This window comes from Triticum aestivum, chromosome 2A (assembly GCF_018294505.1).
Source record: "Triticum aestivum cultivar Chinese Spring chromosome 2A, IWGSC CS RefSeq v2.1, whole genome shotgun sequence".
NCBI classification, from domain to species: Eukaryota; Viridiplantae; Streptophyta; class Magnoliopsida; order Poales; family Poaceae; genus Triticum; species Triticum aestivum.
Window position 1 is genome coordinate 315,398,122 of NC_057797.1, and position 72,089 is coordinate 315,470,210.

At 45.1% G+C, this 72,089-nt stretch overlaps 1 protein-coding gene across 2 annotated transcripts; it reads left to right on the plus strand.

Annotated features, from left to right (window-relative positions):
- The first annotated feature begins 20,868 nt into the window (after positions 1–20,868).
- LOC123188598 (glycine-rich RNA-binding protein RZ1C) lies at positions 20,869–24,382 on the plus strand. 2 transcript variants are annotated; one of them, XM_044600761.1, is made up of 3 exons: positions 20,869–21,135; positions 21,268–21,412; positions 23,306–24,382. In XM_044600761.1, the coding sequence occupies exons 2-3, from the start codon at positions 21,302–21,304 to the stop codon at positions 24,074–24,076; spliced, it is 882 nt and encodes a 293-aa protein (XP_044456696.1). In that variant the 5' UTR covers positions 20,869–21,135; positions 21,268–21,301; the 3' UTR covers positions 24,077–24,382. The 2 variants fall into 2 exon arrangements, with proteins under 2 accessions (XP_044456696.1, XP_044456697.1); XM_044600762.1 differs by lacking the exon at positions 20,869–21,135 and having other exon boundaries at positions 21,265–21,412.
- Positions 24,383–72,089: the final 47,707 nt, after the last annotated feature.

A 72,089-nucleotide genomic window follows, 5' to 3' on the forward strand; every position in this document is an offset into this window, starting at 1 on the left:
ACACTTCCACCATGTGGAAGCGCGAACGGGGGGTGTGCCACCAAAGCACGCCTTCCCTCGTCAACTGGATTGCCATGGCTGGGACGACCCCCTCCGCGTGCCTTGGCGCCGCTCCGATGGTGGGCCGCGACAAGGGACGCGACGTGCTTGCGTGGAAGGCCATGTTCGTGCTTGGGCGCCGACGAGCTGGGTCCCTCGCGAGGGGCCTTTCCCTTCTCGGCGGCGGAGAACTTCCTTCGTGGCACCATTGGTGGCACAGCGAGCAATGGAGCGAGGAAGAAGAAGCAAGCAAGCAAGGAAGAGATGGGCAATAGGGGCTCCGCCCCCCGCCCCGTTTATAGCAAGAGAAGGCCAACCGGCACCCCCCATGATCGCAGGTAATGATGGTTTCCCTTGCATGTCGCAGGGACTCGTCAAGTCGTGCAGTCGCCGAGGCAGCGTGGGGAAGCGGAGACGCCCGCGTCCAACCCACCGCCATGCGTCAACCGAGGCCGCAGGATTTTGGAGCCCGCGGTGCTCCGAGCTTGACCCTTGGCTTCGCCGCAAAGCCAAGCCCAAGCACACCTTGGGCCCGAGGTCTACTGTCGGCGTTTTGGGAATGGGGGTCCCCAGACTTGCCAACCTGCGGCCCGCGGCGTGGCTAAGCCAGCAGGTTGTACGACCCATCTTCATCAACGAGGCATCCAATACCCTCGCGAGGGGCCAAGCCTCGCGAGGCGGATGACGCAAGACCTCCTCTAGAGTGGCCTAGTCAGTCGGGCTCACGAGGAGCGGAGATATCAAGGCGAGGCAACCTCATGATACGTCTCCAACGTATCTATAATTTTTGATTGCTCCATGCTATATAATCTACTATTTTAGACTATATTGGGCTTTATTTTCCACTTTTATATTATTTTTGGGACTAACCTATTAACCGGAGGCCCAGCCCAGAATTGTTGTTTTTTGCCTATCTCAGTGTTCCAGAGAAACAGAATATCAAACGGAGTCCAAACGGAATGAAACCTTCAGAAACGCGATTTTCTCATCAGATAAGATCCAGGAGACTTGGACCCTCCGTCAAGAAAGCCACGAGGCGGCCACGAGGGTGGAGGGCGCCCCCCTAGGGCGCGCCCCCTGCCTCATGGGCCCCTCGAAGCTCGACCGACGTACTTCTTCCTCCTATATATACCTACATACCCCAAATGATTGGGGACGGAGCCAAAAACCTAATTCCACCGCCGCAACTTTCTGTATCCACGAGATCCCATCTTGGGGCCTGTTCCGAAGCTCCGCTGGAGGGGGCATCAATCACGGAGGGCTTCTACATCATCATCCAAGCCCCTCCGATGAAGTGTGAGTAGTTTACTTCAGACCTACGGGTCCATAGTTAGTAGCTAGATGGCTTCTTCTCTCTTTTTGGATCTCAATACAATGTTCTCCCCCTCTCTTGTGGAGATCTATTCGATGTAATCTTCTTTTTGCGGTGTGTTTGTTGAGACCGATGAATTGTGGGTTTATGATCAAGTCTATCTATGAATATTATTTGAATCTTCTCTGAATTCTTTTATGTATGATTGGTTATCTTTGCAAGTCTCTTCGAATTATCTGTTTGGTTTGGCCTACTAGATTGGTTTTTATTGCCATGGGAGACGTGCTTAGCTTTGGGTTCGATCTTGTGGTGTCCTTTCCCAGTGACAGAAGGGGAAGCAAGGCACGTATTGTATCGTAGCCATCGAGGATAACAAGATGGGGTTTTTATCATATTGCATGAAACTATCCCTCTACATCATGTCATCTTGATTAAGGTGTTACTCTGTTTTTAACTTAATACTCTAGATGCATGTTGGATAGCGGTCGATGAGTGGAGTAATAGTAGTAGATGCAGGCAGGAGTCGGTCTACTTGTCTCGGACGTGATGCCTATATACATGATCATACCTAGATATTCTCATAACTATGCTCAATTCTGTCAATTGCTCAACAGTAACTTGTTCACCCACTGTAGAATACTTATGCTCTTGAGAGAAGCCACTAGTGAAACCTATGGCCCCCGGGTCTCTTTCTCATCATATCAATCTCCATCACTTTATTATTGCTTTGCTTTTACTTTGCTTTTACTTTTTACTTTGCATCTCTATACCAAAAATAGTATTTATCATCTCTATCAGATCTCACTTTCGTAAGTGACCGTGAAGGGATTGACAACCCCTAAGCGTGTTGGTTGCATTGAGCATGTGTAGGTACAAGGGACTCGCGCGTAGCCTCCTACTGGATTGATACCTTGGTTCTCAAAAACTGAGGGAAATACTTATGCTACTTTGCTGCACCATCCTCTCCTCTTCGGGGAAATCCAACGCAGTGCTCAAGAGGTAGCAAGAAGAATTTCTGGCGCCGTTGCCGGGGAGTCTGCGCAAAAGTCAACATACCAAGTACCCATCACAATCCCTGTCTCCCGCATTACATTATTTGCCACTTGCCTCTCGTTTTCCTCTCCCCCACTGCACCCTTGCCGTTTTATTCGCCCCTCTCTCTATCCTCCCTCTCTATTTGCCTCTTTTTGCCCGTTTGCTTTTTGTTTGCTCGTGTGTTGGATTGCTTGTTTGTCGCGATGGCTCAAGATAATACTAAATTATGTGACTTCACCAATACCAACAATAATGATTTCCTTAGCACTCCAATTTCTCCTCTTACCAATGCTGAATCTTGTGAAATTAATACTGCTTTGTTGGATCTTGTCATGAAAGATCCATTCTCCGGCCTTCCTAGTGAAGATGCCGCTTCCCATCTTAATAGCTTCATTGATTTGTGTGACATGCAAAAGAAGAAAGATGTCGATAATGATATTGTTAAATTGAAGCTATTTCCTTTTTCGCTTAGAGATCGTGCTAAAGCTTGGTTTTCATCTTTGCCTAAAAATAGTATTGAATCATGGAACAAGTGCAAAGATGTTTTTATCTCTAAGTATTTTCCTCCCGCTAAGATCATCTCTCTTAGAAATGATATTATGAATTTTAAGCAACTTGATCATGAACACATTGCACAAGCTTGGGAGAGAATGAAATTAATGATACGTAATTGCCCTACTCATGGTTTGAATTTGTGGATGATTATACAAATTTTTTATGCCGGATTGAATTTTGCTTCTAGAAATCTTTTAGATTCGGCCGCGGGAGGCACTTTTATGGAAATCACTTTAGGAGATGCTACTAAACTCCTAGATAATATTATGGTTAATTATTCTCAATGGCATACTGAAAGATCTACTAATAAAAAGGTGCATGCGATAGATGAAATTAATATTTTGAGTGGAAAGATGGATGAACTTATGAAATTATTTGCTAATAAGAGTGTTTCTTCTGATCCTAATGATATGCCCTTGTCTACTTTGATTGAGAATAATAATGAATCTATGGATGTGAATTTTGTTGATAGGAATAATTTTGGTAACAATGCGTATAGAGGAAATTTCAATCATAGGCCTTATCCTAGTAATCCCTCTAATCATTATGGTAATTCCTACAACAATTCTTATGGAAATTATAATAAGATGCCCTCTGATTTTGAATCTAATATTAAAGAATTTATTTCTTCGCAAAAGAATTTTAATGCTATGATTGAAGAAAAATTGCTTAAGATTGATGATTTGGCTAGGAACGTTGATAGAATTTCTCTTGATGTTGATTCTTTAAATCTTAGATCTATTCCTCCTAAGCATGATATCAATGAGTCTCTCAAAGCCATGAGAATTTCCATTGATGAGTGCAAGGAAAGAACCGCTAGGATGCGTGCTATGAAAGATGCCTTTATTAAAGCGTGTTCTTCTAGTTCCTATGAAAATAATGATGAAGATCTAAAAGTTATTGATGTGTCCCCTATTAAATCTTTGTTTTGCAATATTAATCTTCATAATTATGGGACTGAATATGATCCACATTTACCTAGAAGGTGTTCTAAAAATTCGGAGTATTTGATCTTGATGATGAAATTGGTAAAAGTGGGATTAAAAGAAATAAAACCCCAGATGATGCTAAACCCACTATATTGGATTTCAAGAAATTTAATTATGAAAATTGCTCTTTGATTGATTGTATTTCCTTGTTGCAATCCATGCTAAAATCTCCTCATGCTTATAGTCAAAATAAAGCCTTTACCGAACATATCGTTGATGCCTTGATGCAATCTTATGAAGAAACACTTGAGTTGAAAGTTTCTATCCCTAGAAAACTTTATGATGAGTGGTAACCTACTATTAAAATTAAAATTAAAGATTATGAGTTTTATGCTTTGTGTGATTTGGGTGCTAGTGTCTCTACTATTCCCAAAACTTTGTGTGATTTGCTCAATTTCCGTGATTTTGATGATTGCTATCTAAACTTGCATCTGTCGGAAATATGCCCTAGAGGCAATAATAAATTGGTTATTGTTATATTTCCTTGTTCATGATAATAGTTTATTATCCATGCTAGAATTGTATTGATAGGAAACTCAGATACATGTGTGGATACATAGACAACACCATGTCCCTAGTAAGCCTCTAGTTGACTAGCTCGTTTATCAATAGATGGTTACGGTTTCCTAACCATGGACATTGGATGTCGTTGATAACGGGATCACATCATTAGGAGAATGATGTGATGGACAAGACCCAATCCTAAGCCTAGCACAAGATCGTGTAGTTCGTTTGCTAAAGCTATTCTAATGTCAAGTATCATTTCCTTAGACCATGAGATTGTGCAACTCCCGGATACCGTAGGAGTGCTTTGGGTGTGCCAAACATCACAACGTAACTGGGTGGATATAAAGGTACACTACAGGTATCTCCGAAAGTGTCTGTTGGGTTGTCACTCCGTGTAAACGGAGAGGTATCTCTGGGCCCACTCGGTAGGACATAATCATAATGTGCACAAGTGACCAAGGAGTTGATCACGGGATGATGTGATACGGAACGAGTAAAGAGACTTGCCGGTAACGAGATTGAACAAGGTATCGGGATACCGACGATCGAATCTCGGGCAAGTATCATACCGATGGACAAAGGGAATTGAATACGGGATTGATTGAATCCTCGACATCGTGGTTCATCCGATGAGATCATCGTGGAACATGTGGGAGCCAACATGGGTATCCAGATCCTGCTGTTGGTTATTGACCGGAGAGTCATCTCGGTCATGTCTGCATGTCTCCCGAACCCGTAGGGTCTACACACTTAAGGTTCGATGACGCTAGGGTTATAGGGAAAGTATGTACGCGGTTACCGAATGTTGTTCGGAGTCCCGGATGAGATCCCGGACGTCACGAGGAGTTCCGGAATGGTCCGGAGGTAAAGATTGATATACAGGAAGTATGGTTTTGGCCACCAGAAGTGTTCCGGGCATCACCGGTAGTGTACCGGGACCACCGGAGGGGTCCGGGGGTCCACTAGGTGGGGCCACCAGCCCCGGAGGCATACATGGGCCAATAGTGGGAAGGGACCAGCCCCTAGGTGGGCTGGGGCGCCTCCCACCAAGGCCCAAGGCATCCTTAAGAGGAGAGGGGGCAAACCCTAGGCGCAGATGGGCCCTAAGGCCCACCCTAGGTGCGCCCCCCTCTCTCTCCCCTTGGCCGCCTCCCAGATGGGATCTGGGGGCTGCCGCCACCCCTAGGGAGGGAACCCTAGGTGGGGGCGCAGCCCCTCCCCTCCCCCTATATATACTTGAGGTATGGGGCTGCCCAACACATGTGATTTGCTCTCCCTGTTGGTGCAGCCCTACCCCTCTCCCTCCTCATCTCTCGTAGTGCTTGGCGATGCCCTGCTGGAGTCCCGCGCTCCTCCACCACCACCACGCCGTCGTGCTACTGCTGGATGAAGTCTTCCCCAACCTCTCCTTCTCCCCTTGCTGGATCAAAGCGTAGGAGACGTCATCGGGTTGTACGTGTGTTGAACATGGAGGTGCCGTCCGTTCGGCACTAGGATCATCGGTGATTTGGATCACGGCGAGTACGACTCCATCAACCTCATTCACTTGATCTCGTTGCTAAATTACAAGGGTATGTAGATGCACTCTCCTTCCCCTCGTTGCTAAATTACTCCATAGATTGATCTTGGTGATGCGTAGAAAATTTTGAATTTCTGCTACATTCCCCTACAGTGGCATCATGAGCTAGGTCTATGCGTAGTTTCTATGCACGAGTAGAACACAAAGTAGTTGTGGGCGTCGATTTTGTCAATTTACTTGCCGTTACTAGTCTTATCTTGATTCGGCGGCATCATGGGATGAAGCGGCCCGGACCAACCTTACACATACTCTTACGTGAGACTGGTTCCACCGACTGACATGCACTAGTTGCATAAGGTGGCTAGCGGGTGTCTGTCTCTCCCACTTTAGTCGGATCGGATTCGATGAAAAGGGTCCTTATGAAGGGTAAATGGAAATTGGCATATCACGTTGTGGTTTTCGCGTAGGTAAGAAACGTTCTTGCTAGAAACCTATAGCAGCCACGTAAAAACTTGCAACAACAATTAGAGGACGTCTAACTTGTTTTTGCAGCATATGCCTTGTGATGTGATATGGCCAAAGGATGTGATGAATGATATATGTGATGTATGAGATGATCATGTTCTTGTAATAGGAATCACGACTTGCATGTCGACGAGTATGACAACCGGCAGGAGCCATAGGAGTTGTCTTTATTTATTTATGACCTGCGTGTCAACATAAACATCATGTAATTACTTTACTTTATTGCTAAAGCGTTAGCCATAGTAGTAGAAGTAATAGATGACGAGACAACTTCAAGAAGACACGATGATGGAGATCATGATGATGGAGATCATGGTGTCATGCCGGTGACAACGATGATCATGGAGCCCCAAAGATGGAGATCAAAAGGAGCAAAATGATATTGGCCATATCATGTCACTATTTGATTGCATGTGATGTTTATCATGTTTTACATCTTATTTGCTTAGAACGACGGTAGCTTAAATAAGATGATCCCTCATAATAATTTCAAGAAAGTGTTCCCCCTAACTGTGCACCGTTGCGAAGGTTCGTTGTTTCGAAGCACCACGTGATGATCGGGTGTGATAGATTCTAACGTTCGAATACAACGGGTGTTGACGAGCCTAGCATGTACAGACATGGCCTCGGGACACATGCGAAACACTTAGGTTGACTTGACGAGCCTAGCATGTACAGACATAGCCTCGGAACACGGAAGACCGAAAGGTCGAGCATGAGTCGTATAAAAGATACGATCAACATGAAGATGTTCACCGATGTTGACTAGTCCGTCTCACGTGATGATCGGACACGGCCTAGTTGACTCAGGTCATGTTTCACTTAGATGACTAGAGGGATGTCTATCTGAGTGGGAGTTCATTAAATAATTTGATTAGATGAACTCAATTATCATGAACATAGTATAAATTGTCTTTGCAAATATCTTGTAGATAAATAGCTCACGTTGTAGCTCCCTGTTTCAATACGTTCCTAGAGAAAGATTAAGTTGAAAGATATTGTAAGCAATGATGCGGACTAGGTCCGTAGTCCGAGGAGTGTCCTCACTGCTACACATAAGGCTTACGTCTTTGATGCACCGCTCGATATGCAAACCCCTACAACGTCGTCTGTGGATGTTGTGAACACCTGACAGACACGTCCTGATGACTACTTGATAGTTTAGTGCACCACACTTTACGGCTTAGAATCGGGATTCCAATGACATTTTGACACCATAGAACATATGAGATGTTCCAAGAGATGAAATTGGGATTTCAGGCTCATGCCCGTGTTGAGAGGTATGAGACCTCTGACAAGTTCTTTTACCAACAAGATGGAGGAGAATGGCTCAGCTAGTGAGCATGTGCTCAGAATGTCTGGGTGCTACAATCACTTAAATCAAGTGGGAGTTAAACTTCCAGATAAGATAGTGATTGATAGAGTTCTCTAGCCACTATCACTAAGCTACTAGATCTTCGTGATGAACTATGACATGCAAGGGATGGAGTTGATCCCGGAGTTGTTCGCGGTTCTTAAGACCACAAAAGGTAGAAATCAAGAAGGAGCATCAAGTGTTGATGGTTTAACCAGACCACTGGTTTCAAGAAGGGCAATGGCTAGAAGGGAAAATTCATGGATGGCAAACCAGTTGCCGCTCCAGTGAAGGAACCCAAGGTTGAACCCAAACCCGAGACTAAGTGCTTCTATTGTAAGGGGAACAGTCACTGGTAGCGGAATTACCCCAAATACATGGTAGATAAGAAGGCCGACAACTTCAACAGAGTGTATATGTGTTATTAATGTGTACCTCACTAGTACTCCTGGTAGCACCTAGGTATTGGATACCGGTTCAGTTGCTATTATTGGTCACTTGAAGCAAAAGCTACGGAATAAACGGAGATTGGCTGAGGGCGAGGTGACGATGTGTGTTGGAAGTGTTTCCAAAGTTGATGAGATCACCATCGCACGCTCCATCTACCTTCGGGATTAGTATTGAACCTAGATAAATGTTATCAAGTGTCTACGTTGAGCATGAATATGATTAGATCATGTTCAGTGCAGTACGGTCATTCATTTAAGTTAGAGAATAATGGTTATTCTGTTTACATGAATGATACCTTTCATGGTCATGCACCCTATGTGAATAGGTTCATTGAATCTCGGTCGTGGTAATACACATGTTCACGCCAAAAGATGTAGAGTTAATAATGATAGTACCACTTTCTTGTGGCACTGCCGCTTAGGTCATATTGGCGTAAGATGCATGAAGAAACTCCATATCGATGGATGTTTTGAGTCACTTGATTTTGAATCGCTTGACACATGCGAGCCATGCCTCATGGGCAGGATGACTAAGACCCCGTTTTCAGGTACAATGTAACAGGCAAGTGACTTGTTGGAAATCATGCATGCTGATGCGTGTGATCCAATGAGAATTGAAGCGTGTGGTGGATATCGCTATTTTCTCATCTTCACTGACGATTTGGGTAGATATAGGTATATCTACTTAATGAAGCACAAGTCTAAAACGTTTGAAAATTTCAAGCGATTTCAGAGTGAAGTTAAGAATCATCATAACAATAAGATCATGTTCCTACGATCTGATCAAAAGGGGATTTTCCGAGTTATGAGTTTGGCAATCACTTAAGACATTGTGGAATTGTTTCACAGTTGAAGCCACCTGGAACACCACAAGGTAATGGTGTGTCCGGATATCGTAATCGAACCCTATGAGATATGGTGCGATCTATGATGTCTCTTACCAATCTACCGTTTTCATTTTGAGGTTATGCGTTAGAGACTGCTGCATTCACTTTAGATAGGACACCATCTAAGTCCGTTGAGACAACGTCATATGAACATTGGTTTGGCAAGAAACCAAAGTTGTCGTTTCTTAATGTTTGGGGCTGCAATGCTTAAGGCTTCAGTCGGAGAAGCTCAAACAAAAAACCGGACAAACACATCTTCATAGAGTACCCAAAGGTGACAGTTTGGTATACCTTCTATCTCAGATCCGAGGGCAAATTGTTTGTCGCTAAGAACGGGTCCTTTCTCGAGAAGGAGTTTCTCTCGAAAGAATTGAGTGGGAGGAAGATAGAACTTGATGAGGTTGTCGAACCTTTATTTCAACAGAAAGTGATGCAACACAAAAAGATGTTTTTTCTGTGGCGCCCACATCTGTTGAATAGGAAGTTAATGATAGTGATCATGAAGCTTCAGATCAAGTTGCTATCGAACCTCGTAGGTCGACAAGGATATGTACTACTCGTGAGTGGTACGGTAATCCTGTCTTAGATATCATGTTGTTAAACAACAATGAACCTACGAACTATGGAGAAGCGATGGTGAGCCCGTGTTCCGACAAATGGTTAGAAGCCATGAAATCCGAGATAGGATCCATATATCAGAACAAAGTATGGACTTTGGTGGAATTGCCCGATGATCGGCAAGCCATTGAGATAAATGGATTTTAAGAAGAAGACGGACGTGGGCGGTAATGTTACCGTCTATGAAGCTTGACTTGTGGCAAAGAGTTTTTCACAAGTTCAAGGAGTTGACTACGATGAGAATTTCTCACCCGTAGCGATGCTTAAGTCTGTCGGAATCATGTTAGCATTAGCTGCATTTTTTCGATTATGAAATCTTACAGATGGATGTCAAAACAAGTTTTCTTACCAGTTTTCGTAAGAAAATTTGTATGTGATACAATCAAAGTTTTGTCGATCCTAAGGATGCTAAAAGGTATGCTGGCTCCAGCAATCCTTCTATGGACTAGAGCAAGCATCTCGGAGTCGGAATATATGCTTTGATGGAGTGATCAAAGCTTTTAGGTTTATACAATGTTTGCTAGAAACTTGTATTTACAAGAAAGTGAGTGGGAGCACTACAACATTTCTGATAAGTATATGTGGATGACATATTGTTGATCCGAAATAATGTAGAATTTCTGGAAAGCATAAACGGTTGTTTGAAGAGTGTTTTTCAAAGGAAGACCTGGATAAATCTGCTTACATATTGGGCATCAAGATCTATAGAATAGATCAAAGACGCCTGATGATACTTTCAAAAGAACACACACCTTGACATGTTTTTGAAGGAGTTCAAAATAGATCAGTCAAAGAAGGGGTTCTTACCTGAATTGTAAAGTGTGAAGTTGAGTAAGACTCGAAGATTGACCACAGCAGAAGAAAGAGGAAGTACCGCACCAGATGTGTGCCTTGCCATATGTCTGGCAAGAGGGTACAAAGGTGATCTAGGAGTAGATCACCAGATAGCGGTCAAAATTATCCTTAGAGGAATAAGGAAATGTTTCTCGGTCATGGAGGTGATAAAGAGTTCGACATAAAGAGTTACGTCGATGCAAGCTTAACACCTATCCGGATAGCTCTGAGTAGAGATACCAGATACGTATAATGGAGCAATAATTTGGAATAGCTCCAAGTGGAACGTGGTAGCAGAATAAACGATATAAAGTTTTGCGAAATACATAGGGATCTGAATATGGCAAGACCCGTTGACTACAACCTTTCTCACAAGCATAACATGATCAAACCCAGAACTCTTTGAGTGTTAATCACATGGCGATGTGAACTAGATTATTGACTCTAGTGCAAGTGGGAGACTGTTGGAAATATGCCCTAGAGGCAATAATATATTGGTTATTTTATATTTCCTTGTTCATGATAATAGTTTATTATCCATGCTAGAATTGTATTGATAGGAAACTCGGATACATGTGTGGATACATAGACAACACCATGTCCCTAGTAAGCCTCTAGTTGACTAGCTCGTTTATCAATAGATGGTTACGGTTTCCTGACCATGGACATTGGATGTCGTTGATAACGGGATCACATCATTAGGAGAATGATGTGATGGATAAGACCCAATCCTAAGCCTAGCACAAGATCATGTAGTTCGTTTGCTAAAGCTATTCTAATGTCAAGTATGATTTCCTTAGACCATGAGATTGTGCAACTCCCGGATACCGTAGGAGTGCTTTGGGTGTGCCAAACGTCACAACATAACTGAGTGGCTATAAAGGTACACTACAGGTATCTCCGAAAGTGTCTGTTGGGTTGTCACTTAGTGTAAACGGAGAGGTATCTCTGGGCCCACTCGGTAGGACATCATGATAATGTGCACAATGTGACCAAGGAGTTGATCACGGGATGATGTGTTACGGAACGAGTAAAGAGACTTGCCGGTAACGAGATTGAACAAGGTATCGGGATACCGACGATAGAATCTCGGGCAAGTATCGTACTGATGGATAAAGGGAATTGAATACGGGATTGATTGAATCCTCGACATCGTGGTTCATCCGATGAGATCATCATGGAACATGTGGGAGCCAACATGGGTATCCAGATCCCACTGTTGGTTATTGACCGGAGAGTCATCTCGGTCATGTCTGCATGTCTCCCGAACCCGTAGGGTCTACACACTTAAGGTTCGATGACGCTAGGGTTATAGGGAAAGTATGTACGCGGTTACCGAATGTTGTTCGGAGTCCCGGATGAGATCCCGGACGTCACGAGGAGTTCTGGAATGGTCTGGAGGTAAAGATTGATATATAGGAAGTATGTTTTCGGCCACCGGAAGTGTTCCGGGCATCACCGGTAGTGTACCGGGACCACCGGAGGGGTCCGGGGGTCCACCAGGTGGGGCCACCAGCCCCGGAGGCCTACATGGGCCAATAGTGGGAAAGGACCAGCCCCTAGGTGGGCTGGGGCGCCTCCCACCAAGGCCCAAGGCGTCCTCAAGAGGAGAGGGATCCATCCCAGGGTATCATTTCTAATACATCTGTTGGAGAAGCTCGTACACCAGAGGCAAACCCTAGGTGCAGATGGGCCCTAAGGCCCACCCTAGGTGCGCCCCCCTCTCTCTCCCCTTGGCCGCCTCCCAGATGGGATCTGGGGGCTGCCACCACCCCTAGGGAGGGAACCCTAGGTGGGGGCGCAACCCCTCCCCTCCCCCTATATATACTTGAGGTATGGGGCTGCCCAACACATGTGATTTGCTCTCCCTGTTGGCGCAGCCCTACCCCTCTCCCTCCTCATCTCTCGTAGTGCTTGGCGAAGCCCTGCTGGAGTCCCGCGCTCCTCCACCACCACCACGCCGTTGTGCTGCTGCTGGATGAAGTCTTCCCCAACCTCTCCTTCTCCCCTTGCTGGATCAAGGCGTAGGAGACGTCATCAGGCTATACGTGTGCTGAACACGGAGGTGCCGTCCGTTCGGCACTAGGATCATCGATGATTTGGATCACAGCGAGTACGACTCCATCAACTCCGTTCACTTGAATGCTTCCGCTTAGTGATCTACAAGGGTATGTAGATGCACTCTCCTTCCCCTCGTTGCTAGATTACTCCATAGATTGATCTTGGTGATGCGTAGAAAATTTTGAATTTCTGCTACGTTCCCCTACAGCATCTTGCGGATTCCACTATTAAGAAACCTATGGGAAGAATTAATGATGTTCTTATTGTTGCAAATAGGAATTATGTGCCCGTATATTTTATCGTTCTTGATATAGATTGCAATCCTTCTTGCCCTATTATTCTTGGTAGACCTTTCCTTAGAACAGTTGGTGCAATTATTGATATGAAAGAAGGGAATATTAGATTTCAATTTCCATTAAAAAAGGGCATGGAACACTTCCCTAGAAATAAAATAAAATTACCATATGAATCTATCATGAGATCCACTTATGAATTGCCTACCAAAGATGGCAATACTTAGATCTATTCTTGCTTGTTATGCCTAGCTAAGGGCGTTAAACGATAGCGCTTGTTGGGAGGCAACCCAATTTTATTTTTATTCCTTGCTTTTTGCTCCTGTTTAGTAATAAATAAATTATTTAGCCTCTGTTTTGGTTGTGTTTTTTGTGTTTAATTAGTGTTTGTGCCAAGTAGAACCGTTGGGAAGACTTGGGGAAAGTCTTGTTGAACTTGCTGTAAAAAACAGAAACTTTAGCGCTCACGAGAACTGCTGTCATTTTTATTTGGACAGTGATATTTAGTTAATTCTTTTTGCAGATGATTAATAGATAAATTCCTCACGTCCAGAAATTTATTTTATAATTTTTGGGGTTCCAGATCTTTCTCTAGCTACAGATTACTACAGACTGTTCTGTTTTTGACAGATTCTGTTTTTCGTGTGTTGTTTGCTTATTTTGATGAATCTATGGCTAGTAAAAAAGTTTATAATCCATAGAGAAGTTGGAATACAGTAGGTATAACATCAATATAAATAAATAATGAGTTCATTACAGTACCTTGAAGTGGTCTTTTCTTTTCTTTCGCTAACGGAGCTCACGAGATTTTCTACTTTAAGTTTTGTGTTGTGAAGTTTTCAAGTTTTGGAAAGATTTGATGGATTATGGAACAAGGAGTGGAAAGAACCTAAGCTTGGGGATTCCCATGGAACCCCCAAGATAATCTAAGGCACCTAAAAAGCCAAAGCTTGGGGATGCCCCGGAAGGCATCCCCTCTTTCGTCTACTTCTATCGGTAACTTTACTTGGAGCTATATTTTTATTCACCACATGATATGTGTTTTGCTTGGAGCGTCTTTTATTATTTGAGTCTTTGCTTGTTAGTCTACCACAATCATCCTTGCTGTACACACCTTTTGAGAGAGCCATACATGATTTGGAATTTGATAGAATACTCTATGTGCTTCACTTATATCTTTTGAGCTTTATAATTTTGCTCTATGTGCTTCACTTATCTCTTTTGAGCTTTATAGTTTTGCTCTAGTGCTTCACTTATATCTTTTAGAGCACGGTGGTGGATTTGTTTTATAGAAACTATTGATCTCTCATGCTTCACTTAGATTATTTTGAGAGTCTTATTAGCATGGTAATTTGCTTAAAATCCTAATATGCTTGGTATGCAAGATTAATAATAAAACTTTCTTATGAGTGTGTTGAATACTAAGAAAAGTTTGATGCTTGATGATTGTTTTGAGATATGGAGGTAATAATATCAAAGTCATGCTAGTTGAGTAGTTGTGAAATTGATATATACTTGTGTTGAAGTTTGCAAGTCCCGTAGCATGCATGTATGGTAAACGTTATGCAACAAATTTAAAACATGAGGTGTTATTTGATTGTCTTCCTTATGAGTGGCGGTCGGGGACGAGCGATGGTCTTTTCCTACCAATCTATCCCCCTAGGAGCATGCGCGTAGTGCCGAGGTTTTTGATGACTTGTAGAATTTTGCAATAAGTATGTGAGTTCTTTATGACTAATATTGAGTCCATAGATTACACGCACTCTCACCCTTCCATCCTTGCTAGCCTCTTCGGTGCCGTGCATTGCCCTTTCTCACATTGAGAGTTGGCGCATACTTCGCCGATGCATCCAAACCCCGTGATATGATATGCTCTTTCACGCATAAACCTCCTCCGCTGTTCCGGAGCTCCGCCGGAGGGGGCATCGATCACGGAGGGCTTCTCATCATCCAAGCCCCTCCGATGAAGTGTGAGTAGTTTACTTCAGACGTACGGGTCCATAGTTAGTATCTAGATGGCTTCTTCTCTCTTTTTGGATCTCAATACAATGTTCTCCCCCTCTCTTGTGGAGATCTATTCGATGTAATCTTCTTTTTGCGGTGTGTTTGTTGAGACCGATGAATTGTGGGTTTATGATCAAGTCTATCTATGAATAATATTTGAATCTTCTCTGAATTCTTTTACGTATGATTGGTTATCTTTGCAAGTCTCTTCGAATTATCAGTTTGGTTTGGCCTACTAGATTGGTTTTTCTTGCCATGGGAGAAGTGCTTAGCTTTGGGTTCGATCTTGCGGTGTCCTTTCCCAGTGACAGAAGGGGCAGCAAGGCACGTATTGTATCGTTGCCATCGAGGATAACAAGATGATTTTTTTATCATATTGCATGAAACTATCCCTCTACATCATGTCATCTTGCTTAAGGCGTTACTCTGTTTTTAACTTAATACTCTAGATGCATGCTGGATAGCGGTCGATGAGTGGAGTAATAGTAGTAGATGCAGGCAGGAGTCGGTCTACTTGTCTCGGACGTGATGCCTATATACATGATCATACCTAGATATTCTCATCACTATGCTCAATTCTGTCAATTGCTCAACAGTAATTTGTCCACCCACCGTAGAATACTTATGCTCTTGAGAGAAGCCACTAGTGAAACCTATGGCCCCCGGGTCTCTTTCTCATCATATCAATCTCCATCACTTTATTATTACTTTGCTTTTACTTTGCTTTTACTTTTTTACTTTGCATCTCTATACCAAAAATACCAAAAATATTATTTATCATCTCTATCAGATCTCACTTTCGTAAGTGACCATGAAAGGATTGACAACCCCTAAGCGCGTTGGTTGCGTTGAGCTATTGTTTTTGTGTAGGTACAAGGGACTCGCGCGTAGCCTCCTACTGGATTGATACCTTGGTTCTCAAAAACTGAGGGAAATACTTACGCTACTTTGCTGCATCATCCTCTCCTCTTCGGGAAAATCCAATGCAGTGCTCAAGAGGTAGCACCTCACGAGGCTCTCGTGACGTGAGCCATGACGATCGACACCAGGCGGGCGCCAGCGCGCGCAGCGTCCTTGTTTCCTCTTTGGTGCTAAGGAGACCAACGCAGGCGAGAAGTACCGAGGCATCAGGCAAAGGTTGCCATTTTGGTGCAACAAGACCAAGACCAGAAGGACGGCAAGACGAAGGTCATCGTGGAGCCCAAGACGGCATCACCACCAGAGCCTTTGGCAGGAGAAGACCACCTTTGTCAGGATAGCTTGTACTAGCTGTCCCCCTTCAAAATTGCCCGCCGTTGTTGGCTCCCTTCCCGCACAATATTTAGGAAGAGGACCAGGGCCTCTATAAATAGGACTAGCCACCACCATAGGCAAGAGGGGCCAGAAAATCACTCTCACCCACACAAGTTGGCCAAGCACAAGAACACCTCAACCTCAAGAGGTTGTTCTTCCCCTTGTATTGTTCATCATCAGCCCAAGAGGCAATCCACCACCACCACCACACTGGAGTAGGGTATTACACCACAACGGTGGCCCGAACCAGTATAAATCTTGTGTCTTCCTGTGTTGCGAGTTCGTCGAGTTCATCTGCGAGATCTTAGCGAGCTAGGGCATAGATTGGTGGGAGGAAAAGACTTCGCGCGCACCCCAGTGTTCGAACCTTAAGGGTTTGTCGGAACCCCACATCCGACAATCTCCACCATGAGACACATCATCACTGAGAGTGCCTACATCATCTGAGTTGATCATAAGAGGTAATGACAAAGGTACAAATTTTTCACTTTCACATGAGAATGATGCATGCCTAGTTAACTTGAATACATCATGTGTTGAGTTACCTATTGATTTGAGCACACCACCTATTTTAGAGAATTGTGTTACTATCATGAATGCATCATGTAATCAAACAGTTGAAATACCAACAATTTTGAGTGCACCCATTGAATTAACTTTTGACGCAAAAGAACCACTGTTTAATCATTTTGATATGACCTCTATTCTTGGTGATGGTTCTGTGTCAAATGACTTATTGCATATTTGCTCATTTAAGCATGTTGTAGCATGTAAATTTGATGCAAGTAAGGTTTATTCAACAATGTTGGGATGGTTTAATGATGAACATTGTCAACCTTTTGATATGAATAAGAGCTTCACTTATATGTGCAAACTGAGTTGCAATATTTTCATGCCTTCTACTTCTTATGATAATATTTCGCCTTTATATTTTATGAACTATGAAAGTTACTCATGTATACATGTGTCATATGTGTGAAAACTAAGGGAAGTAAAAATGGATGACATATACATATATAACATGTACACCTTGTCTCTTTTGTTAGCCACACTTTAGATTAAGCAACACCGATGACGGCTTTGTTTTCAAGAAGGGGAGGATAATGAGGACATGATTACCTTGGATACGACCAAATATTGCATACATGCATATTTGTGAGGTGATTTCTAATGCAAACTATGCAATAATTTATTTATGTTATCCATGAAAAAATAATTCATAGACTTTTGTGCCATGTCTAATTCCAGGTGTATAGAACATTTGTACAATCCACATATGAAGATAAGGGAAAAAGAGAAGTTTATGTGATGTTCAAAAAGTCCTCTCACGTCACTTTTTGGCCGAGAGAAGATAGAGTCTAAGTCTCTCACGTTCTGGACACAGATTCGGACTACACAGATATACCTAACTCAAAACACCAAGATCTCTTTCATCCGGACACCGGATTGGGTGATTCTTTTTTTGGAAAATAGATTTCGTGCTCTTTCCAACCCAATTGGATTCATCTTCAAATTCGTCCGAGGCTTTGAGATATTGATGAAACAATCTGACTCTACATCAGAATCCGAGTCAAACTACAAGTCCAAAGGTGCTGCATCACCTCCACTTGGGCCCATGGGCCTTATAAGATCTAGAGTTAGTTTTAGGCTGCCTTGGGACGTTCGCCTACCTCCTTGGGCACCATCCCTTGCTCCTATATAAGTAGATCAATCTAGTAGCTTTTTTCTTGGAATTTGTTCAGTTAAAAGTTAGTCATTTTAACTTCGTGTACTTCATTTGTGTCCAACGACCAGACCAAGACTACTTTCGGAGCCCCACTTTTATCAATACTTCATATATATATATATATATATATTCACAATATTCAGATTGCATTATCATATTTTTGTTTGTTCTTCGATTGCATGTAAGAATAGACCTTTGTGGTCAGGTTGATCATGCTTCCGGCATCTTAACTATCGATTTAAGATACCACTTGATAGAGGCGAGGGGCCCGATCTTTCGATGAGATGACAACTACAGATTTGGTGGAGTCAACTTTGACGATCCGACTACAAACGTGCACGAAGTTGCGCTTTAGAAATTGCTAAACCAACTCTGAGAAGTTATTGATCATGCCAAAGCACGATCAACCTGACCATAAAGGTCTATTCTTGCAAGTAGTCGAAGAACAAGTAAAAATATGGTAAAGCAATCTAAATATTGTGAATATATATGACGTATTGATAATGGTGATGATTTTGTGGCAAATAAATTATTACATAGTTTGCATTAGAAATCACCTCACAAATATGCATGTATGCAATATTTTTGGTCGTATCCAAGGTAGTCATGTCTTTATCATCCTCTCATTCTTGAAAACAAAATTGTCTCGGTGTTTCTTAATCTAAAATGTGGCTACCAAAACAGACAAGGTGTACGTATATGTATATGTCATTCATTTTTACTTCCCTTGGTTTTTGCACATATGACACATGTATACATGAGTAACTTTCATAGTTCATAAAATATAAAGGCAAAATATTATCACAAGAAGTAGAAGGCATGAAAATATTGTAACTCAGTTTGCACATATAAGTGAAAGTAGAGGTGCTTTGTGACGGGTTCGATCTTGTGATGTCCTCTCCAAGTGACAGAAGGGGCAGCGAGGCACGCATGTATCGTTGCTATTAAGGATAAAAAGATGGAGGCTATTCCTACATGAATAAATCTTGTCTGCATCATGTCATCGTTCTTATTGCATTATTTTGTTTCTCCATGAACTTAATACACTAGATGCATGCTGGATAGCAGTCGATGTGTGGAGTAATAGTAGTAGATGTAGAATCGTTTCGGTCTACTAATTTTGGACGTAATGTGTATATATTGATCATTGCCTTGGACATCGTCATAATTATTTTTTCTTCTATCAATTGCCCAACAGCATTTTGTTTACCCACCGTGTGCTATTTCTCGAGAGAAGCCACTAGTGAAACATATGGCCCCGGGTCTATCTTTTATCATATTTGTTTTCCGATTTATTTTTTGTCGCATTTGTTTTCAGATCTATTATTCCAAAACCCAAAAATACCTTACTGCATTTTTTCTTTATTTATGTTATTTCGCGTTTTATTCAGATCTATTTACCCTAACTCATACAAATTTATCTATCTTTTTACCAACGAGGGATTAACAACCCCTTTACACGTCAGGTTGCAAGTATTTGTTTTTTGTGTGCAGGTACCGTTTACATAGTGTTACTTGGTCCTCCTACTGGATTGGTACCTTGGTTTCATAACTGAGGGAAATACTTACCGTAACTATGCTGCATCATCCCTTCCTCTTTGAGAAAATACCGACACAGTCTCTAGCCATGTTAGGACACCTTTGCCTCTATCACATAGGATACTACATGTAGCTATATATCTTAACAAATATCATTATTCCCGTTGGAGTGTGTGCTCGATCGACCCATCATTCGAACTTATGTTCAACTGATGACAAGAGTGGCTGCATGCATGGGTTGTTGCCGAGTGGCACGGTTGTCCGTACATGCCACACGCGTGATTCGCAGTTCGTCTGTGTTTGCGCGCTTGTGTGTGTTTGTGTCCTCCGTGTGTGCAATTGAGAGAGGGAGAAAGAGGGGTGGGGGATAATGAGGGGAATTGATGAGGACATCAATACCATTGTTACACCCACACCCCAGCTGCTATACATATTGGATCAATCACTAGAGCTCGTATACGACAATTGAATTACCATGTATTTTCGTTTCTTGGTAACAATTATAATGTTCATGAGAATATGATGCTGCCTAAATTGGATATATCCGTGTTGATTACTAATAAAGGGCCTAGCATGGAAAAGAGGGATGAACACTGGAGCAGAAATAAGCATGGAGATGAAGGCACGCGTGAAGGGAACTAGAACGATGTTTCTAGTGCAGATTTCAGCACTTTTAAAGCCTCCTTGATGACATACAAGGACATGAACGAAATATACAAGATGTCCTTTTCATAAATTCCTTCCATAGCTTATAATAGGTGTCACGCCACCTTATTTTTGGGCCAGACCCATATAATTTCGAAATACTTGAGTATAGGCTGTTTTTAGAAGCCATATGTGTGGGGAAACAAGAGTTAGGGTGGTTTTGGACCCTTCCTCCAAGGGGTCCTGAAATTCCCCTATCTCCCTCCATATATACAGCCCTTAGAGCGTAGATTTTGAGTTTTGTTTAGATTAAAAGTTTGTCATAGCCGCAACTTCGTATTCAACGACCAGATCAAAGACGTCATATAACCCCACTTTCATCAATAAAGTTTTCCTCTTAAATTCGCAACATCCAGATTACAATCTCAGTTTCTTACTTGTTTTTCGTTTGCTCGTAGGGAATAAACCCTCGTGGTCAGGTTGATCGTGCTCCGGCATGGTCAATAGCCCCTCGAAAGTTGGTTTAGCGGTTGCTAAGGCGCGGCGTCTCCGCACGTTCGTAGTCAGATCGTCAACGTCGACTCCCACAAAAAATAATAGCTATCTCATCAAAATATCGACACACCTTCGCCTCTATTGATGTCACTTCTCTAAGAGTTCGGTCCGAGCGAACGGTTGATATGGATGAGTGGAAAGTTTCACTGTTTGCATGTGATCCAAAGGCCAATAGGGTGTTTGCTGGCAAACATTAAGATCGGATGTTCTCAGATAACATTTCTTACAAGGAAGCTAAAATAAAGCCATGACACGTGCTTTCCGTGCAGCCCGATTCGGAATACATGCAGAAGATCCTGATATTTTCTCTCTCCTCGTGTCATCTCATCACTCTCCCTCTTTCTGAAAACCCTAGCGCCGCAGCCCGAGAGAGCCATCCTTAGGTTTCCGCGCAAGGTAAAAGCATCCAACCATCTCGTCTCCTACTTTCCCATGGCGCTGAGGGAGCGTACGATTCGCGCTTCACGGCGGCACAGATTGTTGAGGATCTCGATTGACTTTTTCGGTGTGATTTGGTGGCTTGTGTAGGCGTCGGGGAATTTTCGGCTCGATTGGATTGGAGATGACGGAGAAGGAGGTGGGACGGATCTTCGTGGGCGGACTGTCCTGGGACACCACGGAGCGCACGCTGGAGCGAGCTTTCGGCGAGTTCGGCAAGGTCATCGAGACGCAGGTATTAGCCATATTCCTCCATTCGTTTGCATGTATTGTGCGTGCTCGTCGGAGGATTTGTGTTGAGATCATTTTGGCGGCGCTTAGTCGTTTAGTTTTGTATATAGGGTGACGATTTTTTCAGTTTCATCCTTAAGCTGGGTTTTCCTACTTCTCTACAGAGTTTCTTCATCTTAACTCATCTGTGCTGTAAATCCGCTGATTAGTTGTAAACATAATCTTGATTAAAGAGCCATATTGTAGCAACCAAAACACTGCCTATCAATAAGACGAAATGATTAAAACATTTTGATTCTGAGTTATGGAGTAAAGGGGGGGGGGGGGGGGGGGGGGTAATCGTGAAATGGCAAACTGCCGTTTCGTTATTTGCTGTAACTTAGTATTTAGTAATGTTTGGTTAGCTGTGTTGATAGAACTTTGATGGCTTGTTTTTCGACCTGATGGTTACTCGGTGCATGATTCTGTTATGTTACGTTATTATTGTTGCTTAGGGGTGTCTGGAAGAGCGTGATCTGATAAACAATTTCAGGTCGGACAGTTCTTACTTTCTTTATGGTTCATTCAGTGTTAGGTGGAACCACCTCATTTGCAAGTATGATGATGATTATATTATTAACCTATTTCTGAACGAATTTCCAAGCATAGCTGTGTTTATTAGCAAGTTATGACGCCTAGGTGTGTTAATTGTTTGTTTATGCTGTTAGCAAAACGCTATTGAGTTTATCTTGTTTTCTAATTTCAATCTAATAGCAGTTACTGATTCACAGAGCCTGCAGTCACCTCCAGTTTTATATTTTAGGAAGTTATTGAAGTTGAAGGAAATGAAACATATTAGTCAATTTGAGCTCATTGTTATACATTTTTGCGGTGATGGGTCGTATAAAATTCAATATGAAGTAACGATACTGTTAGTGAATTTGGTAGATGTTTTTTGGGCAGAAGCAGTGCTCCTCCTTTGCCATGGCATAGGTAGTGTTTAAGCTGACTGATGTCAGTGTGAGGTTACATCAAACAAATTTCCATTGCCATGGCTAATCAATTCTACAGAGCTAAACATGACTGCAGTGTTGGATATGAAATTAATGCAAGTTTTGCTGCATAATGGCAATGCTCTGGATCAGTTCTGATATGAAAGGCAGATGCAGCTTTCTTTGTTGTCCTTGGCTAGTGATTTATTACAGGTGATGCTTCAGAGTGAGTGTTGTGTGCTATTTTATTCCTACAGTCACTTGGAAGGCCATTGTTCTCAGTCTTCAAATGCCCCTTTCCCTTCAAATGGACACACTTACCCGTACATGAACAAAGAGCAGTGATTGATAAGGATGCCTTTAGGTATTGCAACTATGTTTTCCTGAAGGAATGTGGCAGACTAAGGAAGGTCCGATTAGCTTCGTGTTAGAACTTCAGGTGTAAAGTTATTGTTTTGTGCCTGTAGCACCAACCAAAGTAACTGGCCTCGTCCAATTTGTTGGATGTGGAGTTTACTCATTCGTGTCGCACATGAGCGGCACATGGAAGTGTTCGGTTTGTTTTGTCAGCGCAACTGATATCTTCTATGACTCATTGATGGCATTGTTGTGGTCACAGTGTCACATGCTTCCAGTTCTGACCTGTTGCCCATAGTATGCCTTCTGGATAGCATTTTTGGGGCAGATAAAGGAGATAGTGACATTTACTTATAATAATTGAGCAGTGGCATAAAGATTGACTGTGTTCCTCCAGTCTTGTGAGATAGTTTCACTGGTTACCATGCTTGACATACTTACCAGCTGTCTTCATTTCCCTATGGCCCGATTTGCATGTGCATGCTGTTGCTAGTGTTGGATATTTTTGTCTGTTCACTATTATATGCAGTTACTATCTTCCCATGAGTTCACTTTCATTGTATGTATAGGTTGTAACAGAAAGAGACACAGGCCGCTCCCGTGGGTTTGGGTTTGTTACATTCTCGGAACCTCGGGCTGTGGATGTTGCGATCCGGGAAATGCACAATGGAGAACTAGATGGTCGGACCATTTCTGTGAACAAAGCTCAACCTAGGATGAACAGTGATGATGGTGGCTATGGATATGGGGGTAGTAGTTACTCATCTGGTGCTAGAGGTGGATATCGTGGTGCAGCTGACATAGTACCCACTGCAAGTGATGATTGCTTTAAGTGTGGACGCCCTGGACACTGGGCTCGTGAATGTCTTTATTCTGATGGAGGCAGGCCTGGAAGGTACTCTCCCCCTTCCAGGTATGGCAATGGCGCTGGTGGGCGTGGTGACCGCTTTGGAGGATCAGACCGTTTTGGTAATCGCTATGTTGATGATCGTTATGATGGTGGCCGCTATGCTGATGATCGTTATGGTGGTGGACGCGATCGCTATCCTCCAGCTGCTGATCGTTTTTCTGGCGATAGATATGGTGGTGGTGATCGTTATGCATCAGGTGGCTTTGCCAGGGAAAGAAGCTATGAGAGAGATGGAGGGCGGCCAGGTGGAAGTTATTACCGTGATGAACCTAGAGGCACTGGTGCTTATGGCAGGGGTGGTCCACGTGTGGCGAATGGTGACAGATATGGGAGTGGTGGACCTGCTCGCCTTGGCGCGAGTTACCGAGATAGGCCTGCTCCCTATGATCGTCCCACTCAGGGTGCTCGCTCATATGATGACCGCTACTGATGGAAGGTCACCTTGGAGCAGACAGGAGATTTGATACAAGATTCAATTCCCAGTTGCTACTACCTCCTTTATTTGTGTCCACTATGTTGATGCTTCAACTCTCAAGTATCATTCTTTCAAGCAGTTTGTTTGGTTACTTCAGTCCATATGGCAGTACTTAATTATTATTATTATTATTATTATTATTATTATGGTCAAACTGTACACTCTAGGCAATGGGCAGACACTTGTTGCTTATTGTTATGGTATTGTGTAACTACTCTGCACTCTAAGTTTGAGTTGTACTACTGTTTTAGTTTTGACTCATCTCGTGTTGTCGGCATTGTCAATCTTTGAGACTGCAGTGCCACATTCTGCCAATCTCTTGACAAATATTGGACCTGCTTATCTGATGTCAGATTTGTGTTGAAATCTGCTGGTAATACTGGCACCGCACAAGTTGGATGTGCATTTTCAAGATTATGTACCATCTGCTCAAAGCAATGTTTCAGGTTTGTTTTCTCCCGGTTTATTTAGAACAGCAAGCTTAGACAGATACAGTTTGAGGAATTCACACAGGCACTGGCTGTGTTTGTATGATTCAACTGTGTTTGTATGATTCAATTGGTAATGACGGATGTAATCAGGGGAAATTCTACTGGTATAATTGATTTAACCTGGTGGTGCTTGTTGAAGCTTCAATGTACGTATGTCTTTTCACCCGCTAAACACTGCAGTTAGAATTAAGTCCATTTGTGCGAGATAGCCTCAACCAAGTCTATCCTTACGATGCAGGGTGCTTATACGCGGGGGGGGGGGGGGGGCTGCCCCTTTGGGCAATGCATAGCCTCAAGGTGATGCTCCGCAGAGGAAAAGTATAGCGGGATTTTCAGGAAGAGACAGGTGCCTGAGGAGAAAAAATGTGATCGGTCCATAAAGTTGGGAAAGTTGAAGTGGAGAGTGGGAATGCATGTGTAGGGCGAGTCTATTTTCTATTCTTTGTTGAGGTCCACTAGTAATAGCTTGCATTGGAGAGGAAAAATATAATATAGATGCCTTAAGCTACTTTTTATAATTGGACATCTGTATCCACTAGATGACCCGTTGCACTGATGGCGCAAGGGGCGAGAGTAAGACAAGTATTGAAAGAGTGAATATAAATATATTTAGGGGCAGATTGGAACACATGGATTATTTATGATACATAGTGTTCCACATGGATTATTTATGGTACATACTAGTGTTCTAAGAAGCTTAGGATAGAATATTTGCAATGCTATTAGGAAGGAAGGTAGATAGGGAGAGATACATCTTAAAGGCGTTATAAGTGATGAACATTAGTCAGTGTGATTGGTGGATCATCATCGATGAAAACTTGTCCTGGCAATTGTTCATAGTGGTTGTGGTTGAATATACCCAAAGGGGCTGCCCCTTTGGGTATATGGCCAATGCATAGCCCCAGGGTGATGCTCCGCAGAGGAAAAGTAGGTTCGGATGGTGTAGCGGGATTCTCAGCAAGAGACAGGTGCTTGAGGAGAAAAAATGTGATCGGTCCATAAAGTTGGGAAAGTTGAAGTGGAGAGTGGGAATGCATGTGTAGGGCGAGTCTATTTTCTATTCTTTGTTGAGGTCCACTAGTAATAGCTTGCATTGGAGAGGAAAAATATAATATAGATGCCTTAAGCTACTTTTTATAATTGGACATCTTTATCCACTAGATGACCCGTTGCACTGATGGCGCAAGGGGCGAGAGTAAGGCAAGTATTGAAAGAGTAAACATAAATATATTTAGGGGCAGATTGGAACACATGGATTATTTATGATACATAGTGTTCCACATGGATTATTTATGGTACATACTAGTGTTCTAAGAAGCTTAGGATAGAATATTTGCAATGCTATTAGGAAGGAAGGTAGATAGGGAGAGATACATCTTAAAGGCGTTATAAGTGATGAACATTAGTCAGTGTGATTGGTGGATCATCAGCGCTGAAAACTTGTTCAGACAATTGTTCATAGTGGTTGTGGTTGAATGTTTTAATTATTCATAGCAGAAATTCCTTCAACATCATCATCCAGGTAGAAAATAGTATACGACACTTTAGGGGCTCAGGCCAACGCTACATCTACAGACTATTTGCAAAGGAAAAAAAACTGAATGTGTCTTGAATAAAGCATAAGTATTCACATATGTACTAAGAAAGCATGGTCACTTTGTGGCATCAGAACCATTCGGTCAAATCTTGTATACGAAAAATGTGTTGTATACTAAGATAATAGACGATCGATACCGACAAAACAGGCGATGAGAAGGGCTCTGTATCCATAGAATCACACTAAAAACATCCATCAAAGTTCTAGCCTTTGGAAAACACAACAAAAATGAAAACCACTGCTATAAATTGTTGGAACCGTAGCCTAAACAAATAGAAAATTTGCATGCTTGAAAAACTCTAGAACTGACATTGAAATTTAGCCACTGGAAGCAATTCGAAGATGCCAACTTACAGCTATCTCACAATCTTTCAGTTTGCTAACTCTGCATGGTCAAGTTAGAACTCTCAAGGTTCAGGTTAGATCAACTCAAGAAACTCATTTAAAAAAAAAATGACAACACATATTCTAGCCTGAAATAAACTTCATGGTGTTTAGAGTGAAACAGAGCAGCAGGAACGGCAAAGATGCAAAGCCACTAATACACACACACGCGCGCGCGCGCACGCGCACACGCACACAAATAGGGAGACTATTCGATTCAAACTCCTACAAAAACTCTTCAAATAACTACAGGAAATATAAATAGTAGTCTTGATGTCTGGCAGCCCGGCAGGGCAATAGAGCAAAATAAATGACAGCAAAGGTGTGGTGAAAAATAAATTTTTGGTGGTGACTCATGCTTTCTTCAATTCTTGGTTGAGATAGAAGATCTCAACTCTCAAGTAACACCTCATATAAATAGACCAATGTGGTCACCGGCAACTTCTCAACAACCTGTCAACTCTGGAATAAATATTCTGTCTAAGCAAAATACAATAATTTGCAAGTGACCAGTTGATGCTACCTACAATTTCTAGTAAATCGCTTGAACCCTTCTCAGAATAGGAAACTCTTTAGTTAGCTTCAAATACATGGATATGAGAACACGTATCATGAGAGTGATTAAGAGAAACATATGGTCCGGTATTAAACAGAACTAAGAGACTGAGGTTTGCAGTTACAATTACTAACCAGTATTACATCCTTCTAAGAATCTGAAACATATGGAGTATTTGGAACATGATCTGGAAGGCGAAAATACCGGAGAGAATTAAAATGCTCGGCTGGAGAGTAGCGACTGGTTCTCTACCCACAAAGCTAAATAAATTCAAAACGACTCTTGAGAAGGATGTAATCTTCAGCATTTGTGGATGTACAGAGGAAAATGATTTCCATGCTATGATTGAATGCACTAAAGCGAGAGCCTTAAGAGCAGAGATTAGGAAAATTCGGCTGGCTACCAGATGAGAAGTCCTAGTGAAGATTGGCTACAAATCCATAAACAAATATAAGAGCATTTAGATTACTAAAGTAGTGATCTAAACGCTCTTATATTTCTTTACAGAGGGAGTACCTTATAACAAAAGCACAACAAAAGTACAGCCAATTCCAAGTCAAACGTAAACATATTGTATGAACCGGAGAGAATAAATCTCAAAATTGAGTAATAAAGTCCCAACAATTAGCCAGTTGCATAATCTATAAGACTTTGGAGTACATACGACGATTTAAAGAGATGGGGCTAACTCTGTAATAACAACATGACAGCGAAAGCTGAACCCTGTGTGGCTGTGTCTACTGGATTGAGATGAATAGTGGATATATGAGGACAATAGTGTAGACATCACACAAGTATTTCAATTATACTTGCTCTTCTTCGTAGCTATCTTTATTCTGCTTGGTAAAGTTAAATTATATATCAGGGAATAAAAAAAAAGAGACTATCTTGATGTCGTCGCAGGACCTCTGAATCCCGATAACCATACAACCATATGTTTGCTTAATAACAAAACAAACTATACAAACCATTTACAGGAATATCGATAACAAACTTGTTCCATCTTGAATAAAAAAATTGTGGACCAAATGTTCCGCAACCAGACCATTTTCCAATACATTTAGATCAACACGCACAACACATGTCCACATTAGCACAATTTGAAAAGCACCATTTTTCTCCCAATAAAAATGAAATGGTAAAAAAGACATTGTGCAACAGCATTAGCTTTCAGGAAAAACATTTACCATAGTTCCTAACCAGCCCACATTAAAGCAAAAAATGACATCCTCTGTTGTAGAATTAAGAAAAATATGCTCTCCTGGGATAGATTGGTTCACCTTGAGGTACAATGAATAGATTAGAAAACAAGCAGAAGTTAGTCCTATTTTGGAATCTGCAGTAATACTCGGTTAGAAAGAACCGCAAGATATACTCACATGAGCCAGCAGATGTGCAGCCTGAGCAATTGTGGGAAGGTGAATTGCTGTGAAGCATGAATGTAGCTCAATAAAGACGGCCCCTAAATTGAACCCGTCGCTACTCTTCATCTCCCACAAATACCGCATCCGTAGATTGATTGGAATATCAATTCCTAAAGACCATGATCATACAAAAGGGTTTTATCAGCAGACATATACTGGTTCCAATGATGGAGCTTCTCTATGAAACAAAATTTGAAATATACCGGAATATTATGAATTTTACAACTAACAAGAACTCTTTTGCATAAAATGATTGTTTTTTTTCGAGAAGGAGGAAGCCCCCGGCCTCTGCATCTGAACGATGCATGCGGCCACTTTATTAATTGTTCACACAAGACATTACAAAGTAATACAACAGCAAGACTAAAGCCACCGTCTAGGCAACATCTATCGCTATTCCTATCCAATTGATGAAGGGATGCTGATAGTCTGGGCCTAATACCAAACAGACCTTGCAGCCAAACCTAACATCTAAGACCTAAGGTCCCATCCAGGACGCCTGCCGGGCATGGGGCACCCACCGGTCCGGCGCACTCCTCAACCAGGACGCCTGCCGGGTATGAGCCCGCCGCCGCCACCTGCCACCAATCCATCTTCAGAGCTGTACTGCTGCATCTACCTTGCACGGTCTAGCTGCCATCGACGCCACCACGACGTCAGACCGCGACACCCTCCTGCGTGAGTCCATCTCTGCGCATCGGATGCCGAGTCACCACAGCGCCATACGCCGCCGAGGTCCGCGACCATCAATAAGTGAGATGACGCACTACTCCACCAAAGAATCCGTCCACTGGTCCCTCGAACCCGTGTACACCTCCAAGAATGATGCCTCTAAGAGGGAAACGACACAAGAGCACCGCCATCATCTGATCTAGAGATCTAGGGTTTCTCTCGGAGGTAGCAGATGGCGGCCTTAACTTCTCCTCGGCGTTGCTTTCAAGAAAGGAACGCCGTGCGCCGCCACCGCCGGCTTTGAAGCCAAAAGAAGGTTTTCACCCAGATCCGTTCGAAGGTCCTCCATCAAGCATCTTGTACACAGGCCGCAGCCATCTCTGACGGGGAGTGGACGAAAAATCCAGACCATCGCCGCCTGGCCGGCCACGACACCACCATGATGCCAAGGCCGGCGTCGCCAGGCCCACCACGCCCTCCTGTAGCCGACCTCCAGATCTGTTGGCCCGGCGAAACCCATCTGGGCACGACAAGGGCCGCGATCTGGGCCGCCGCCACAGGTGCTCCTCAACCACGGAGAGGGCGCCTGCGCAGTCGCCGTCGACGCACTCGCCGCCGATCACCTGCCGTGCCTTGCCGCCAGTGAACCACCGACCCATGAGCCGCCGCCACCGCGAGGAGGACACCACCACCGCACGAGGGGGAAAGGCCCTGCCGCCGCCGTCACTGGCCAGGCTGCGCCGACGTGGTCTCAGACGGCGAGAGGAGGGAGGAGAGGAAGCGGACGCCTAGGGCTGGTGGCGGGGAATCGCCCCCCGTGTCACCTAGGGTTGGCGACACGGGGGTGGGGTGGGGTCTCGTGTTGTGTAATCCAATATTATATCCAACTATAGCATTCTACTCAGCAGTACCTACAACCTGACGCAGCTCATCTATCAAACATATACACAGGTGCAGCTAATCTAACTCAGAGTCTAAAAGGTAAACTAACCCTGCATCCACTTTATAGAAAAGAAAATGCATCATGCATGTATTGACCATAGCAAATCAGGTCAAGATTAAATTTAGGTAAGGGGCTTGCTTCGGTAGACCCCCTGTTGGAAATATGCCCTAGAGGCAATAATAAATTGGTTATTATTATATTTCCTTGTTCATGATAATCGTTTATTATCCATGCTATAATTGTATTGATAGGAAACTCAGATACATGTGTGGATACATAGACAACACCATGTCCCTAGTGAGCCTCTAGTTGACTAGTTCGTTGATCGATAGATGGTTACAGTTTCCTGACCATGGACATTAGATGTCGTTGATAACGGGATCACATCATTAGGAGAATGATGTGATGGACAAGACCCAATCCTAAGCCTAGCACAAGATCGGATAGTTCGTCTGCTAAAGCTTTTCTAATGTCAAGTATCATTTCCTTAGACCATGAGATTGTGCAACTCCCGGATACCGTAGGAATGCTTTGGGTGTACCAAACGTCACAACGTCACTGGGTGGCTATAAAGGTGCACTACAGGTATCTCCGAAAGTGTCTGTTGGGTTGGCACGAATCGAGACTGGGATTTGTCACTCCGTGTAACGGAGAGGTATCTCTGGGCCCACTCGGTAGGACATCATCATAATGTGCACAATGTGACCAAGGAGTTGATCACGGGATGATGTGTTACGGAACGAGTAAAGAGACTTGCCGGTAACGAGATTGAACAAGGTATCGGGATACCGACGATCGAATCTCGGGCAAGTATCATACCAGTAGACAAAGGGAATTGTATACGGGATTGATTGAATCCTTGACATTGTGGTTCATCCGATGAGATCATCATGGAACATGTGGGAGCCAACATGGGTATCCAGATCCCGCTGTTGGTTATTGACCAGAGAGATGTCTCGGTCATGTCTGCATGATTCCCGAACCCGTAGGGTCTACACACTTAAGGTTCGATGATGCTAGGGTTATAGGGAAAGTATGTATGCGGTTATTGAATGTTGTTCAGAGTCCCGGATGAGATCCCGGACGTCACGAGGAGTTCCGGAATGGTCCGGAGGTAAAGATTAATATATAGGAAGTGTGGATTTGGCCAGCGGAAGTGTTCCGGGCATCACCGGTAATGTACTGGGACCACCGGAAGGGTTCCGGGGGTCCACCGGGAGGTGCCACCAGCCCCGGAGGCTTTCGTGGGCCAAGAGTGGGAAGGGACCAGCCCCTAGGTGGGCTGGGGCGCCTCCCACCAAGGCCCAAGGCACCCTCAGGAGGGGGCAAACCCTAGGGGCAGATGGGCCCTAAGGCCCACCCTAGGTGCGCCCCCTCTCTCTCCCCCTTGGCCGCCACCCAGATGGGATCTGGGGGCTGCCGCCACCCCTAGGGAGGGAACCCTAGGTGGGGGCGCAACCCATCCCCTCTCCCTATATATAGTGGAGGTTTTGGGACTGCCAAACACGCGAGTCTCTCTCTCCCAAGGCGCAGCCCTACCTCTCTCCCTCCTCGTCTCTTGTAGTGCTTGGTGAAGCCCTGTAGGAGTACCGCGCTCCTCCACCACCACCACGCCGTCGTGCTGCTGCTGGATGGAGTCTTCCCCAACCTCTCTCTCTCTCCTTGCTGGATCAATGCATGGGAGACGTCACCAGGCTGCACGTGTGTTGAACGCAGATGCGCCGTTGTTCGGCGCTTAGATCGGAATCGACCGCGATCTGAATGGCCACGAGTACGACTACCTCATCCGCGTTCTTGCAACGCTTCCTCTTAGCGATCTACAAGGGTATGTAGATGCACTCCCTTTCCCCTCGTTGCTAGATTACTCCATAGATTGATCTTGGTGATGCGTAGAAAATTTTAAATTTCTGCTACGATCCCCAACAGTGGCATCATGAGCTTGGTCTATGCGTAGTTTCTATGCACGAGTAGAACACAAGTTGTTGTGGGCGTCGATTTTGTCAATTTACTTGCCGTTACTAGTCTTATCTTGATTCAGCGGCATCGTGGGATGAAGCGGCCCGGACCGACCTTACACGTACTCTTACGTGAGACAGGTTCCACCGACTAACATGCACTAGTTGCAAAAGGTGGCTAGCGGGTGTCTGTCTCTCCCACTTTAGTCGGATCGGATTCGATGAAAAGGGTCCTTATGAAGGGTAAATAGAAATTGGCATATCACGCTGTGGCTTTGGCGTAGGTAAGAAACGTTCTTGCTAAGAAACCTATAGCAGCCACGTAAAATTTGCAATAACAATTAGAGGACGTCTAACTTGTTTTTGCAGCATATGCCGTGTGATGTGATATGGCCAAAAGGATGTGATGAATGATATATGTGATGTATGAGATTGATCATGTTCTTGTAATAGGAATCACGACTTGCATGTCGATGAGTATGACAACCGGCAGGAGCCATAGGAGTTGTCTTAATTTATTTATGACCTGCGTGTCAACATAAACGTCATGTAATTACTTTACTTTATTGCTAACCGTTAGCCGTAGTAGTAGAAGTAATAGTTGGCGAGACAACTTCACGAAGACACGATGATGGAGATCATGGTGTCATGCCGGTGACGATGATGATCATGGCGCCCCAAAGATGGAGATCAAAAGGAGCAAAAATGATATTGGCCATATCATGTCACTATTTGATTGCATGTGATGTTTATCATGTTTTACATCTTATTTGCTTAGAATGACGGTAGCTTAAATAAGATGATCCCTCGCAATAATTTCAAGAAAGTGTTCCCCCTAACTGTGCACCGTTGCGAAGGTTCGTTGTTTTGAAGCACCACATGATGATTGGGTGTGATAGATTCTAACGTTCGAATACAACGGGTGTAAGCCAGATTTACACACGCAATACACTTAGGTTGACTTGACGAGCCTAGCATGTACAGACATGGCCTCGGAACACGGAAGACCGAAAGGTCGAACATGAGTCGTATAGAAGATACGATCAACATGAGGATGTTCACCGATGATGACTAGTCCGTCTCACGTGATGATCGGACACGGCCTAGTTGACTCGGATCATGTATCACTTAGATGACTAGAGGGATGTCTATCTGAGTGGGAGTTCATTATATAATTTGATTAGATGAACTTATTTATCATGAACAATAGTCTAAGTTGTCTTTGCAAAAAGGGTTGTAGATCAATAGCTCGCGTTGTAGCTCCCTGTTTCAATACGTTCCTAGAGAAAGATTAAGTTGAAAGATATTGTAAGCAATGATGCGGACTAGGTCCGTTGCCTGAGGAGTGTCCTCACTGCTACACAGAAGGCTTATGTCTTTGATGCACCGCTCGGTGTGCCAACCCCTCCAGCATCGTCTGTGGATGTTATGAACATCTGACAGATACGTCCTGATGACTACTTGATAGTTAAGTGCACCATACTTTACGGCTTAGAATCGGGATTCCAATGACGTTTTGAACGCCATAGAACATATGAGATGTTCCAAGAGCTGAAATTGGGATTTCAGGCTCATGCCCGTGTTGAGAGGTATGAGACCTCTGACAAGTTCTTTGCCTACAAGATGGAGGAGAATAGCTCAGCTAGTGAGCATGTGCTCAGAATGTCTGGGTGCTACAATCACTTGAATCAAGTGGGAGTTAAACTTCCAGATAAGATAGTGATTGATAGAGTTCTCTAGTCACTATCACTAAGCTACTAGATCTTCGTGATGAACTATGACATGCAAGGGATGGAGATGATCCCGGAGCTGTTCGCGGTGCTTAAGACCGCAAAAGGTAGAAATCAAGAAGGAGCATCAAGTGTTGATGGTTTAACAAGACCACTGGTTTCAAGAAGGGCAAGGGCTAGAAGGGAAACTTCATGAATGGCAAACCAGTTGCCGCTCCAGTGAAGGAACCCAAGGTTGAACCCAAACCCGAGACTAAGTGCTTCTATTGTAAGGGGAACGGTCACTGGTAGCGGAACTACCCCAAATGCATGGTAGATAAGAAGGCTGGCAACTTCAACAAAGTATATACGTGTTATTAATGTGTACCTTACTAGTACTCCTGGTAGCACCTGGGTATTGGATACCGGTTCAGTTGCTATTATTGGTGACTTGAAGCAAAAGCTACGGACTAAACGGAGACTGGCTAAGGGCGAGGTGACGATGTGTGTTGGAAGTGTTTCCAAAGTTGATGAGATCACCATCGCACGCTCCATCTGCCTTCGGGATTAGTATTGAACCTAGATAAATGTTATCAGGTGTCTACGTTGAGCATGAATATGATTAGATCATGTTCATTGCAATACGGTTATTCATTTAAGTTAGAGAATAATGGTTATTCTGTTTACATGAATAATACCTTTCATGGTCATGCACCCTATGTGAATGGTTCATTGAATCTCGGTCGTGGTAATACACATGTTCACGCCAAAAGATGTAGAGTTAATAATGATAGTACCACTTTCTTGTGGCACTGCCGCTTAGGTCATATTGGCGTAAGATGCATGAAGAAACTCCATGTCGATGGATGTTTGGAGTCACTTGATTTTGAATCGCTTGACACATGCGAGCCATGCCTCATGGGCAGGATGACTAAGACCCCGTTTTCAGGTACAATGAAACGGGCAAGTGACTTGTTGGAAATCGTACATGCTGATGTGTGTGATCCAATAAGAATTGAGGCGTGCGGTGGACATCGCTATTTTCTCATCTTCACTGACGATTTGAGTAGATATGGGTATATTTACTTAATGAAGCACAAGTCTGAAACGTTTGAAAAGTTCAAGCAATTTCAGAGTGAAGTTAAGAACCATCATAACAAGAAGATCAAATTCCTACGATCTGATCGATGGAGAATTTCTGAGTTATGAGTTTGGCAATCACTTAACACATTGTGAAATTGTTTCACAGTTGACACCACCTGGAACACCACAGCGTAATGGCGTGTCCGGACGTCGTAATCGAACCTTATGAGATATGGTGCGATCTATGATGTCTCTTACCGATCTACCGCTATCATTTTGAGGTTATGCGTTAGAGACAGCTGCATTCACTTTAGATAGGGCACCATCTAAGTCCGTTGAGACGACGTCGTATGAACATTGGTTTGGCAAGAAACCAAAGTTGTCGTTTCTTAATATTTGGTGCTGCGATGCTTAAGGCTTCAGCCGAAAAAGCTCGAACCCAAAGCGGACAAATACATCTTCATAGGATACCCAAAGGTAATAGTTGGGTATACCTTCTATCTCAGATCCGAGGGCAAAGTGTTTGTCGCTAAGAACGGGTCCTTTCTCGAGAAGGAGTTTCTCTCGAAAGAATTGAGTGGGAGGAAGATAGAACTTGATGAGGTTGTTGAACCTCTACTTCAACCGGAAAGTGGTGCAACACAGAAAGATGTTTCTGTGGCGCCTACGTCGGTTGAAGAGGAAGTTAATGATAGTGATCATGAAGCTTCGGATCAAGTTGCTATCGAACCTCGTAGGTCGACAAGGATATGTACTACTCCTGAGTGGTACGGTGATCCTGTCTTAGATATCATGTTGGACAACAATGAACCTACGAGCTATGGAGAAGCGATGGTGGGCCCATATTCCGACAAATGGTTAGAAGCCATGAAATCCGAGATAGGATCCATGTATCAGAACAAAGCATGGACTTTGGTGGACTTGCCCGTTGATCGGCAAGCCATTGAGATAAATGGATCTTTAAGAAGAAGACGGACGTGGACGGTAATGTTACCGTCTATGAAGCTCGACTTGTGGCAAAGAGTTTTTCACAAGTTCAAGGAGTTGACTACGATGAGATTTTCTCACCCGTAGCGATGTTTAAGTCCGTCGGAATCATGTTAGCATTAGCTGTATTTTTCGATTATGAAATCTGACAGATGGATGTCAAAACAAGTTTTCTTACCAGTTTTCGTAAGAAAAAGTTGTATGTGATACAATAAAAGGTTTTGTCGATCCTAAGGATGCTAAAAGGTATGCTGGCTCCAGCGATCCTTCTATGGACTAGAGCAAGCATCTCGGAGTCGGAATATATGCTTTGATGGAGTGATCAAAGCTTTTAGGTTTATACAATGTTTGCTAGAAACTTGTATTTACAAGAAAGTGAGTGGGAGCACTACAACATTTCTGATAAGTATATGTGGATGACATATTGTTGATCTGAAATAATGTAGAATTTCTGGAAAGCATAAACGGTTGTTTGAAGAGTGATTTTCAAAGGAAGACCTGGATAAAGCTGCTTACATATTGGGCATCAAGATCTATAGAGATAGATCAAGACGCCTGATGATACTTTCAAAGAACGCACACCTTGACATGATTTTGAAGGAGTTCAAAATAGATCAGTCAAAGAAGGGATTCTTACCTGAGTTGTAAGGTGTGAAGTTGAGTAAGACTCAAAGCTTGACCACGGCAGAAGAAAGAGGAAGGACGAAGGTCGTCCCCTATGCTTTTGTCATAGGCTCTATACGGTATGCCATGCTGAGTACCGCACCTGATTTGTGCCTTGCCACATGTCTGGCAAGAGGGTACAAAGGTGATCCAGGAGTGGATAACTGGACAGTGGTCAAAATTATCCTTAGAGGAATAAGGAAATATTTCTCGGTTATGGAGGTGATAAAGAGTTCGACGTTAAGAGTTACGTCGATGCAAGCTTTAACACCTATCCGGATGACTATGAGTAGAAAAACCGGATATGTATAATGGAGCAACCATTTGGAATAGCTCCAAGTGGAACGTGGTAGCAGCATCTACGATATGACATAAAGTTTTGCGAAGTACATGCGGATCTGATTGTTGCAGACCCGTTGACTATAACATCTCTCACAAGCATAACATGATCAAACCCAGAACTCATTGAGTGTTAATCACATGGTAATGTGAACTAGATTATTGACTCTAGTAAACTCTTTGGGTGTTAGTCACATGGCGATGTGACCTTGAGTGTTAATCACATAGCGATGTGAACTGGATTATTGACTCTAGTGCAAGTGGGAGACTGTTGGAAATATGCCCTAGAGGCAATAATAAATTAGTTATTATTATATTTCCTTGTTCATGATAATCGTTTATTATCCATGCTAGAATTGTATTGATAGGAAACTCAGATACATGTGTGGATACATAGACAACACCATGTCCCTAGTAAGCCTCTAGTTGACTAGCTCGTTGATCAATAGATGGTTACGGTTTCCTGACCATGGACATTGGATGTCGTTGATAACGGGATCACATCATTAGGAGAATGATGTGATGGACAAGACCCAATCCTAAGCCTAGCACAAGATCGTGTAGTTCGTATGCTAAAGCTTTTCTAATGTCAAGTATCATTTCCTTAGACCATGAGATTGTGCAACTCCCGGATACCGTAGGAATGCTTTGGGTGTACCAAACGTCACAACGTAACTGGGTGGCTATAAAGGTGCACTACGGGTATCTCCGAAAGTGTCTGTTGGGTTGGCACGAATCGAGACTGGGATTTGTCACTCCGTGTAACGGAGAGGTATCTCTGGGCCCACTCGGTAGGACATCATCATAATGTGCACAATGTGACCAAGGAGTTGATCACGGGATGATGTGTTACGGAACGAGTAAAGAGACTTGCCGGTAACGAGATTGAACAAGGTATCGGGATACCGACGATCGAATCTCGGGCAAGTATCATACCAGTAGACAAAGGGAATTGTATACGGGATTGATTGAATCCTTGACATCGTGGTTCATCCGATGAGATCATCATGGAACATGTGGGAGCCAACATGGGTATCCAGATCCCGCTGTTGGTTATTGACCAGAGAGATGTCTCGGTCATGTCTGCATGATTCCCGAACCCGTAGGGTCTACACACTTAAGGTTCGATGACGCTAGGGTTATAGGGAAAGTATGTATGCGGTTACTGAATGTTGTTCAGAGTCCCGGATGAGATCCCGGACGTCACGAGGAGTTCCGGAGGTAAAGATTGATATATAGGAAGTGTGGATTTGGCCACCGGAAGTGTTCCGGGCATCACCAGTAATGTACCGGGACCACCGGAAGGGTTCCGGGGGTCCACCGGGAGGTGCCACCAGCCCCGGAGGCTTGCGTGGGCCAAGAGTGGGAAGGGACCAGCCCCTAGGTGGGCTGGGCGCCTCCCACCAAGGCCCAAGGCGCCCTCAAGAGGAGAGGGGGCAAACCCTAGGGGCAGATGGGCCCTAAGGCCCACCCTAGGTGCGCCCCCCTCTCTCTCCCCCTTGGCCGCCACCCAGATGGGATCTGGGGGCTGCCGCCACCCCTAGGGAGGGAACCCTAGGTGGGGGCGCAGCCCTCCCCTCCCCCTATATATAGTGGAGGTTTTGGGCTGCCCAACACGCGAGTCTCTCTCTCCCAAGGCGCAGCCCTACCTCTCTCCCTCCTCGTCTCTCGTAGTGCTTGGCGAAGCCCTGCTGGAGTACGCGCTCCTCCACCACCACCACGCCGTCGTGCTGCTGCTGGACGGAGTCTTCCCCAACCTCTCCCTCTCTCCTTGCTGGATCAAGGCATGGGAGACGTCACCGGGCTGCACGTGTGTTGAACGCGGAGGCGCCGTTGTTCGGCGCTTAGATCGGAATCGACCGCGATCTGAATCGCCACGAGTACGACTACCTCATCCGCGTTCTTGCAACGCTTCCGCTTAGCGATCTACGAGGGTATGTAGATGCACTCCCTTTCCCCTCGTTGCTAGATTACTCCATAGATTGATCTTGGTGATGCGTAGAAAATTTTAAATTTCTGCTATGATCCCCAACACCCCCAACAAAACGTAGAAGGGTAGAATGGTCATATGGAAGAAACATATGCCCACCTCGTATTGTACAGTTGTGCCGGGCATACGTATACCACGCGCATGGCCAAAAAAACGCCACGATCTACTCACACGCCCAATCTTCTCGCCCGCCCCATCTGGTCGCCCGATCACGGTAGTTCCAACATCACTGCCGCCGCGGATCGCCGCCGTACAAACCCCGCCCGACGCCGCCCTCAGCGTCCCAACTTCGTCCGTCGCCGCCTCGCACCGACATCGTCCGTGGCCGCCTCTCACCGTCCATCCCAACGTCGTCCGTCTCCGCCTCTCAACGTCCGTCCCAACGTCGTCCGTCGCTGCCTGTCACCGTCGTAGTCCGTCGCCCCTTTCACCGTCGTCCTCCGTCGCCGCCCTCGTCGTCCCAACGTCGTCCGGGGCCGCCTCTCACAGTTGACGTCCGATGCCGCATCCGCACCACGGTCGCCCTCCCGCCACGGATCCTGCCAAGCATCCGACTTGTTGATCATCGTGCACGTCACCGCCTGAAGGCCGTCGTCGAACGCCGGCGATGTCTACACCGCGGGCCAAGGTTTTTCATCTAAACCTAGAGGGCATGGGGCGGGCATGACGGATAGAAGTGAGGGATAGTTCGTGCATGTACTGATTTAGGGTTTAGGGTTCATCAAAACCTCCTGCCGCAGCGCCGCCTCTACGGATTACCGCATGATTTAGAGAACTATCATTGCTTTCGGCATGATGCAGTGTACTAAACCTAACACACGATGTTTTGCAGTTCTGTGAGTTAGGCGTGTTGACATGGACGAAGAATCCGCATTCGGGAGGGACGAGAATAATATTGATAAGGTGACTAAGACCGACAACGATAATTCAAACGAAGATGATGACAACAGCGACAACGATTCCGTCTCGTCATATGATATCTTACCTTAGGAGGATTTTGATAATAATGAACATGGCGCAAATAGCAAAAATGTAAGTGGCATATATTTTGATTTTATTTTTGAATTTGCAAAGTATGGCATGGCTAACTATATATCTTTGTGTACAAATTTACAGGAAGATGTGGATGTTGACAATGTGCAACATAGTTGGCAGGAATCATTTGCAGATAACTTGAGCCAGGTTAGTTGATAGATGTTGTACATCGATGAATAGTATGATTTAAATGATAGTAATTGACATATATATTTTCAAATGAATGTTGTAGGAGGAGTCAGATGGTCCAAGCATTGATCACGATGAGGGAGAGATCGATATTGAGGAGGCTCAAAGGCAGCAGAAGATGCTTGAGACACATTGGAAGGTCATGGCTATGACCTTTCGGTCGCAAGGGGATGCATACATATTCTACAACAATCACGCCAGAGAGTACGGGTTTAGCATCAGGAAACAGAAGGTGAAACGAGGTGCTTCAGGAATGATACGGTACCGGTGGTTTCTTTGCTCCAGGGCAGGGAGAAGGCAGAGCAAGTTCATAACCATGGAGGGCCGCAAGCGCAGGCTTAGACCGGAGACTCGCTGCGACTGCGGTGCACATATGGTGGTGAAGCTGGACAGAGAACGTGGCGTTTGGTTCGTCGCATCATTCGTGGATGATCACAACCACGCGATGGCTCGACCCGACGAGGTTTGTTTTTTGTGGTCACACAGATGGATTGGAGATGGCCAGAGGGCCGAGATATTGGCGATGGAAGCGGCCGGGATAAGAAAGCATTATAATGGACAACTTCATCAGCAGATACAGTTCGTACTATAAGTGCGGGCTTATCAGGAGGGACATTTACAATCTTTGCCGCAGAAAAAATGAAGCTCATTGCAAAGGGTGATGCCTAGACGGCAGTTGGCATTATGAGGAGCACGAAGGAGAAGGACCCTGAGTTTTTTTTGAGTATGTGCTTGACAAGGAAGGGCGACTGAAGAGTATGTTCTGGTGCGATGCACAGTCGCGGAGGGACTATCAGGACTACAGAGATGTGGTCGTGTTTGATAGAACATATAAGATGAACAGATACGGTATGCCGTTCGTCCCCTTTGTCGGAGTTAACAACCACCGTTGCACCACAGTGTTTGGTTGTGCCATCATTGCTGACGAGACGGAAGGGACATACGTGTGGCTGCTGTAGACATTTATGAAGGCAAACTGTCAGGTGAAGCCAAAGTCAATAATCACAGACGGTGACGCTGCAATGATCCGGGCTATTTGGACTGTCCTTTCAGATGTTTTCCATCGTCTTTGCTCCTGGCATATCGAGAAAAATATGCAGAGGCACCTGCATTACAAGTCACTGGATGCGTTCAGATCGCTCTTGTAGTATGCCACCTCTCAAGCAAACTTTGAGAAGAGATGGAAAGCTTTCTATGGTAAGTGGAAGACGGATAGAACTAAAGAGTGGCTTGATAGGATGTACAGGAAGAGGAGATTGTGGGCAGCTTCATATCTTTCCGATGGTTTTTCCCTTGGTATGCGAAGTAACCAGAGGAGTGAGAGCCTCAACTCCTGCCTTCACCTTCACCTGGACTACGGTATGACAATTGTTGATTTGGTGGTGCATTATGAGAATTGTATAGTTCATCTGCGTGAGAACGAGGCATACGATGACTGTGAGGCATTCCAGAAGGAACCACCGCCGGTTACTGAATATAAGGCCCTTGAGGAGCATGCCACCAAAGTTTTCACACCTGCTAATTTCTACATCCTGCAAGATGATTTGCATAAGATGGGTCAGTTGGAGATATTTGAGACGCTCGTGGGAATTGGGTGTCAGATATTCATGGTGACATGGAAGGATAACCACAAGTTCATGTACAATGTTGTTTATGAACCAGGTAACTCAGAAGAAACTATTACATGCAGTTGTCTTAGGATGGTTCGGAAAGGGCTGCCATGCAAACACATTATCTTTGTTCTCCATCATCTGTACTTAACTAAAATACCAAAGTGTTGTGTCCTGCATCGGTTGTCCAAACATGCGAGGGATGGGTTGCCTGTGCAGCGGAAGAGTGATATGTTTGGATGGGGTTGGTCAGGGCCATTGGAGAGAGAACGGTATAGTGCAATAACCATTAAAACCGCAGAAGCTGCTCATGTTGCAGCAAATGATCCCTTCTTGTACGACGAGTTGATGAAGTGTCTGGACAACATAGTAGCGCAGAAAAAGATTTCAGAGGAGGAACTTATAGGAAGTAGAAGGTATGCTATGCTGAAGAAGGAGGCAAGTTAGGCGCAACAAGTTGAGCCTGGTATTGGTGATCCTCAGAAAGTTTCTATGAAGGGTGCACCTAAGAAGGGGCGATCGAAGGGGGGCCCCGATGTTACAAAGAATGGTAGGCCAAAAGATTTTACGGAGAAGAAAAGTGGTCCTTTGTGCAGTCTGTGTGGTCTCCCAGGTCATAACAAGGCTACATGCAGTAAGAACGAGAAGTGAGTTGCAAACTTCTTATTTTTGTTATGTTGCTACTTTGATTTTACCAACTATATTTGCTCACCCATTTCTTATGTTTTGTTCAGGAACTGGGTGTAGAGACGCAGCTTGGTTTGTAGGAAGAATAAAAGTGATCGCACGAGTCATGTCTGAATAACCTATGCTATTTTTATTCACACATGTGTGCCAGAAAACTTGATTTGTACTGCTATTTTTATTCGCACATGTGTGCCAGAAAACTTGATTTGTAATGTTACGTGATGATTTGTACTGTTTCTATATGCAGTTTCGAAATTCTGTTTATTTTTTTATGATGATTTGTACACCTGATTTGTATTCCTTGTACTGTGATAAAATGCGGCCGGACGCTGCTATTTTGTACCGTGATTCCCTTTGTATTGTTTTGAAATGCGGCCGGCCGCTGCTTCTGTCCAAAGTAGCAAGTTCAGAAAAAATTGCCCAAATACCTCTGTTGGGCCCATAGTAGCAGGCAGAACCTGCCCAAATCTAGCCCGAAGGCGACTCGGGCGGCCGATTCAGCCCACTAATGGGCCCAGACACGGGGTCCAACGGGGCTACGGGTACTAAGTAGAGAGGAGCTCGGTGGAGGGGGCGAAGGCAGGTATTTAAGCCGGTCCTCGCCCGCCCCCGCTTCCAAGGTGGGACTAAACACTGAGTTCAGCAACGCGCGGGGGAGGGCAGTGGGCGTGGGCCGGGGGAGGGGGTGAGTGGTGGCGTGCCTTCATTGGGCCGAACTGGGCCGACCCGAGACAACGCAAATTAGGCCTCCTGGGCCTTACGGCGACCATGTGCAGCGTGGGGCGCGATGGGGGCACCATCTTTAGTACCACCTCGGAAGCCGGGGGGCGCGAGGAGCGTCTTAAATAGCTGCCTCTGCCCCCTCCACTGAGCTCCTCTCTTATCACCGCCCGCAGCCCCGTTGGACCCCGTTGTCGGGCCCATTAGTGGGCTCTATCTGCCGCCCGAGTCGCCCCCTTCGGGCTTGATTTGGGTATGATCTGTTCGCTACTATGGGCCCGGCTGCGGTGGTTGGGCATTTTTTTCTAAGCTTTTTTTTGACAAAAAGTAGCCAGCGTCCGCATTACATCACACTACAAAATACAGAACAATATAAAAAAGCAATGCCGGGCCGGCCACGGCGGCGTAATCATCACACTATATAACAAGTTGAAAAATCATCACCCACAATGATGCAAATAAGAGTGTCACTGACAATGATGCAAATAAGAGTTACATTGAAAAATAGATATTGTAGCAAATACCGACCACGACACATTTATTTAGTTGCGGAACATGCTAAACCATGCCGCATTACAATATAGAGATGTCTTAATATGAAAATTGTATCAAGTACCGACAATGGCACGTTTATTTAGTGGAGATAATAGCCAACACCCCATCCTCCGACTCATTTCTTCTCCATGATCTTGAGGATCTTCTCTTTCACTACTTCGTGTTGCACTCTGAAAAAGTATTTCAGCTAGAATGCGTTCCCTTGAAGCATTGACCTCATCTTGATCAAACTCAAATGTCCAATCATCTCCGTTCCAGTTTTGAATGCATTTCACTACGAAAAGACCACAAGAGACTCTGCAAGAAACCACAAGTCAATTATTGATGGATCAGACAAGTACGTACTAATTCAACATTTGCAACATACCCGTCTGTTTGTGATGGCATATCGTACTCCCTTATTGGCCAGGAAGATACGTCAGGATGTTCCGTTCCAATAAGAGCATTCACCTCCTTTGTATCATTAGCTATTTCTGCCCTCTAAAATAAAAATGACAAATCCATATGAAGTACGTTTCGAATAACTATATATTGTTTTATGTAACATTGTAAGCTTACCAGCTTAGCAATCTTTGCAAGAACTCTTTTGCTGCATTTACCAGTAGAGTTTAAAACTTGAAACTCTTTTTTCTTATTGTGCATAAGAACTATTATCCAATGATTTTCTTCCACATGAAAAGGAAAGTATGCCTACAACAAAGTTTATTCATGTTGGTGTACACACAGATAGTTATTACTACGAATGATCATACTAAACTGAAGTACCTTATCTTTGATGAAATACTCTTCAGTAACTCTAGACACCATTTTAGTTTGGTTTGTGAAATGATCCATAAAATGCCTCTTAGAGTTGTTAACCTTTCCATCAACACGAAGAATAAGCCAGTGGGACACCCAAGATGATAATATGTGACGGTCAGCACGACGATTATGGGTCTGCATATGGTTGCAATAACTATTGATGACCTACAAAATAACATAACAACAATATGCCTATTAGATAATTTATGTGAATGACATGTACAACTTAATAAATTATTGCTAATACTTACACCGCCATGCAACCACTTCTTTGAAATGATGGCTTGAAGCATATCAGGTGTACATGTTTCCCCACCAATTCCCGTCATGTGCATGACAGTTTTGCTGCAAAGCTTCTCCGAGTCTGCCAGTGTCCGGATATAAACCTTCGCGGCCTCTATGTGATCCTCATTAATGTAATCAGTATTAATCATAGCAGCTCTTATACCAAATAGACCTAAATAGTAAGAAACAATGAGTTAATAAAGTGTGCATGCAAGGACAGAAGTATGTTGCAAGAATAAATTACCTAGCACTTACTTTTCTTTGCACGTTTACGTCCACCATTCTGCTGGTAAGGTGAAAGACAGTATTTTGACTGTTTCCTCTTGCGTTTCCCATCATTCTCCTTCCCATCATTTTCCTTCCCATCATTCTCCTGAGTGCCATTTTCTTTCGCATTTTTAATACGGGTGTTCAGACTATCCATACTAATCTCCTCAGATTTATCGGCGCTAGACCCGTCTGACACTTCATTCATATTCTTCGGGGTTGAAGTAATAGCTGGAAAGTCATTCGTGTCTACGGTCGCAAGAGATGGGTTGGGTGAATTACCATTGTCCTCAATAACGAAGGGGTTGCCTTCATCTCCTGTACCAGGTGTGTTGTGATGCACACCTTTCTCACGCGCCAATTTGTTCCCGTTCCCAGTGGTGAAGGATACGTCCACCCTGTTGTCCATATCTTCTTTTGCAGGAGTTGATTTTACATCTGTCCAATATTTTGATGATTTGTATTTTGATGGACCATAGTTCCCCACCCAGTCTTCACTATGCTCCACAAACTCAATGTCATCATCAGACCCCTTGTTTGGCTTGAAGACAAGACCTTTCTTCTCCAGCTTCTCCACTACTATCTGCAATGACACATCAAAAGCATTAACTACATGCATAAATTATGAATAATCCCATGTAAACTGAAGTACACATCACTCATATTACCTCAGCACATTTTTCAGGGAGAAGTCTAATTTCTTTTTGCATATCTTTGATGCATTTCATCACTTGATCTAATGTAGTATCCCTTCTCGATGAAGCCTCATCTCTATTATCTTTCTTTTTTTGGGCACGATCTTCTTGCTCTAATTCTTCCTCCGCCTTTCTTCCTTGTTGAGCAATTAATGTCTGCCTGTACTTCTCACTTATCACGTCATCAATCTGTGACAGGTTAAATCAATTTAAATTTCTCAACATATAAATAGTAACATAAGTGCATGCAGTACAAACCAATTAAACTTACCATCCCATTACCACGGCCGTATGACATGTCATACATGCCATGCTTCTTAGCCTCATCTTCTGACCAATTAAGCATCAACGGATATTCATGAGCCAGTGGATCAAATGCGTCATCATCTAGTGGCTGCACTTTCTCCCAAAACAAGTACTGCATGAACATGAAGTATATTAGCAATTTTTTTCACAAACTATAGTTTGAAAGAAACAAATATAACATAAGATTTACCTCTAGGAGGGCAAGGTTTCCGACCGGCCAAGTAAATTTTGTATGATCTGACAAGGTCTTTGTGATTCCTTCAACGCAAACGCGTAAAGTAAACGTGTTCCAATTAGATGCTTTGATGGCCTCCACATCATGCACTAACTTGTAATAAGCATTATGAACTTCTTTCGTGGACTGTGGTGCAAGAACCGTGCCTAGAAGAACCAGAACAATTCTATAGAGAAAATCATCATCGTACGTGCCACTGGCAATGATGTTCTCAATTAGCTTGTCTATCATCATTTCCCCCGTATTGGAATCTAGAAAGCGACTAGGCACCTTCACCTTCGCCTTTAACCCCCCTTTTCCTAGCGCTTTCATGGCATCTTTGCCCTTATTCTGTAGCCCGAAAATGTCAAACACATCTTCGATGCGCAATGATATTGCACCGTTTTTTGATGGCATGATGAACCTTTTTCTGTCCAATGCATATGATTTAATAATGAACTTGAGCAAACATTTTCGCATGAGCACACTAGGAATCATCAGCATTTTTTCAAGACTAGTGCTTGCAAAACGCTTTTTCTGCCTAGAGTTTAGTTTGCTGACCAAGAGACACCACTTCTCAACCGAACAAAAAAATCTCTTCGTACTCCACCGTCGCTAGGAATAGGAGCAAAAATAATGTTAGCTACTTTTTATGGGTACATGATAAACATGATGAATGCATAGTACCTCGTGCCATGGGATCAGGGCCGGCCCTGGGGGACGACGTCGCGGTGGCGTTGGTGGCAGATGGCGTCGGTCGCAAACTGTAAATAAAATTGCAAGAGGTCGTAAATAATACTTTTAGGTGTTTCGACTAGAACATGAAGGTGGTTTAAGATGCCATAGTATCTTTTATACCATGGTTTTTCTGCTTTACATACCTACAAAAACTGAATTAGGATCAGTTGTCATGCATGCATAATTATTACCAAAACTATAGCAAAACTACAGTATAGCCAAACACTTTGGTGGTTTTGACAGAACTAAGAAAAACTATGGTTTCTAATAACCAAAGTATTAGTTGCGCACAAATTAGAATACTCTGGTTTTAAATTACATATATAAGCTCATTCACATTACACACATGTTTCCATACTTTGACAAGGGCAAACTGTAGATAATTCATAGACATATAATCTTGCTCAAGAATCTGTGTTCACTTACTTGGGGGCGTCGATGTTACGTGGCGACGGGGGTGACGGCGTCGGGGGCAGATCGTGTCGGGGCAGTCGGTGTCTGGGGCGTCGGCGTGAGCTGGCGTCGGTGGCAGATGGCGTCGGGGCCGTCGCGGGCGTCGGGGGCGTCGGCGTGAGGTGGTGTTGGTGGCAGATGGCGTCGGGGCCGTCGCGGGCGTCGGGGTGAGGTGGCGTCAGGGGCGGCGTCGGCCGCAGATGGCATCGGGGGAGGCGTACACAGATGGCGTCGGGGGAGGCATACACAGATGGCTAGGGTTGGGTGGCGTGTACTGGCGATCGTGGAGGCGGCGTGGAATGGCGATCGTGGAGGCATGGAGGCAGCGCCCACTTGGGCTTCGACCCCCGATGGATATGCATGTATACGCGGGGCCTATCCACTCTTTTTTTCTACGAACCCATTCATTAATTTTTTTTCTCAATCATTAGTTGTGTTGGTTTTTTAAAAGAACCATTATCAAAAATACATTGATTGATACGTACTTTTTCTGACTCCCCAAATGGTACGAAACTTTTCCCACACGTTGGCATCACCGTCGACAGCACCCACGACAATTTTCATATTTCTCCGGCGCTCGATGCTTTTCCTGGGATTTTCCCGGCGAAAATGCCCAAAAACACTGGCCGGACATGACGCAATGTTCGTTTGGTGTCCCTTTTCGTTCCAACCCTGTGTGGGCCCCTACGTAGGCCGTGCCCACATGTAAGCACACTTTGGTGCAATTGCATGCATGCGATCACGTGGACCTTGTGCAACGAGCCCGGTTTTGGTCTACCGGAGGGGGGGGGGGGTTCCCAACTACGATTTTTTATCTTACTCCGCCGAATGGCACGAGACTTTTTCAACACGTTGGCATCACCGGCGACAGCACCCACGTCGATTTGCATATTTTTCCGATGCTCGATGCATTTCCTGGGATTTTCCCGGTGAAAATGTCCTAAAACACTGCCCGGACGTGACACGACGTTCGTCTTGTGTCCGTTTTTGTTCCAACCTTGCGTGGGCCCGTACGTAGGCCGTGCCCACATGTAAGCACACTTTGGTGCAATTGCATGCACGCGATCACGTGGACCTTGTGCAACGAGCCCGGTTTCGGTCTACCGGAGGGGGGGGGGTTCCCAACTACGATTTTTATCTTACTCCGCCGAATGGCACGGGACTTTTTCCACATGTTGGCATCACCGTCGACAGCACCCACACCGATTTGCATATTTTTCCGACGCTCGATGCATTTCCTGGGATTTTTCTGGTGAAAATGCCCTAAAACACTGCCCGAACGTGACGCGACATTTGTTTTGTGTCCGTTTTTGTTCCAACCTTGCGTGGGCCCGTACGTAGGCCGTGCCCACATGTAAGCACACTTTGGTGCAATTGCATGCATGCGATCATGTGGACCTTGTGCAACGAGCCTGGTTTCGGTCTACCAGAGGGGGGTTCCCAACTACGATTTTTATCTTACCCCGCCGAATAGCAAGAGACTTTTTCCACACGTTGGCATCACCGTCGACAGCACCCATGCCGATTTGCATATTTTTCTGACGCTCGATGCATTTCCTGGGATTTTCCCGGTGAAAATGCCCTAAAACACTGTCCGGACGTGACACGACGTTCGTTTTGTGTCCGTTTTTGTTCCAACCTTGCGTGGGCCCGTACGTAGGCCGTGCCCACATGTAAGCACACTTTGGTGCAATTGCATGCATGCGATCACGTGGACCTTGTGCAACGAGCCTGGTTTCTGTCTACCGGAGGGGGGGGGGGGTTCCCAACTATGATTTTTTTACTTCGCCGAATGGCACGAGACTTTTTCCACACGTTGGCATCACCGTCGACACCACCCACGACAATTTTCATATTTTTCCGGCGCTCGATGCTTTTCCTAGGATTTTCCCGGTGAAAATGCCCAAACACACTGCCCGGACGTGACGCGATGTTCGTTTTGTCTCCGTTTTCGTTCATTTATAGCGTGGGGCTCTACGTTGGCCCTGCACACATGTATGCACACTTTGGTTCCATTGCATGCATGCGATCATGTAGCCCCAGTGCAACCAGCTCCGTTTCTATGTGCCGGAGGGGGGGGGGGGTCCCAACTATGTTTTTTTCACTCCGCCAAAAGGGCACATGACTTTTTCCGCACGTTGGCATCACCCTCGATAGCACCCACGCCAATTTTCATATTGTTCCGACGCACGATGCATTTCCTAGGATTTTCAAGGTGAAAAACCCCTAAAACACTGGCCGGACGTGACACAATGTTCGTTTTGTGTCCGTTTTCGTTCCAACCTTACGTGGGGCCCTACGTAGGCCCTACCCACATGTATGCACACTTCAGTGCAGTTGCATGCATGCGATCACGTGGACCTTGTGCAACAAGCCCGGTTTCGGTCTACCGGAGGGGGGGGGGGTTCCCAACTACGATTTTTATTTCACTCCGCCGAATGGCACAAGACTTTTTCAACATGTTGGCATCACCGTCGACAGCACCCACGACAATTTTCATATTTTCCCGGCGCTCGATGCTTTTCCTAGGATTTTCCCGGTGAAAATGCCCAAACACACTGCCCGGACGTGACACGACGTTCGTTTTGTCTCCGTTTTCATTCATTTATAGCGTGGCATCCTACGTTGGCCCTGCACACATGTATGCACACTTTGGTGCCATTGCATGCATGCGATCACGTAGCCCCAGTGCAACCAACTCCCTTTCAGTGTGCCAGAGGGAGGGGGGGTTCCCAACTACGTTTTTTTTCACTCCGCCAAAATGGCACGTGACTTTTTCCGCACGTTGCCATCACCCTCGACAGCACCCACGCCAATTTTCACATTTTTCCTACGCACGATGCATTTCCTAGGATTTTCCCGGTGAAAACCCCCTAAAACACTGGCCGGACGTGACGCAACGGTCGTTTTGTGTCTGTTTTCATTCCAACCTTGCGTGGGGCCCTAGGTAGGCCCTACCCACATGTGTGCACACTTAGATGCAATTGCATGCATGCGATCACGTGGACCTTGTGCAACGAGCCCGGTTTCGGTCTACCGGAGGGGGGGGGGGTTCCCAACTACGATTTTTATTTTACTCCGCCGAATGGCATGAGACTTTTTCCACACGTTGGCATCACCGTCGACACACCCACGACAATTTTCATATTTTTCCGGCGCTCGATGCTTTTCCTAGGATTTTCCCGGTGAAAATGCCCAAACACACTGCCCGGACGTGACGCGACGTTCATTTTGTGTCCGTTTTCGTTCATTTATAGCGTGGGGCCCTACGTTGGCCCTGCACACATGTATCCACACTTTGGTGCCATTGCATGCATGCGATCACGTAGCCCCAGTGCAACCAGCTCCGTTTCTGTGTGCCGGAGGGGGGGGGGGTCCCAACTACGTTTTTTTACTCCGCCAAAATGGCATGAGACTTTTTCCGCACGTTGGCATCACCCTCGACAGCACCCACGCCAATTTTCATAATTTTTCCGACGCATGATGCATTTCCTAGGATTTTTCCGGTGAAAAACCCCTAAAACACTGGCCAGACGTGATGCAACATTCGTTTTGTGTCCGTTTTCATTCCAACCTTGTGTGGGGCCCTACGTAGGCCCTGCCCACATGTATGCACACTTTGGTGCAATTGCATGCATGCGATCACGTAGACCTAGTGCAACCAGCTCCGGTTCGTTCTGCCGGAGGGGGAGGGGTTCCCAACTACTTTTTTTTGACTCCGCCGAATGGCACAAATCTTTTTCCACACGTTGGCATCACCCTCGACAGATAATAAAAGTGGTTGTCCGAGTCTTGTCTGAATAACCTATACTGTTTTTATTCGTAAGTGCGTGCCACAAAACTTGATAAGTGATTTCTTTATGTTTTCTCAAAATATTTATGTAATAAATTTGTATTTTGTACTGTCCTATGTGAAATAGTCCATAGTTTCAAAATTGTATGTGTTATGCTACCTGGGCTGACTGACATGGTGAAAAAACGCACCCGGCCGTGTTATTGTCTCATGCCATGTTTTTCCCGTGTTATTATTCTCTCATGCATGTTTTTAACATACAGGTCGCCACAAACCCGCGCATGCACAGAAGATCGCACCCAACTTAAAAAAAAGATCACACCCACCGAATCACACCTACCTCATCCCAGCTGCCCAACCAGCGCCTCCCTCGGATCTCGCCACCACGCACCGACCGGATCAGCCTCGCTCCCTGCGCCCAGTGACTCTGAGCCTCCCGACCGCATCCTCCTCGATCTCCCCGCCCCCATGCGCGCCTCCAACACGTCTCCCGCAAACGTCGGCATCCTCCTCGATCTCCCCGCCCCCATGCACGCCTCCAACACATCTCCCGCAACGTGTACTGCCCATTCAACGCCCACACACAATTTTTTTTTGCCCGACCGCGACTCGGGACGGCAACACACGGACCAGCATGTGGGTCCAACAGGGCAGTGACACTTCAAAGGCACTCAACAACTACTGCACGCCCGGCTATTTAAGCCGCTCCTCACTCGCCCCGGCTTCCGAGGTGGGACTAAACACTGAGTGTTGCCCCGCGCGGGCGAGGGGAGGGGGTGATACGTCTCCGTCGTATCTATAATTTTTGATTGTTCCATGCCAATATTCTACAACTTTCATATACTTTTGGCAACTTTTTATACTATTTTTGGGACTAACATATTGATCCAGTGCCGAGTGCCAGTTCCTGTTTGTTGCATGTTTTTTGTTTCGCAAAATATCCATATCAAACGAAGTCCAAACGGAATAAAAACTGACAGAGATTTTTTTGGAATATATATGATTTTTGGGAAGAAGAATCCATGCGAGATGATGCTCGAGGGGCCCACGAGGTAGGGGGCGCGCCCCAGGGTGTTAGGCGCGCCCCTGACCCTCGTGGCCACCCCGTAAGGCGGTTGGTGCCCTTCTTTCGCCGCAAGAAAGCTAATATCCAGATAGAGATCGTGTTAAAATTTCAGCCCAATCGGAGTTACGGATCTCCGGAAATATAAGAAATAGTGAAAGGGAAGAATCTGGGAACGCAGAAACAAAGAGAGACAGAGAGACAGATCCAATCTCGGAGGGGCTCTCGCCCCTCTCGTGCCATGGAGGCCATGGACCAGAGGGGAAACACTTCTCCCATCTAGGGAGGAGGTCAAGGAAGAAGAAGGAGGGGGGCTCTCTCCCCCTCGCTTTCGGTGGCACCGGGACGCCACCGGAGGCCATCATCATCACCGCGATCTACACCAACACCTCCGCCATCTTCACCAACATCTCCATCACCTTCCCCCCTCTATCTACAGCGGTCCACTCTCCCGCAACCCGCTGCACCCTTTACTTGAACATGGTGCTTTATGCTTCATATTATTATCCAATGATGTGTTGCCATCCTATGATGTCTGAGTAGATTTTCGTTGTCCTATCGGTGGTTGATGAATTGCTATGATTGATTTAATTTTCTTGTGGTTATGTTGCTGTCCTTTGCTGCCATCATATGATTGCACGCGTGGATCACACCCTAGGGTTAGTTTGTATGTTGATAGGACTACGTATTGGAGGGCAAGAGTGACGGAAGCTTCAACCTAGCATAGAAATTGATGCATACGGGATTGAAGGGGGACCATTATATCTTAATGCTATGGTTGGGTTTTACCTTAATGAACATTAGTAGTTGCGGATGCTTGCTAATAGTTCCAATCATAAGTGCATAGAATTCCAAGTAAGGGATGACATGCTAGCAGTGGCCTCTCCCACATAATACTTGCTATTGGTCTAGTAAAGTAGTAAATTGCTTAAGGGACAATTTCACAACTGCTACCACCACTTTTCCACACTCGCTATATTTACTTTAGTTGCTTCTTTACCTTAACAGCCCCTAGTTTTATTTTCATGCTCCTTACTTTCTTGCAAGCCTTTCCGAAAACACCTACAAAGTACTTCTAGATTCATACTTGTTCTAGGTAAAGCGAACGTCAAGCGTGCGTAGAGTTGTATCGGTGGTCGATAGAACTTGAGGGAATATTTGTTCTACCTTTAGCTCCTCGTTGGGTTCGACACTCCTACTTATCGAAAACTGTTGCGATCCCCTATACTTGTGGGTTATCAGGGGGCGTTGGCCATGGGCCGTGGGAGGGGCTGAGTGGCGCCCTGCTTCTATGGGCCGAACTGGGCCGCCCGGTCACAGCGCAGAAAACGGCCTGATGAGCCCTGCGGCGGCCGCGTGCACTGAGGGACGCGTTGCAGCGTGAGTTTAGTCCCACCTCGGAAGTGGAGGGGCGCGAGGAGCGACTTAAATAGCTGCCTCCGCCCCCTCTTTTGAACTCCTCTGCTATTACTCACCACTGCCCCGTTGCAACCCGATGCTGGGCCCTTTAGTGGGCTCAATCAGCCGCCTGTGTCGCCTTCGGGCTTGATATGGGTATGTTCTGTAAGCTACTATGGCTCAACATCGGTGGTTGGGAATTTTTTAAGTAACTTAAATTTTTTGCCGGTATTTCATGTGGTCACTTCATCTTTTTACTTTCATGTGTTTACTTCATATTTTTTCAAAATCAAAATATCCCATTAATAACAAAAACATTTTCATGTGTTTACTTCATCTTTTTTACTTTCATGTGTTCACTTCATATTTTTCCAAAATCAAAATATCCCATTAATAACAAAAAACATTTTCATGTGTTTACTTCATATTTTTACTTTCATGTGTTTACTTCATATTTTTACAAAATCAAAATATCCCATTAATAACAAAAACATTTTCATGTGTTTACTTCATCTTTTCCTGCTCAGGTTACGTGCAGTGAAGTGTTCGTGTTAGGTGCACCCTGTGGCGTACCCTCGCGTTTGCGTGCATGGCGCATGCACGTGCGCTTGGTGCTGTTAGGTGCACTCCGTGGTGTATGCGTGCGTTTGCATGCATGGAACATGCATGTGTGTCCGCTGTCGTCGGTGGTGCGTGCTTTTGATACGTTGGGGTTGTTTGGACTGTGTCTTTTTTTCTTTTGATTTTGGTTGTAGCAGTTTTTTGTATTTTCAGATAATTTTGTTCCCAGTGCTGAAATTTTTGTATTTGCAGATAATTTTGTTCCCAGTGCTGAAGAGGCTATTGCTGCGTCTGGTGCTTCATATTATTGGTTTAGTAAATCTATTGCTGTTGATGCAGCTGTTCAGAGGGGCCGTTCGTATTATGGGCAGTCCGGATCTTACATGTCAGTCGCTTGGGGCTTTTTATTGGTTTCGTGAGGGCTCAACTTATCACCGGGCGTCTACTATTGGAAGACCTGTTTATTATACAACCATTCCATTACTCATTGAAACAACATAATTTCATTCATATTTAGAATATTTTACATTCGAACAAAATTTTACATGAAAGAAGATTAACACTAAAACAAATCTAACTACTCCTCCTCGCTACTCAGAAGATCAACCACTACGGTCTGGCCGCCGTCTTCGCTGTCGTCTGAGTCATCGGAACTGCCAAGGTATCCGAAAAATTGCTCCACGGTAGCCGACTCCTGCGCTAGTGTATCGGTCGAGTCCCTAATCGCCTGCCAGTATCTCGGCTCGTCTGCCGGGTCCCTCTGGTCAACAATATCCGCCGGCGGCATCCAACCGGTCTCCGACGTGGAGTTCCAGATCGCGCGGATCAAACCCGGCGACTCCAATGGGTCGCCCTCCTCTTATATCGCCGCCAGTTCCGACGGGATCTGAAACTCAGGGGCGCCTGATGGAGCAGCGGGCGCGGCGGCAGGATTAGCCGGGGCGCCTGCGCGAGCGCGCCGACCGGCACGGGCCTGCACGACCGGGACGGCGGCGGGGGGGGGGGGGGGGGGGGGCGAGGGGCGCGTTTGGAGCATCCGCGCGGATGCCCCGAGACTTGTAGAAGCTGGCCACCATGTCGAAGTCGCGGCCTTGCCAAAAGTTCAGGCGACCTTCTGGGTTCCATGGACCGGGTTGTGCCGGCCCAGGCGTGGCATAGCCGATGCTCGTCACGTGCCAGCCGTGTGCTAGGCGACGCGACGGCGGCACGGGGATGCCGTGCCGGTAGATATACACTGCCTGCGCCCCGATGAGGCTAGAGGGCCACATACCGCCTGGCGCGGCGCCACGTCCACCACCGCTGCCGACGCGTCCACCGCCGCTGCCGCCGCCTCCCGCCCGGCGACTGCTCCGTGCGCCTCCACTGCCGCCTCCCCAGCCGAACCAACGACGGCCGAAGCATCCGCGTCCACGAGGCATTGCACCGGAGAGAGGAGAGGCGGGGTCGGGGACGGTTTCTAGAGGAGAGGCGGGGTCGGGGCCGTTTTCTGTGAGGCGAGCGCGGGTCTTGGGCGGTTTTATGGGCAGGGGCGTTGGACGGGCGCGCCCAGCGATAGGCATCGGGGCACAGACCGTCGGCAGCGGGAAGCGGGCAGCGGGGGGCAGGAGGCGTCGGGGCACGCGTGGCAGGCGAGGCGGCAGCCAGCAGCGCGACAGCGGGCAGCGGGGGCAGGCGGCAGCGCCTCAGCGGGGGAGGCCGACGCGAGGCGGCAGCTGAGCAGCGGCGCAGGCCGAGGCGAAAGCGGGGGTGGCCGACGCGAGGCGGAAGCGGGGGTGGGCGAGGCGGAAGCGGGCGGCAGGCGTCAGCGGGGGTGCAGCGTGGCAGGCGGCAGCGGGGCCCGTAACCGCGCCATGCATGCCTATCCGCGCGTACATAGCGGGGTGGAAGCGGGCGGGCGCGTAATTAGCGTAGGATGTGGGGGGTGGGCGCGCTGGCGGGGCGACCCGGCCGAAAAAAATAAGATGCGTATACGAATACGTAGACGTTGCGATTGGGACAGCGGGCGGGCGGCCTCTTTTCAATTTTTGCCGATCATGCCCTCCGTTATGAAGGGGTATGGGACAATCTTAGCCGTCCTTGTGTTGGAGGGGGTCTACCGAAGCGGAAGTGTTTAGGTAAATATATAAATTTGGCAATGCTAAATACATCGAAGGAAAAATGACTTGGCAAATCTGATCAATAGAATAAAGCAAAATCAAAAGAAAATTTGCTCGATGAGTGACCATCACACCAAGAGTGACATCACCATACTGCAAAGTGCGAAGCTACCACTTAAACTCGGATACCCAGTGCATCTTATTCCCAACTAATGGCCCTTAGGCTGCTCCGGTGCCACATGGTATTCTTAACTTCCTAGTCTTTTCTCAATACAGAGTACATGGTACGTTGAGGATAGGATGAGGATGACTGCATGCCGCACTTGGTGCAGATGCAAATATCTGTTAGAATTATGACATTTTTCACTAGAATCAGTATAAAAAGTGTCAAATATATAATTATATATTTTATAAGGTTCTTCAACATATTAACATTATGGTAACCCTTGCCACTCAAAATGACCTGTATTTTGCGTGCACACTCAGCACACTGCTGGTAAAAGAAGAATATCCATTGCAATGCCACTGTGAAAAAGAAAAATAAGAATACTTTATTATGACTAAGTGTAGCAAACCTAATGATTATGAAAGGATATAATTATTGGCCTTACCAAATTCGACTGGTATTAACTAAAAGATCTTTTCTCCTGAAAGAAAATGAATTTTCACTCATGTGAATCCTTAAAAGCTTCAGGTTTGCTAATTTAATCAGAGCAAATTGATAAGCTTAATTATGGTGTAACTGTATGCATGTACTGAACAAAAACAAAAGCAAATTATCGAGCTACTTTCACGTCTAAAATTGAAAGGAACACAAACAAAGCTTTTTTGGATTGAATCTAATAACATCTAGCATGTTATTATATTGGCAGATAGGCAATAATTTAGACCCTGACATGATTAGGTTCGACTGATATTGATGCTTTAGTTCATACCTGGCAGGTCACGGAAAAATATTGGCAACGTAAACTTTATGGGAGCGCCTAGAACTCAGCTGAATGAGATATAATTTGGTCTCATTCAGATGACATCAGGATGACATCATCATGTATTGATACTGGTATTGTACCTTCGTGATTGATAGCTTTTTTTTGAGGCACCGTGATCGATGGGAGGTCCTATACGACGCATTCTGCGTCAAAGTGTTGGGCGTTCGCACAAGGGGGGTTCGCTGGTGGGCTGTCTGGGTCGCGTTTCTCTGTTTCTTTGTTGGGCGCGCGTTTTGAAAACCGTTTGTACTGTTTCGTGGACGTTGCTTTCTCTGTTTCGTGCGTGTTTGTTTCTCTGTTTCTTTTCTTGTACTGTTTTTCTCTGTTGCTTCTGCTGTTTCTTTGTCAAAGGAAGAACAGTTCCAATAAAAGAGAAAAATAATGACAACTTATTTTGCAAACTTATTTTCCAACAAAGGAAATGTTTCTTTGTCAAAGGAAGAACAGTTCCAATAAACTTGACAAACAGTAGTAAAAGAAGAGTTTGAAATGTGCAACAAAGGATCAGTATAAGAAAAAAACATACAGAAAAAATACATGGAAAATAAGAATATAAATATTTGAGCTTCTTTGCAAACTTATTTTGCATATTTAAGCCTTATTAAAAATTGAACGTAATGCAAGAAAATATAACTGGGGAACCATGTTAAACAAAAAGTAGATTAGTTTCCTCATGGAACTGTTCCTTTGAGTTGAAAAAAATTCTTGCATTGGGACCCTTGAGAATTAAAAAGGGAAATATGTTTCCCAAAGAAATTGGTTGCTCGTTTACAAAAATGTTTCAGCTGTTTTCAGACATTGTTTACACCCAAAGTTCTTGCAAAGAAACTATCACTAGACCATTAAGAGAAAAAAAGATAGCTCTATCGTTAAGGAAACATTTTTCGCATCGAAGTATTCCTTTGAGTTGAATCTTGCAGTGCAACTTCCCTTGAAGGTGACAGCATTAATGAGACCCTTGAGAATAGAAAGAAGAAATATGTTAATTGGAAACACAGGTGCAGAACATTTCATCATTGGGATTCTTTTTGCTTGAAACTTTTAGAGTAACTAATAAGAATAATGAGACCTTTCAGAATAGAAAGAATAAGGATGTTAATTGAACTTACATGTTGATTTGAGAAGTTACCTGAGGTTACTGTCATGTGCAGAACAAGTAAAAAATGGCCTTCCAAGCTTCACTTCAATATGCGGAAACCCTGTTGAAACATACACGCGATTAGAAGAAAAGAAGAATAGGCTCTAAGAAATTGGGAAACAATAGGCTCTAAGAAAAAAACAACTCTTTTATGTCATTGGGAAACAAAAAAAGAACTTACATGTCTCTACAGGAAAGAAGTTACTAACGGGAGCTAAATTTCATTGTGCTTGCAAGTTACAATCTTGAAAAGGAATTTTTGACGTAGAGCATGTAAATCATCCTACAGTATTTTAGAAAAAGTTGTTGTTTAATTCCTGATATGTTACAAGTAATGACCAAAAAAGAAAAGATATGACTATTACTTACATTAGAGAAACCTTCCAAACCGAGACCTTTGTACTTGCTAACATACTGAAGAAGGAAAATTCCTGAGTCATACATGTCAAAGAAAAAAAAATAAAAAATCAGTTACATACTTAGTATGGAAAATATTGTGAATTTAAATTACTTTTAATCTGCTTTTTTGGAGAAAGAACCAAAAAGTTGCTGGTGGCTGGTTTAAATATTGTAAAATGGGAGATTTCCATGGAGAACCCACCTGAAATTGACCTTGGGAGCTGGTACAAATCTTGATTCGAAATTTCGTATGCTAAAAGAACTAGAATTTCCATATGTACCAGCAAACAAAACCTTGAAGTTGTGGATAACTATAGCGACCCGACCTCAGATGGTCAAGTCTCTGTGCTTCAGTGTCATCCATGGATCGATAATGCTGACACACACACACAGTACTCGAAGGATTTATAACAGAGTAGCAATCACACACTTATTACATTGAATGTCTCAAGAGAGAACTCATTCCAGCAATATGGCTTAAGGCCATCTAATACGATAACAGCGGAAGGCTTGGAAGATAAAGTGAGTCCATCAACTCCAACGCATAGCTGAGCTGCACGACAACGACCTAACGAACCTTACTCCTCGTCTGAAAAGTCTGCAACATAATACGTTGCAGCCCAAAAACGGGTCAGCACATGGAATATGCTGGCAAAGTAACACAGTAGAGCAAGAACAGAATAATGCTATCACTACATGCATATTTGGCTGGTGGAAAGCTCTATGGTTACACTTTTGCAAAAAGCCAATTTTTCCCTACAACAAAGGAATAGATTTTAATTTAACTATCATGGTGGTTGAACAACATTGAGAAGGTTCCTCCAACTCAATCCCAATTAAAGTGATTAACAACCCAACAATATTAGTTAAACATGATGAGATACTTGTGATAACCCAAGTACTAGATACTTAAGAATTGTCCATAACCGGGGACACGGCTAACCATGATTAGATTGTATACTCTGCAGAGGTTTGCACACTTTTCCCCACAAGACTCGATCGCCTTCGTTGGTTTTCTCACACTACAGGGTGTTTGAGAAATGGATGACCGAGACACAGTCTTTCAGAAACATTAACTCTACTCCGGACAGACCATACCAAACCTACATCCCACTACCTGCTGATCTGCCTCTTCAAGAGCTTCACGTAACTTACTCAACTATGCTAGAGCCCATAATAGCTTGTGGCTGCACATGGAAGTTTCTAGCATGAATCATCTCAGTTCCCTTTGAGCCTGGGTGGCGATCCATAGGAAGATCACACGGGTACTCCGGGATTTCCAAAAAAATACAGGCAACACTGGGTACTCCAGGGGCCTCAATCCACCCAGTTGTTTGATTAAGTTGCCACCTTAAGTTGAACCATTAATTAACAAGATCACATCTGTCATGGATTTCACTCAAACCCAAACCACGTCTACGAGCATAGCATAGCATAGTATATAAGCAACGCGTAGAGTAACTCCCAAGGGTTTGAAAGTAACAGGGCAATAGGTTCTACCTCAACAACTACTTCTCAACCCACAAGTTAATGACATCCTAATCATGCAATGTTTGAGGATTGGATCTAATGCATAAAAACTGGGTGATAAAGGGGTATGATCAAAGTGTTACTTGCCTTGCCGACGATCTGCGAAACCTAGGGACTCGTAGTAGCACGCTTCGCACTCCGGGTGTTCTATCGCAAGCAAACAATAGCATACATAAGTAACAAGCAACGATGCACAAGCAAAACTCAAATAAAAGAGGCTTGACCAGAAGTTTCAACTTAAGAACTCCGGTTTGCAAAAAAAATCAAATCAAACGGAGCAACGAAACTCACACGACGAAAGAAAGAAGCTTCATTTACTAATCTGAAACTAGGTCAAATTTTACAGTAGCAAAAACTTGTTTGAGTTGGTTAAACGGAGGGTTTCGGGACGAAACTCTAGGCACTTGAATTGCCTGATTCCGACTAACGAGCGAAAAGATAAACAGAAACTAAGATCGGATCAGAAATCGCGATCAGAAAAATCGCGGAATAAATCCGATAAAAGAAAACTCCCGAACAGACTAACGAACGAGCGTTCATTAGCTGTAACTAACGGGCGAAAACCGTTCGTTAAAACGAACGTACGAACGAACGCCCGCTAACTAGAAGAACCGAGAAAAACCGACGAATCCGAAAAAAACAGATTTAGGGTTTTCTAAAAAAACCCGAACGGTTTTAAAAAAACCGGTGGCGGAGTCCGGTGGCTACCTCCGGCGAGGGGGCTCCGGTGGGGTGGGGCAGCGGCGGGGCGGCGGCTCGCGGGGCTGCAGCGGCGGCGGTGGGGCTGGCTAGCGCGGGCGGCGGCGGCTGCGGCGGCGGGGCTGGCGGCGGTGGCGGTGGTGTTTGGGGGCGGGGGTGACGGCGTATATAAAGGAGGCGGGGCGGCGACTTGGAGGAGGGGGCAAGGCGCGGCGAAGGCGGAGTCCAACTCGGACTCCGGTCCGAATGTCGGCGGCGACGGCGGCTGGCGGCCTGGCTCGGCTGGGCTTTAGGCCTAGTCGGGCGCGGGAACTTTTTTTTTTATAATTTCGCCGACCGAAATAAAATCCTAGAAAAATAAATAAAAATCTAAAAATGCCAAAATAAATTTTCACCGTCTAAATAAAATATTTAGAACGAGATGAACATTTTCTTGGCCTTAAAATGCAAATTTGAAAAACCTGCAATTTTTCTAATGCAAACAAAATTGCAATAAAATCCAAATAAAACAAATATTTGATTTTAATATTTTTCGTCCAATATTTCAATTATCTTGGAGAAGTCATATTATCTCCTCTCATATTTTTTTAGTATGAAATATTTTTGGAGAGAAAATAATTAAACCCAAAAATCCTCGTTTCAGAATTCGATAAAAATCAAATTTGAAAACCGGGAATCCCCAACTCTCTCCGAGTGTCCTTGAGTTGCTTAGGATTTTTGAGGATCGCGAGACGAAATACGATGGACTTCATTTAAATTGTTGCTAGATGCATTAGTACAAATCATAGCATATTTCCATATCATGATCATGCATCATATTGTCGCATTTGCATTGATTGTGTTCTTCTCTATTGCCGGTGCTTGTCCCCTCTCGGTACGCGTATCCCGACGATGAGTTCGATGACATCGATGAAGAGCTATAATATCTTCAGAAGTGCTAGGCAAGCAAAAACCCCTTGTTCATCCCGATATAATCCCACTCTCTCGCTCCTGCTCTCTTTTACTGCATTAGGACAACAACGTTTCAACTGTTACATGCTGCGGTAGCTGAACCCCTTTTCTCTACATGACCTGTCATTGCCACAGTAAATAGATGAAACCCACTAGCATGAGTAGGAGTTGTTTGAGCCCCGATGTGCCCACTCATTCATGCTTGTTTGTCATGCCTGCTACTGCTTAGAGTTGAGTTAGGTCCGATTCATCGGGGATGAATTGGAATGTGGTGAACACTTCGTACTGTTGAGAGCTAAGTGTGTGAACACGATTTGGTAAAGGTAGTGGTGAGAGGCCATGTAGGAGTACATGGTGGGTTGTCTCATTGCAGCCGTCCTCAGGAACTGAGTTCTGTGTTTGTGATCCATGAACAGTTACTACCACACATTGGGTTCCGGTAACTCAACCCCTCTTGACTTATTAATCGACTCGATTTTTGTCCAGGAGTTGCAACTAGTTTATGGTGTTTGTAGGTAGTGTTAGTAGTCTACCAAGTGGCACCCGGTACAGGTGGGCTTGGGACAGACTAGGCACAGTGGCCCGGTGTACCAAGTGGCACCCGGATGGTGGGCTTGGGAACCCTGTACACATCGTTTGGGGCCGTGAGCGACACCCCGGCTGGATCTCCTTGCGGATGGAACCCGAATAGGCGGTAAACCTGGACGAGAGACTTGTGTGATTAGTCAGGTCATGGCCGACTCCCTCACCAGGCTTCCGCTTGAAGGTGGCCGAGATACACGACGTGTACATGGTGGTAAGTGGCGAGAGCGTGTGTGAAGAAGTACACCCCTGCAGGGTTATCATTATCTATTCGAATAGCCGGATTCCTCGGATATGGAAACTTGGAGCCCTTGCATAGTTCATAGACAAGTGAAAGTGGATACTCTAAAATACGCAAGATAAGCGTGAGTGCTATGGATGGCGTTCTCGTAGGGAGACGGGAGCGGATCCATAGTGGTGTATTGATATGGTGAATATGTGGACTCGTGTGCGCCACCTCAAGAGAGTTACATTGCAGTCGTAGTTTAGGATAGCCACCGAGTCAAAGCTGGCTTGCTGCAGTTAAACCCCACCATCCCCTTTGTTGATAATGATGCATATGTAGTTAGTTCTGATGTAAGTCTTGCTGGGTAGATTTGTACTCACGTTTGCTTATTCTATGTTTTGCAGAGAGACTTCAGTCTCGCTAGTAGTTCTGCGTGGACTTCGATGTTTAGCTCGTTACCTCAGCTACGATCTTGTACCCTTGGGAGGGTCTTATAGATAGTCAGGCTTCTCAGCCTTTTTCATTTGTAGTTGTCTGTACTCAGACAAGTTATCCTTCCGCATGTGCTTGTTGCTTGTATGCTCTGTATGTTGGGTCATGAGACCCATGTTTGTAATTCTTGGCTCTTCGGAGCCTAATGAATAAATACTTGAGTCGTAGAGTTTTGTTGTGATGCCATGTTGTATTTACACATATCGAGCATATTGTGTGTATGATTGAAATGTTTGGTATGTGTGGGATCCGACAACCTAGTTGTTTATCCTTGGTAGCCTCTCTTATGGGGAAATGTAGTCTTGTGCTTCCATGAGCCATAGTAGTCCGCTACAGCCCGGTTCACCGGAGTCTTGCTAGCCCAGCACTACTGCTCCGGAACACTTGACTGGCCGGCATGTGATTCACTTCGTTCCTGTGTCTGTCCCTTCGGGGAAATGTCACGCGGTGACATCCGGAGTCCTGCCTAGCCTGCTACAGCCCGGTTCGCCGGAGTCCTGTAAGCCCAGCGCTACAGCCCAGATTCGCACGCTGCCGACCGACATGCTCGATGTTGATTCATGTATGCCTGTCCCCGTAAGTTAGTGCCACTTTGGGTTCACGACTAGTCATGTCGGCATGGGTTCTCTGTCATATGGTTGCTAGCGACACTATCATATACGTGAGCCAAAAGGCGCAAACGGTCCCGGGCCATGGTAAGGCGACACCCGTGGGAATACCGTGCGTGAGGCCGCAAAGTGATATGAGGTGTTAATGGCTAGATCGATGTGACTTGGAATCAGGGTCTTGACAGCTTTGGTATCAGAGCCTTACTACCTATAGGATTACCAAGCCAAGCTGGTCGAAGTCGTGTCTAGAAATGCTTTAGTTATATAAGGGAATTGATTGTGGATGGGAACATAAGGCTCTTTTTACTCCTTATCCTCATGACCTTCCGATCTGAGTCATCTTATCTTTTCTACGGGGTTAAGAACTAGGCTTCGCTTCTATCTCTCAGGATGGCGTGTTACTAAACCGTAGTTGCCTAGGATCGTTGAGTTCAAGCCTCGGTTCAGTTCCTACTACCTCCATATGTTCATAGCTGGCCTTAGAACCTTGATATTGTGATGTTGAGTGGTTATGCCACCATTTTTGCAGGATGTCTCAAATCATTTTGAGCATTTACATCCGTTATGCTGTCCGAGTCATCCTAGGTTTCTAGATAGTCTGATGCACTTGCAATCACTCCTCCATGTTACTGATGTCCATTTGGGCCAGATTAATCACACTAACCAGTGTGTTGAGGTATTCCATTGCCTCGATATATATGTTGGAGCTATTATTATGACCCTAGGTGTCCTAGAGAACCACCCAGTAATCTAGAAATGCTTTGTGTCCCAAGTGTGATGATCCCAGGAGTAGTAGGTATTCTACTCCTGGGTTTCTGAACCCGAGATTCACCCTACTTACTTCATGTTGATAGTGTTGCTAGTTCCTTTAAGATATTAGTAACCTTGCGATAGTCCTCGAGGTCCGTGGTATTTCTTTCTTCCAAATACCATGAACCATTAAGGCAGAAGTTCTTTGAACCAAAATATCACAGTCATAGTACTCTTGAGGAGTTCTCTATTCATAATTGTGAATCCGCCAGTTCTACCCTTTCCGCATGAGTTATCCGGAAGAAATGTAGAGCTTCGCTCGACATACTAATCTATGCATCCACACAACTCAGAAAATCGTATGTTCCTCTGAGTTGTTCTCTTTAGTTGATTTCTGACCTTCGTCTATCAATTGATAGTCAAGAGTATGCGTGCATTCGTTCGTCGATGCCCATTACTCTTGGGGTCCATCAAGCCATTCTATTCCAGAATGACTAGGAGAAACAAGCTCCAGTACCTCATCCATTTCTAGGATTGGGTCAAAGCAGTTGTATTCCGCAGATCAAATGCCAATCCTGCTTTTGATTCTATTCTACCCTGAAGTATCGCCCTCTTGATGTTAGGAATGTCATGATAATTGCACCAACTCTTATAAATTCTTGATGCAGTGATACTTCTCGCCATCATCATTCGCTCCTTGGTTCTGTGTTGTTGCAACCGAAATACCGACAAGTGTACTGCGATGTGCGAAATCAATACTCCTAGCAATGCCATTGCTTGGTAGTTAATGGGCAATACTCTCATTCTTAGTGTGCTGGTTATTGAACTATCATTCTAAGATTGATCGTGCTACCTAGTCCTTATTTCAGGTGCACTCTTTGATCAATGAGTTATGATTGTGTCAATCCCTCGCTCTTTTGATCATATCGTCTTGCCTTGAAAAACAAGATTGTTCTCGAGCTTAGCAACATATCGGTGGTTCGTGATTTTCCGGATATCTTCTCGGAAGTGTTACCAGGTTGTCACCTGACAGCTATGTTGAGTTCGTGATCAAGTTGGTTTTCCTCCAAACCACCCATTCTCCAAGAATCTGTGTTGGATACCCCTGAGCTAGTTGGTTAAGCCAAACAACAACTTGGAGAGTTGGAAGATAAAAGCTTGTCTGACTTAGTTCATGTTAAGGGATATCTTTGTGTGTGTGTGTGTGTGTGTTGAAGAAAGATGATATCTCCATCGATTGGTCCTCGTGATCAGTTATTGGATCTATTATCTTGTCCAAACTTTGATTTGAGTGTGGACTATTCTCAAATCAAATCAGAACCAACGATGTTTGTAATGTTGTGTTACGCGTGGTTGATTCCTCGGGCATACACCATTACATCATTTGGTCTGACCAATGCTATCACCATGTTCACTTAATTATGGAATTCCATCTATATGGAAGCCTGGATGGTTGTTGTTGAGCCCATTGACAACAATTTCATCTTGTCCATGATTTGGGTTGAACATCTAAGTTAGTGTTGGAAACTTTGTAAACAATGCCTTCGTGTCCCGCTCATGAGGTATATGTTTGGATGAAAGAAGAGACTTCCCCTAATTCATGTGCATTCGATGCAAGTTGCCGTCGTGAATTCGAGAAAGATTGCTTTTGCTTCCTCTGGAATCATCCCAAGTTAGTCACGCCCATGTGTGAAGTACTCTATGGTATGATAGGTTGGCCGCCTCCATTCTGTATGTGTTCCTAGCACACCAAGCCACTGATTGATTTGTTCAAGGAGAAGAAGTTCCTTCTTAATAGCTAATCATGACTTATGCAAGGACTTCGTTATCCACAATGATGATTCCCCACCTGAACTCGGCAGTGTTTATTATAAGACTACTATGTGGGCATGCTTATCTGGGACAACGTGTTCACAGGTTTGTAGCAGAACTAGCTCATGTTTTGGAGCTTGCTATCGTAGTTCATTTCCCGAGAATCTCGCGACGTCATCTCATTGGTTTGTGTTCCAAACTTCCTTTTCAGACATGCCGAGTCTGAAGTATCCTGTTACCAACCAGATCTAAATCTCAGGCAGATATGATGGTTGGAAAATCCCCAACATTTGCATTTTGTTCCCAGCTTGCACCGCCATTGTGTCATCCTACTATGAACTACCCTTCTCAGTAATTAATGATTAGGATCATCTTCAAAGTGGTCCTACCGTGCGTCCTATCCATTTCTGGTGATAAGCAAAAATTACTCATTGCGCTGTCTTCAACAAGGTAGTCCACATCATCCATTCTAGTCTGAGTATGCCATCCTTTTCCAACTCCTTCAAATGATCGATTGTGATTGCCTTAGGCTGGTATAAAGAGTTTCAATGATCTTGTATCAAAAGTAATTCTTTTTGCCACTTAAGGGAATAATTCTACGAGTCACCCTCCTTAAGGTATCATGTTACGAAATCATGGCAATTATCTCCTTGCTACTTTGAAAATTCATGCTCCATCTTATTCAAGTGTGGAATTGTAGCCTGCCAAATTGAAACCGCGTCGTCTCTTTCTTTCCTCCCCTCTCGATATGTGTTTTGTGTCTCAGCTCGAGAGATGTTCCTACATCTCACCCCATAAGTTGATCGTGAGTTGCTCGATCTTCGAGAAGATCGATTTCGGTAGAGTTTCTTTCCGTCATCATCATGTTGGATGAAGACCTCAAAAGCAAAGACATCAAGATCAATTGGAGCAATGAATCAACATCTCCGAGAAGGGCAATTGGATCATGAAGATCGTGTCGGCCTTGTGCCCCCTCTGTCTTCTTACCTCACATCTTGAATCTCGGGACGAGATTCTTGTTTAGTGGGGGCGAGTTGTCACAACCCTAGCTTAGCCTTTGCTTGTCCTTGCATGATCATCATATCATCATGTTTAATTTTCTTAGAAACTTGAAATGGGGATGAAAGAAACCCCCAGCACCACTCAAACCAACTAGGGTTACTAAAATACTTATTCAATGAACCTGAAATGCCCTTCTAAAATGTTCATCATCTTTGCCTTGGTCTAGAACCTCTGACAAAAATGGTGCACACTTTTCTAGGACAACAGAGGGTCACTGAACTAAATCATATAGTATTTGCATTTGGGCATTTAAATGCTACAAAATATATTAATTGCTCAAATAATCATAAACTAAAATGTTTACTGTTGGATACATTATAAACAGTAGCCATGATTAGTTTCATGATTTTTGGAAATGCCCTGGCATTTTTAATAAAGCCCTGAAGTTACAGAAAATAGAAAACAGAAAAAATAGGAAAAGAGAGGAAACTACCTGGGCCACCTACCTGCAGCCGCACCAGCCCAGCTCCTGTTCTGGCCCAGCCCACCAGGGGCTCCCCCTGTCGTCTTCCACCTCCTGCCAGTGGGCAGGAGGGCGTGTGCCCGACGCGTGCCGGCACGCGCCGGCCACCTCCACCTTGCCTGCCTATCTCCTCGCCGCCTCGAAGCGCCCAGAGGACGCCACGCAACCTCCCGACCGCCTCGACCTCCCCCCGTGCTCCTCCCCATCCTCTGCTCTCCCCCGCACCACACCCGAGTGCCACCGTCGCCACCGTTCACCGTTGCCGCTCCCTGAGCCATCCCCTCGCCCCTACGACGTGTCCATGAGCTCCGTCTCGACATCCCCAACCCCCTCGACCAGCCACGAGGCCCCGGACGCGCTGCAACGCCGCCACCGCTGCCGTTTCCTTCGTCGGCCACCGGAGATCGTCGCCGTCAATTCACCACCTCCCGAGCTTCCCCGAGCCCGCTTCGACGCCTGCTGCAACCGCTGTGAGCTGCTGCTCCTCCTCCCCCTCTCTGTTTACTTGTTTGCACGCCGTAGCTGCCGCTTCGCCGATGACCGAAACCCACCGCCGCAAGAGCATGTCGCCGACGTTGCTCCGGCGACCATTTGGTCACCCCAGCATGTCCAACAAGCTCGCCGCACACCGTAGAGCCTCTCAAGCGCTTCGGGTCATCTGTTAGCACGCCATAGCCTCGACTCTAAGCACGCCCGAGCCTCGGCCGCCACTGTTGATGTCGTCGTTGTCGCTACCGTCCACCTCGGGCCTTCCCGAGACCACCGTCGGACGCGCCGTGATGCCAGCTTCCCGTAGAACCTAGCCACACATCCATCCATCACCAGAGTTGGCCGAAAGGGCGACTTCGCCGCGTCTGTGTGCTCGCCGTTGATTAGCCGCCGGTGACAACCACTGTTAGGGGTTAATCACGCCCTAATTAACCCCCCTTGCTCACTCACAAATGGGCCCCACGCCCTAATTAACCCAAACTTTATTTCTGCTTAGATTAGTCATAACCCTGCGGGACCCATGCGTCAGCTTTGACCGTGTTGACGTGGCTGTTGACCTGGCCCCACAAGCCAGCCTCTGTTCCTGCCCTGTTACACTGGCCTGACCTGGACCGCGCCCTGTTGACCTACTGACATCATGATGACGCAGTGCTGACGCAGTAAAGTTTTCTGGAATTAAAATAAATTAAAAATGATTTATAAATTTCATAAAATACCCCAAACTTCTAAAAATCATAGAAATACAACCGTAGCTCAGAATGAAATAAATTATATATGAAAAATTATCAGAAAAATTCAATCTACCCATTTAAGCTACTTTCATGCATGTTCAACCAACTTATACCCCCTGTATAAGTGAAAACATGATAATGGCATTTTAAATACCCCTTATGGACTTTGCATATGAACCCTTGGTTCATATGGACTTCATTTAAATTGTTGCTAGATGCATTAGTACAAATCAGAGCATATTTCCATGTCATGATCATGCATCATATTGTCGCATTTGCATTGATTGTGTTCTTCTCTATTGTCGGTGCTTGTCCCCCCTCGGTACGCGTATCCCGACGATGAGTTCGATGACATCGATGAAGAGCTATAATATCTTCAGAAGTGCTAGGCAAGCAAAACCCCCTTGTTCATCCCGATATAATCCCACTCTCTCGCTCCTGCTCTCTTTTACTGCATTAGGACAACAACGTTTCAACTGTTACATGCTGCGGTAGCTGAACCCCTTTTCTCTACATGACCTGTCATTGCCACAGTAAATAGATGAAACCCACTAGCATGAGTAGGAGTTGTTTGAGCCCCGATGTGCCCACTCATTCATGCTTGTTTGTCATGCCTGCTACTGCTTAGAGTTGAGTCAGGTCCGATTCATCGGGGATGAATTGGAATGTGGTGAACACTTCGTACTGTTGAGAGCTAAGTGTGTGAACACGATTTGGTAAAGGTAGTGGTGAGAGGACATGTAGGAGTACATGGTGGGTTGTCTCATTGCAGCCGTCCTCAGGAACTGAGTTCTGTGTTTGTGATCCATGAACAGTTACTACCACACATTGGGTTCCGGTAACTCGACCCCTCTTGACTTATTAATCGACTCGATCTTTGTCCAGGAGTTGCAACTAGTTTATGGTGTTTGTAGGTAGTGTTAGTAGTCTACCAAGTGGCACCCGGTACAGGTGGGCTTGGGACAGACTAGGCACAGTGGCCCGGTGTACCAAGTGGCACCCAGATGGTGGGCTTGGGAACCCTGTACACATAGTTTGGAGCCGTGAGAGACACCCCGGCCGAATCTCCTTGCGGATGGAACCCGAATAGGCGATAAACCTGGACGAGAGACTTGTGTGATTAGTCAGGTCGTGGCCGACTCCCTCACCAGGCTTCCGCTTGAAAGTGGCCAAGATACACGACGTGTACATGGTGGTAAGTGGCGAGAGCGTGTGTGAAGAAGTACACCCCTGCAGGGTTATCATTATCTATTCGAATAGCCGGATTCCTCGGATATGGAAACTTGGACCCCTTGCATAGTTCATAGACAAGTGAAAGTGGATACTCTAAAATGCGCAAGATAAGCGTGAGTGCTATGGATGGCGTTCTCGTAGGGAGACGAGAGCGGATCCATAGTGGTGTATTGGTATGGTGAATATGTGGACTCGTGTGCGCCACCTCAAATGAGTTACTTGCAGTCGTAGTTCAGGATAGCCACCGAGTCAAAGCTTGCTTGCTGCAGTTAAACTCCACCACCCCTTTGTTGATACCGATGCATATGTAGATAGTTCTGATGTAAGTCTTGCTGGGTAGATTTGTACTCACGTTTGCTTATTCTATGTTTTGCAGAGAGACTTCAGTCTCGCTAGTAGTTCCGCGTGGAGTTCGACGTTTAGCTCGTTACCTCAGCTACGATCTTGTACCCTTGGGAGGGTCTTGTAGATAGTCAGGCTTCTCAGCCTTTTTCATTTGTAGTTGTCTGTACTCAGACAAGTTATCCTTCCGCATGTGCTTGTTGCTTGTATGCTCTGTATGTTGGGTCATGAGACCCATGTTTGTAATTCTTGGCTCTTCGGAGCCTAATGAATAAATACTTGAGTCATAGAGTTTTGTTGTGATGCCATGTTGTATTTAGACATATCGAGCATATTGTGTGTATGATTGAAATGCTTGGTATGTGTGGGATCCGACAACCTAGTTGTTTATCCTTGGTAGCCTCTCTTATGGGGAAATGTAGTCTTGTGCTTCCATGAGCCATAGTAGTCCACTATAGCCCGGTTCACCGGAGTCCTGCTAGCCCAACACTACTGCTCCAGAACATTTGACTGGCCGGCATGTGATTCACTTCGTTCCTGTGTTTGTCCCTTCAGAGAAATGTCATGCGGTGACATCCGGAGTCCTTCCTAGCCTGCTACAACCCGGTTCACCGAAGTCCTATTAGCCCAGCGCTACAGCCCAGATTCGCACGCTGCTGACCGACATGTTCAATGTTGATTCATGTATGCCTGTCCCCGTAAGTTAGTGCCACTTTGGGTTCACGACTAGTCATGTTGGCCTAGGTTCTCTGTCATATGGTTGCTAGCGACACCATCATATACGTGAGCCAAAAGGCGCAAACGGTCCCGGGCCATGGTAAGGCGAAACCCGTGGGAATACCGTGCGTGAGGACGCAAAGTGATATGAGGTGTTACCGGCTAGATCGATGTGACTTGGAATCGGGGTCCTGACACGTACATCGTTTACATACTGATCCGTGGCTCTGGCTAGACCATCTTGGGCAGCACGGAGGTACGCCTCTCTAGAATTGAAGGCGTCGAACGCGTCTGGTGAGAAACAAGCGTCGCGGAGTACGGCCCAGCGACGCCTATGATTCATGGCGCTTTCCACTTTTGAGTTTGTAGCGGACAATCTATCCGCATCCTCTGTCGGGGGATTATCCGGCGCCTGCCCCATATCGCCTTCCGCCTCTATGTCCGGTCCTAGTGCTCGACTGGTGGAAGCTTGATTGGCAGCATCACCGAACATATT

Coding starts and splice junctions, on each gene's coding strand:
- LOC123188598 (XM_044600761.1), top strand. CDS start 21,302: ATGACGGAGAAGGAGGTGGGACGGATCTTCGTGGGCGGACTGTCCTGG. Junction 21,413..23,305: donor GCAAGGTCATCGAGACGCAG/GTATTAGCCATA, acceptor TTGTATGTATAG/GTTGTAACAGAAAGAGACAC.